This window comes from Elaeis guineensis, chromosome 12 (assembly GCF_000442705.2).
Source record: "Elaeis guineensis isolate ETL-2024a chromosome 12, EG11, whole genome shotgun sequence".
NCBI classification, from domain to species: Eukaryota; Viridiplantae; Streptophyta; class Magnoliopsida; order Arecales; family Arecaceae; genus Elaeis; species Elaeis guineensis.
In genome coordinates, this window is record NC_026004.2 from 9,751,925 (window position 1) to 9,824,013 (window position 72,089).

A 72,089-nucleotide genomic window follows, 5' to 3' on the forward strand; every position below is an offset into this window, starting at 1 on the left:
ATATTTTTTGTTTACAAGATTTAGAAACAGGAGAAATATGAAACAGGAACAACAGCCTCCCCAAATTCAGGTGGCAGGACAATCTGAACGGTTCTATATCTTCAACTCATTGACTTCACTGTGTTGCACTTCCAGAAGCCCCCAAGTTTTTCAACTTTAACACTGCAGAATTACAGATTACATCAAAGTTGAAATAACACAAAAGATGAAAAACTTCATATCAACTCAAGAATAACAATATTTCTCAATAAAAAGGAAAAAAACTCAAGAATCCCTATATAGCTTACAGTATTCAGGTAAGGGACAGCTGAATATGTTTAAGGTAACTGAATCATCCAGTGCTAGTTAAGTCGCACTCATTTCAACCAAGATATCCTGGTTATGTTGAAAACTGTGGTCAAGACATACAAGAGTCGAATAATTTTGAAATCTGTCTTGTTGCAATTTTCAAAAATTCAAGCATAACTCCTATACAGGCAGGAAGGAGAAAAGAAAGGGAGGATAGATGAGTAGAAATCATAGGAACCAGACAGAGGACAAGAACCAACAACCCAAGATTCCAGGTTACATTCCACCATCTCAAGAAAATTTGGGTAGGGTGTTATTGTGCCTCCACTCGGTCCTCTCATTTTGCCTCTCTGCTTCAAGATTCTCAGTTTGCAAGGAGGTTCAGGTTAGTTAGTTGGGCACCCAAACAATGACTAAATCTTTTGGTTCCTAGACATGATAAAGAGATGCTCACACATCTATCTTATCTTCTTTAATTTTGCTTATGAAATTATCTGAAATCTGTTAACTTTGCAAGACAATACCTAAGCATAGCATGATGAAGTCTGCAAGCGCTCAGCAGGTGTGTCTGTAAGAACCATGCCTGTTGGATTCTGAGCCGGCTGAGCACAGGGCAACCGTCTTGCTGTGTGAAGCCAAAAGAAGTAATAAAGAATTAGCAATTTATAGGAAAATGAACAAAGTTGAAGGTGCAGAATCTGACCAAACAATAGGTCCATGATTTATTAAGCCAATAAGCACCCCCCCCCCCCCCCACCCCCTCTTCGTGAATACCCCCACCCCCTGAAAGAAGAAAAAAAAAAAAGCAACCAAGACTTTAGCTTTCAATATAATCTTGTCCTTTTTTTTTTAAGAAAATAAGAAAAAACACGGTGTTTGTTGCCTTCCCAGATTGTAACTGATGCAGATCTATAAACATCCTTCAAACCTCAGACGAGAGAATTTTTATGTTCAGCATTATGAACACATATTCATCTTGTGTTTATAGAAAGACAAACAAGCTAGATTAGCATAAGCTGCATAATGAAAAGGTGATAAAGGCAGCATTGATGGGTGCCACTGTTAAAGCTTCCTTCAACTCATAATGAAATCACTCAATTCATTAAAATTGTTGCACTCTTGTTAACAAACTCATTAACTAAAACCCATAACATGATCATGATGAGAGTTAATGTGAATGCCAACAATATCAAACATAGCACAAATAAAAGCTCAAGCCTAGCAAGAACACCCTTCTAAAAGTCCTTTCAAGGTATGACTATGTATATGCATGCTCCGTAACTGGAAACTAATGCATAGAATGTCAAGCCTCAGCCATTCATTGGCCATCACCACCAGTTATCTGTCACCTGGTTGTGGTGATGCCCAATATTCATTTGGGAAAGAATGACATACATTAAGCCTAACTACAGGAGCAACCTGCAAGTCACTGCAACATCGAAAAGAAAGTAACAGAGTGGTAATCTATCACCTAAATATTTTTATGGAGTTGGTTCACATCGAAAAGAAAGTAACTGGTTCAGATCAATTTGGCACGCTCGGATTTGGTCAGATCTATTTATGGAGTTGTGCTCCTTTTGTCACGCCCCGAACCCAACACCCGGGTCGGATACGTGATGGCCGCACACTCCTTAGAGCAAGCCCTAAAGAATAAGCAAGGCCAAATTAAATCATTACAATCTTATCAACCATAATAATTTATTTCAACAATAATTCATAAAACCTTGCATAATTATAATTTAAATTTCTTCAATTCTCTGATCAGATACTATGACACTCTTATTTATCCTTCTGCTCACCCATAAATCTAAGCTATAGCCAATCATGAACGTCCTGTAACTCTGAGAAGAAAAGAAAGATGAAGGAGTCTGAGCTTTACAGTCCAGTAAGAATTTCCATATCACACCAATATAATAATATAATCTGAAAATAAAGATAAGCAATAACACATAAAAGTCGATGTTCATTGTCCAGAATACTGCAAACATTTATAGATTATCTGTTTTATCAAAAGAGATGCATTATCATATATTAATAAGTGAAACAATTTTATTCAACGACTGTTTCATGACTTATCTTTCTATCACATCGTCTTTAATCCTTTCTTTTTGGCTTTGGCTTTGGCTTTGGACTACCAGGATCATGCGACGATCTTTTATTCGGATCGATTTCTGTGATCTTTCTCGGATCGAAATATTCATAATCTTTCTCGGATCAAAGTGGCCATGATCTTTCTCGGATCAAATTATTCATGATCTTTCTCGGATCAGATTTTTCATGATCTTTCTCGGATCATATTCTTCCACACATAAGCCTGTGGGGGCTGTCCCAGGTATAAGCTCCTGGCAGGCTATTCCACATGACAAAGTCAGTCCAAACCATATTTTTCTTTCTTTTTATTTTCATGAAATTATAATATTTGACTTCATTAATCAATTCAAATTTTGCAGTGTAATAAATATGTCATACCCATATATTCATGTCATCAATCGCTGATATATATATATTGATATAACATACTCATGCTCAAAATCACATAAATAAATAACAGTGTCTCAGATATAACAAATTCATCGATCTCAAATCCAACGATGCAAAATCAATGAGATAAAACCAACAGTAAAATAACATACATAATGATGATCATGTACAGGGATTCTTATCTTTACCAGTGACTGATCCAAGCACAGAAATCAATATTCTTCTTTGATTTATGAATTTCTTTAACAAAATATTCCACTCGATATCATATACAGACAATCATCTCTTCATAACCCTGATCAAATATAAAAATCATATATAGAGAAAATTACTGATAATCGATCCTAATAACACAGATCGAGGATCTCTCTTAGGATTAACCAAAATTAGGACTTATCTATGTATCAGGATCTTTCACTGATCCATAAAATTTTTAGAGAGAGAAAATTCATGAAGAGAGAGAAAATTCTAGAGAGAGAAAGTAGAGAGAGAAAGTGGAGAGAGAATCTTTGTATCCTTCAGATGAGGCAATCATGGTCGAGATCATCAGAGATCCTATCAGGGTGACTTAATATGAATCAAGTGTTACAATTTCGAATAAGATCGGACTGGGATCAGATCTACTGCATGAATTTCGGAGCAATCTCAAATCATCATATTTTTATTTCAAATTTATCTTAGGATCTGTGATGCAATCAGAGAGAGAGTAAAGAAAGATTCTAGAGAGATAAAATCCACAAAAAGAGAGAAAGATCTAGAGAGAAAATAGAGAAAAAATTTAGAGAGAGAAAATATAGAGAGAAGTAGAGAGAGGAGAGAGGAAAGAGGAAGGAGAGAGAAAAAATTCTCTCTTTTTTTTTTTTTCTATTTTTCTATTTTTTCTCTTTCTCTTTTTCTTTTTCTTTTTCTTTTCTTTTCTTTTCCTTTTTTTTTCTTTTCCTTCTTCTTTTTCTTTTTTTCTTTTTTTTTTCTTTTCCTTCTTCTTCCCACAGCCCTCTCTTGGCCAAAACAGGGGATCCCAAATCCCCTCCTTTGCTTGGCCGACCAAAGGCCGCAGCCAGCATGGCGTGGCCGGCGACAAGGGCTGACGATCCCACAGCCCGGAGGGACCAAACCGATGGTCGATGGTGACCACCGGCATCAGAAAATCGAAGGAAGACAGCAAAATAGAGGTTTCTTCTGCAACAAAATCCGGCGACTCCGATCGTCGGCGAGCGTGCACACCGGCACAGGAAGGAAAGGAGAGAAGAGAGGAAGGAGGAGGAGGAGGCTCACCTTCGACGCCAACGAGGCTTTCTGACGAGAAACTGGGACGGGCACAGTAAGGGTATCCGCAGCACTTTTCCCGACGATCGCCGTCGATTGACCCGAGATTCTCCGGTGAGAGGGAGAGAGGAGGGTTCTCCTCCTTAAATAGAGCCGGAGGGGGCTCTTTCCGACTTCGATTGGGAGCCGGTGAACGGAGGAAGAAGACCCCCTTCGGGAGTCTTCTCCCCTGTTTTGTTTTTTTTTTTATATGGGCTGTGGGCTGTTAAGGGTTTACAGGCCCAAGAACCTGGGCTGTTACAATCTCCCCCCCTTAAAAAAAATTTCGTCCTCGAAATTAAGTTATGTTGTTTGAGATACATATTTTAAAGTATACATTCTTCATGTCATTCTCAAGCTTGCGATAATGTCTTATATATTATTTATTTCTCATGATCTTGTTATAACAAAATTATTTAAAATTTTAAATTCATCTCCTCTTATTGATTTCTCAACTTTTTGAAGAACTGTAATATTTTGGACTTGTATTAATATACCACCGTTATTTGTCTAATACATTCCACTCGAAATTCATAATTATCTCAGACTACCCTTGATAGAAAAATAAATAAAGGTCAAACATCGGGCACTCTTCACAATCATCAATTTCTTTCTTCTCTTGACCTTTCAACAAATTTTATATGTAGACTCTCATCTTAAGAAAAATCTCAATCTTCTATATCAGTTCAAGTAATAATATTAATTTAAAAAAAATGAGATCTATGTCAGGATATTCTAAATTTGAACTAATATCAGAACTATTAAGCTGTTAATAAACTTGAGATATCTAGAATTTCTTGGTATTATCTACAATGAAACAACCTACTGACAAAAATTATCCGGCTATGATCAGATTAGATCAAAATTTATAGCATCCTTTCATTATCAATAAAATCCTTCCTTATTTACAACTAATGTATTTCATCATAATATCTTTTGATTTAAAAGATTAATATTTCTAATCAATTTAATCCACCACACTTTTGCAACGCACTCTGATCTTAATTTATCAAATTATATAAGTCTATCAAAGATAAAAATATCCTTATATGTTAGATCAATCTAGAATAGATCCAACCTTCAAATTTCAGATAAGACTTAGGGCAAAATTTTAAGTTTCTTTATCTTTACTACCTTCGGGTATAGCATATAAAAATTAAATCTTGATCCACTTTCTATGTTTGAAATCATTGCATAAGTTTTATCACTCTTCAAGAATCTAACATATCTAGAATCAATTGGAGTTAATCTTAGATTTACCTTACAATTATTTAGATAATTTCTAAATCAATCTTCTTTTTTAAAAGAATTAATTCTAACTTGACGAACTAGAAGAACTCAAGCCAACATCCTTAAGTAGAATCAACTTGATTATTTCTTATAGAACTTTCTTCATCACAACCCTTAATATTAATCGATAAATCCATACAAAATCTTGTCCCTTGTATAAGTCATTCAAAATTTAACACTAGCAAGATGTCTTAGTTCAATTAAAAAAAAAAATTCAAATTTTGACTTGAATAATTAATACACTTCACCATCTTCAACAATCACAAAAAAAATTAAAAAAAATCTAATCCAAAGATAATAATACGAATTATTAAAAATTTCATCATAACCTGTATATCATACTCTGACAAAATAAATTTTTTTCTTTAATTTAACAACAATATCAAAATACTTTTGATCCACTTAAAAAAATAAACTTTTGACTTGAAATTCAATGCAACTTGAAAGATCGAAGAATCATATTCAGAATATGATATTTTGAGAAACCAAAGATTTCACCAAGATGTGTATCTCATATTCTCATAATAAAATTCAAGTATATATATATATATTTTATCTAAGATTGAGTTTCATATATGATTCTCTTATAGGTTCAATGCTCAAAAATATTTCTCTCTCATATGATGAAATTTCTTCTTAGACCATATCCTAACTTCCTTCTGATAAATTTAAAATTTGTAATGCTCAGATAATTAACATCAAAATCAGAAAAGTTATCATGATTTCCTTCCATATAGGTTTAGCATTCCAAAATCATCGAGTATACTCAACATAATATATCAATACCTTCCACTTCCTTCTAAGGTCAACTCTTCTTATATTCAGGCCACCCTACTAATTGAAATCCAAGATATAACTCGTCAATTTTATTATGGACATCATACGCCACTTATGCATAAATTTTATCTTAATATCTAAATATTGAATCTTCTCTTTTATATCTATCATGTTCCTTATGATCATAACCTAAATTCAGTTATCACTAACATTACAATTCTGAATAATTATAACCTTAAACTCAAATACCACTTAAATCATATTTTCTAATGATCATAACCTAAACTTTAATATCATTCTATCATACCTTTAATGATCATAATCTTAAACTCTGATATTATCAATCATACTCTAGTGATTATAATCTCAAAGTTTTGATATCACTTATATGACAATCCCTAGTGACCTTAAATCTGAGCTCTAATACTGTTCTATCATATTCTCTGATATCACTCTGTCATATCCTATTGATCATGCATAAAGTTTTGATATCACTTCATAATCCCTAGTGACTTAAACCTAAGCTCTAATATCATTTTATCAAATTCTAATCACTTATATTATAATCCTTAATGATCATAACCTGGCTCTGATACCATTCTGTCACGCCCCGAACCCAACACCCGGGTCGGATACGTGATGGCCGCACACTCCTTAGAGCAAGCCCTAAAGAATAAGCAAGGTCAAATTAAATCATTACAATCTTATCAACCATAATAATTTATTTCAACAATAATTCATAAAACCTTGCATAATTATAATTTAAATTTCTTCAATTCTCTGATCAGATACTATGACACTCTTATTTATCCTTCTGCTCACCCATAAATCTAAGCTATAGCCAATCATGAACGTCCTGTAACTCTGAGAAGAAAAGAAAGATGAAGGGGTGTGAGCTTTACAGTCCAGTAAAAATTTTCATATCACACCAATATAATAATATAATCTGAAAATAAAGATAAGCAATAACACATAAAAGTCGATGTTCACTATCCAGAATACTGCAAATATTTATAGATTATCTATTTTATCAAAAGAGATGCATTATCATATATTAATAAGTGAAACAATTTTATTCAATGACTGTTTCATGACTTATCTTTCTATCACATCGTCTTTAATCATTTCTTTTTGGCTTTGGCTTTGGCTTTGGACTACCAGGATCATGCGACGATCTTTTATTCGGATCGATTTCTGTGATCTTCTTCGGATCGAAATATTCATGATCTTTCTCGGATCAAAGTGGTCATTATCTTTCTCGGATCAAATTATTTATGATCTTTCTTGGATCAGATTCTTCATGATCTTTCTCGGATCATATTCTTCCACACATAAGCCTGTGGGGGCTGTCCCAGGCATAAGCTCCTGGCAGGCTATTCCACATGACAAGGCCAGTCTAAACCATATTTTTTTTTCTTTTTATTTTCATGAAATTATAATATTTAACTTCATTAATCAATTCAAATTTTGCAGTGTAATAAATATGTCATACCCATATATTCATGTTATCAATCGCTGATATATATGTATTGATATAACATACTCATGCTCAAAATCACATAAATAAATAATAGTATCTCAGATATAACAAATTCATCTATCTCAAATCCAACGATGCAAAATCAATGAGATAAAACCAACGGTAAAATAACATACATAATGATGATCATGTATAGGGATTCTTACCTTTACCAGTGACTGATCCAAGCACAGAAATCAATGTTCTTCTTTGATTTATGAATTTTTTTAACAAAATATTCCACTCGATATCATATGCAGACAATCATCTCTTCGTAACCCTGATCAAATATAAAAATCATATATAGAAAAAATTACCGATAATCGATCCTAATAACACAGATCGAGGACCTCTCTTAGGATTACCAAAATTAAGACTTATTTATGTATCAGGATCCTCCACTGATCCATAAGACTTTTAGAGAGAGAAAATCTATGAAGAGAGAGAAAATTCTAGAGAGAGAAAGTAGAGAGAGAAAGTGAAGAGAGAATCTTCATATCCTTCAGATGAGGCAATCATGGTCGAGATCATCAGAGGTCCTATCAGGGTGACTTAATATGAATCAAGTGTTACAATTTCGAATAGGATCGGACTGGGATCAGATCTACCGCACGAATTTTGGAGCAATCTCAAATCATCATATTTTTATTTCAAATTTATCCTAGGGTCTGTGATGCAATCAGAGAGAGAGTAGAGAAAGATTCTAGAGAAATAAAATCCACAAAAAGAGAGAAAGATCTAGAGAGAAAATAGAGAGAAAATCTAGAGAGAGAAAATATAGAGAGAAGTAGAGAGAGGAAAGAGGAAAGAGAAAGGAGAGAGAGGAGAGAGAGAAAATTCTCTCTTTCTTTTTTTTCTATTTTTTCTCTTTCTCTTTTTCTTTTTCTTTTCTTTTCTTTTCTTTTTTTTTCTTTTCCTTCTTCTTTTTCTTTTTTTTTTCTTTTCCTTCTTCTTCCCACGGCCCTCTCTTGGCCGAAACAGGGGATCCCAAATCCCCTCCTTTGCTCGACTGACCAAAGGCCGCAGCCAGCATGGCGGTGGCCGGCGACAAGGGCCGACGATCCCACGGCCCGGAGGGACCAACCGGTAGTCGGCGATGACCACCGGCGTCGGAAAATCGAAGGAAGACAGCAAAATAAAGGTATCTTCCGCAACAAAATCTGGCGACTCCGATCGCCGGCGAGCGTGCACACCGGCACGGGAAGGAAAGGAGAGAAGAGAGGAAGGAGGAGGAGGCTCACCTTCGATGCCGGCGAGATTTTCCGGCGAGAAACTGGGACGGGCACAGTAAGGGTATCCGCAGCACTTTTCCCGACGATCGCCGCCGATTGACCCGAGATTCTCTGGTGAGAGGGAGAGAGGAGGGTTCTCCTCCTTAAATAGAGCCGGAGGGGGCTCTTTCCAACTCCGATTGGGAGCCGGTGAACGGAGGAAGAAGACTCCCGAAAGGAGTCTTCTCCCCTGTTTTGTTTTTTTTTTTTATATGGGCTGTGGGCTGTTAAAAATTTACAGGCCCAAGAACCTGGGCTGTTACACCTTTCCCCAAGTTATGCGGCCTAACCTTTCAACATTGTACTCACTCAGCATCGTGATATTAAGTTTTACGTTATGTATTCTTCTTTTTCTAAGAGTGATGATGTATGTGCAACCTTGTTCAGGATGCATCTTTTGAGATCTCTGTTCTTTTGGTTATAGTTTTAGGTGATGACTGCCGGACCTGTTGGCTTTGTAAAACTTTATAACGCTTAATATTGCCCTTGGACTTTCTCCTTTACCCAAAAAAAACTATGCATAAGCTTTTAAATTAGACCCCAAGGCCAGCTTGGGCTCAAAATACAGGAAGCCCAAAATTATCTCACCATGGACTCAGGCTTAGAAAGTATTGTAAATCGCTGCTGATGCCGGGTCTGGGTGCAACAGGTCAAGACATCATGGTATTCAATTGATGGACCTAACAGGCCTCATGACCACTAGAAATAATGCAAACAAGAATCATACGAATTAACATGGTGAGAAACTAAAAACACAGACGAATTACAAACTGTACCAGTATTGGGTGCTGTGCCATTTGTTCCAGATAATTGAAATGCCATCTCAAGTGCAGATACTTGATTAAAAGATAAAAACAGAAGAACATTTTATGAAGAAACAATGCACTGAAAAATAACAATGATAAATAGCAATGCAGGATTATGTGCAATAAATGGAGAAAAAGCAATACAACAAGAACAACAATATGAAGATCAAAATGAATCTTGTGCATGTGCACCGAAACAGGGAATCTACCATGAGTTCAGAGCAATGTTGCTATATGCAGTTTACTACCTAAATTGATGGTAATGTGGAGGCACAAGTGACCACACTACAGAAAGCAAGAGTAAGGATAATGCATTTGATATGCAAACAAAAGAAGACAATGTTGAAAGATATTTGTAATGTTAACATGTGAAAGGCCTGGAAGTGCATATATATGGCTTCAGAGGAAGTGCCTGCAATTATGCAGAAGCTTCTTCCTGAACTCAGAAAGTGTCCATATTAGAATAGGACAATTTTTTTCCCCCATTAACATGATATAGAGAAAAATGAACATAAATATCAAACAATAATTGAAAGTATTTTAATACTTTATATTGTAAAAGAAGTCCAATATATTTTATGCTGAGAAGCTTGATTTGTCATCCTGTTCTACGTTGATTTTTTTTTTCCTCTGCCATATTAGCAGGCAAATTTTTTTTTAATGCAAATCGTATGCAGTCAGTCTCGTTAGAAAGACCTACAAAGCATCAAAATAAAAGATGTGAAACCAATTTGGCTTTCAATAAAAAAGACTAATGAACCTGAGAACGACACTGCCTACCAATAGCAAAGTTTACTTCGCACACCTAATACTGCCACTGCCTGCATGTCCTATGACCAATTCGACTTCTGATATGGTCTTGAAAAGAGAATTTGCAATCAAGCATCCACAAGCCCAAACATAAAGAACTTGTAGCATAATAAATAAATAAATAAAAACAAGATAATATTTCATACTTACTACAGCTTTGTGAATCTTCTTTGTCATTTGTTCCCATCAAGGGCTAAAACATCATAAACCATGGCTGCTGCTATAGTAGTTCTAAGGTTAAAATAGATGGGGCTTTTGCAAGATTAGTAATTCCCTCAAGTTACGTTGCAAGCATAATAAGGCTCTGTTGCCTAACGTGTTGCCAAAAGGACAATTACCTTAGAAAAATGCCAATGAAAATTATATATGAGAAAAGCAAATTTCCTATGTTATAAACTTCCAATTATGGCAACATCTTCTATATTAGTAGCTTTGAAATATCAAATCGAAGAAAGAGAGTACACACATGGTTTAAAAAATTTATAATATAATTTAAAAGACTAAATAAAATTAATAATATTTTATTATAAAAAAAATTTAAATAACTTACAAAATATCAATACATAAAATTAATCAAATCTGGAAGCATGTTGTATACTTTCTTAAGACGTATTTCCATCTCTCCTGCAGGAATATTCAGAAAAATCATCTTAAGATATGATCGGAATCCTCCGTCTGTGAGCACGATCGTGAAGAAGATTGATGAAGACATTTTTAGCACCTAGAAAGATGAAAGATGAAGAGAAGAAGAAATATTATACTTGAAGAGAAAAAATTATTGAAAAAAAAAAGATTAGAAGGCTCTTGGATGGCTTACAGGATTAAATTTCAATGGAATCTTTTTATAGCAATTAATATGATCGTTTATAATCGTTTGTTTGTGACCGTTGGAATTTTTATTTATCATTAAGATATTTAATAAGAAGTCCAATGGCCAAAATTTTTAATATAGAGTCCAACGGTCATATAATAAAAGCGAGATTAAATACACATGATCATTAATAATTAGGAGTCCAATGATCAAAAATTAAATTAATGATAATTAAATTATTTAAATAATAATATTAAAATATTCAAAAAAATATTAGAGAAAAAATATTAGTTACTCCTGGTTATGTAAACATCATCATAGGTATTTTTTTTTTAAGTTAGCTAGCCATACAAAAAGAAGTTGACCAATAACACTTTGGCTGGTTTCTATTTCTCCTTCACGTGTTGAATTGTAAGAGTAATCATTCTTTCTTAGGATCTGTCGGGATATCTAGGATTCATAAACTTAGGATAAAATTCATGATAGAATGTAGAATTTGATCATATAGGATATACATAAAATCCTATTAAGAGAAAAATCCTATGTAAATTATGTTGGGTAAAAGAGAGTAATTACAAGTAGGAAGGAGTTTATTTAGAAAAAATCTGAAGAATACTTGCTGAAAACTGAAAATAGGAAGCTGAATTTGCAGAGCTATTGCTCGTACAATTTTTTTTTTTGCTTTGTTCACATATTTTCTATTATTAGCTTACAATATTTAAGGCCATAATACAGTGGATGAAAATCAAGCATTAAATACAACTGTGGAAGTCAAAAAACTCGTTTTGGAACTAGAACAATCATTTATTGTTCTTTACAATATTAAAGACTTAACAAACTGACTTAGAAACTTGTTGCACGTCATTAAAGAGATTTTTCAAAACCTTTGACTTTTCTAGAGTGCCACCTGGACTGTTGATTGGGCCCCACACTGATATTTTTCAAAAAATCATGGATTACTCATAAATTTCCCTCTTAATTTGTGATTTTCAATTGAGCCTTGAACTTCTCAAATTTTTTTGTCGTAATGGCTTTAGTGAGCATGTCTGTGAGCTGCTCATGTGTACTGACGAAATCTAGCTGAATTTCTCCTTTCTGAACAAGATCCCAGATGAAATGATACCTTAACTCAATATGTTTTGTTCTGGCATGGAAAATCGGATTTTTAGTCATAGCAATGGCTGACATAGTGTCACAATAAATGACAGTTGGCCCTTCTTGCTTCTAACCTAAATCAACAAGCAATCTTCTTAACCAAATAGCTTCACATGCTGCTTCAATTGCCGTGGTATACTCAGCTTCAGCTGATGACAATGCTACTATTTGTTGTTTCTTTGAATTCCAAGAGATGACATTTGATCCCAAACAAAACACGTAGGCAGATGTGCTTTTCCTATCCTCCAAAGAATCTGTCCAATCACTTTCAGTAAAACTAAATAAAAAGCAATCAACTTCTTTTGAATACCTGATTCCCAGCTTCCTAGTTCCATTAAGATACCATAGGATCCTTTTTGCTGCAACAAAATGCAAGTTGCTGAGCTGGTTCATGAACCTTGACACCATATTCACTGCTTGCATAATATCAGGTCTTGTATGTGTTAAATACAGCAAGGATCCAACCAAACTTCTGTACACACCTTCATCAGCCTTCTTTCCTCCATCATCTTGCTTTAGCTTTTCATTAAGAGCTGAAGGAGTAGCCGTAGGTTTACCGTCCATCATCTGAAATTTTTTCAAAAGATCAAACATATATTTTTCTTGGGAAATAAAAATCTCACCCTTTGCTTGCTTGACCTAGATCCCGAGAAAGTATTTCATGATTCTCAGATCTGACATCTCAAATTCCTTCATCATAGATTGCTTAAAATCAGCAAGCATTTTTTGATTATTTTTCATGTAGATTAGATCATGTACATACAAACATATCAACATAACATTCTGCCCACACCACTTCATATATAGTGAAGGCTCATTAGAACTCCTCAGAAATTCATTTTGCTGGAAATAAGAATCTATTCTACTGTTCTAGCTCTTGGGACTTGTTTAAGGCCATATAAAGCCTTTTTCAACTTATACACCTTTTCTTCTTTGCCCTCAAGCTCATATCCTCGAGGCTGCTCCACATATACTTCTTCTTCAAGCTCTATATTAAGAAAAGCTGAATTTATATCAAGCTGAAACACCTGCAATTCTAGCTGTGCTACAATGGCCAGCACTATTCTGATTGTTTCCATGCGAGCAATCGGAGCAAATGTTTCATTGAAATCAATTTCGGGCTGCTAAGAATAGGCCTTTGCAACCAGCCTTGCTTTGTGCTTCTGGATGCTTCCATCTTCATTAAACTGTCTTATAGATCCACTTCAAGCCAATTACATCCTGCCCTTTAGGAAGATCTACAAGCTTCCATGTTTTATTCTTCTCAATCATTGCAATCTCATCATCCATTGCTTGAATCCACTTTTCTTCCTTCAATGCTTCTTCAAACATGTGAGGTTCACAAGAAAACAAAGCAAATTCACATGTTTGGCTAGCATAATAACTTCAAAAATCACCATACCTATAAGGAGGGCGCCTGATCCTGTCTGATCTTCTCAAAACAAGAGATGAAGATGAAGTTTCTGATTCTTAATTTGCACTTTCAGTTATAAAATCTTTAGAATTTGAGGGCTGTTACTGCTGAACTTCTTCTGTTCTATTTGCTGGAGCAAAATCAGACATTATACTCGATTTTTGAGTGTTGCTGCCCCACTCCAGTTCTACCAGCTCATCAAATAAAACATCCCGAGCCACAACCAGCTTTTTATTATGTGGATTTAGCAATCTATAGCCTTTAGACTCATCACTATTGTTGGTGCAAAATCCTGCTAGCACCGGAGAAGCTGGAGTCGAGGGAGTTGCGGTCACCATCGGGACCTGCAAAGGAAGTCTAAATCGGAGTTGGGGGTGCTCCGGCAAGATCCTCCGACGCTCAAGTCAGTACTCTGCCTCAACAGAAATGGAGCACTCGAATGGAATTTTAGCAAAGTTTAGAGATGGTACTCGAGCGTATAGCTTAGAGAAGAACGTATTTGGAGGATCTCTTTTATAGACGGAAGAGCATAACTGATTGACAGCGACGTCTGTAACCGCCTGATAGTGGGCCGTTCGGGGCCACATGGAGTTTATTACGGAGAGAAGCTGTGTCCGTTGTCGTGACTTGCCAGAGAGTGGTGGGACCACGTGGAGTCTGTTACGGAAAGCAGAGTGGTGTCCGTTGTTGCAACTTGCCAGAGAGTTCAGGCTGGATGGCTGAAGCTCGGTTGGGACTTCTAGTGGAGCAGGATAGCTCTCTGTCTCGACAATCTGGGAGGAGCTTGGATGTTTCGAGGTTGTTGACATGCTAACTGTGGTCGGGCGCCTTAGGCATTAATGCTGCAGATGAAGGTCATCTGCTACAGAAGCCTGGACAGAGAATCTATGTTGGAGAAGTCCGGCTGGTGTCCGATTGCGAGAGAAGCCCATCAGGAATTCGAAAAGCATTATTGAAGGTTGTCCAATAGAGGAGTCCGAAAGGTGTTGTAGGAGCTCGGCTGGTACCTGTAGAAGGTCGATGGCATGGAGAGATACAGAAGACACCAGAGGCAGTCGGTCATCGTATAAATCCGTCTACTGGAGCCCATCCGTTGTGAAAGTTTATCTGGAATCCATCTGTCGTAGAAGTTCGGATGAAGTCCGACTCTTGTAGGAGTCCGGAGGGAGGTCGCCCGCTGTAGAAGCTCGGACGGAGACCGCTTATCGTGGAAGCTCGGATGGAGACTGCTCACCATAGAAGCTCGGATGGAGACTGGTCATCGTAGAAGCTTGGATGGAGACTGCTCATCGTAGAAGCTCGAATGGGGATTGGTCATCATAGAAGCTCGGATGGGGACTGGTTGCCGTGGGAGCCCGGATGGAGGCCGCTCACTGTAGAAGCTCGGATGGAATTCGGAGGGTGGTCGATCACCGTAGAAACTTGAATGAAGTTCGGTTGCTGTAGAAGTTTTGCCGCTGGAGAGGCACGGACTTTGGCGAAGTCAGGAAGAAGTCCGAAGCAGAGTCGATCGTGACAGGAGGAAGTCTGAAAATAGTTCGGATAATAGTCAATCGCTGTGAAAGGTCGGCTGATAGTGGAGCCCAGAGAGCATTTAAAGCAGTCTGATAGACGACCAAAGGAGCTTATCATTAGAGAGGTCCGGAGGGTGCGGTAGGAGTTCGTCCGTCGGAGGAGTTCGGTTGGCACTTGTAGAAGGCATTGTGGGAGTTCGTCCGTCGGAGGAACTTGGGAACACTATGGAAGCTTGGCTGCTGGAGAAGTCCGGAAAGATGTCGCACGAAGTCAGAAGTCGAAAGAGTCCTGGGAGGGTCGGCTTCTTATGAACTTTGGCTGGGGGTATTTTATACCCAACACCAGTCTCCCTACTTTCGAGTTCGGATTTCGAATGAAGGAAGTACAGAAAAATTTTTACAGCCGAAGTTACTCCCTCGATTTTCGTATGCGATCATTCACAGATATTTTGGCATTTGGCGTGTGGGTGCCGGAGTCTTTTCAAATCGAGACGATCCGAAGAGATTTTTCGGAACTTGTGCTGGAACGATGCTCCAGGTACAGTGCAATAATAACCCTGTCAGTCGTTAGCCGCCTGCCATGATGAGTGGGACACGCGGCGATCACAGGTCGATCAGAGGAGATCCGCAATCATTATTGCATCGGATCCCGGGGTCTATTTAAACCCGTCCCCCTCCTTCAGGGGTTTCACTTTGTCTGAGTCTTTTCTTTGGTTCCTCCTTCCCGAGAGCTCCGTCTCCCTTTAGCATCCTTCTCGACCTTAGGCGTCCCTCAGGTCGACTTCCATCGTCCTTGCCGCTTTTCTGCATTCCTCGGGCCAACCTAGGTTAGTTCCGAAACTTCTTTGTTTCCTTGTCATTTTTTTATTTTTTCTTCTTCGTATTCCGTTCGTTTAGCTTCCTCGAGAGCTTGTTTGCAATTTTTTTCTGATTTTTTGGGATTTTTTTGTGGCTTCCATTTGATCCAAAATATCTTTCAGTATCTCCTCTTCTAGCGGTTCCAGGAGTTCGTCGGCCTCAGTCCCCCAAAGTCCCTGTACCGTAGACGAACCCGTAGTTAGGGCCGAACCTCGTCCGGTCTTTGCGCCGGACACCATCCCCTGCTCTCTGACTCTGGACGAACTCTCACTGATAAGGATTCAGTATGGAGTTCCTCCGGAGTATGAGCTGGAGCTTCCCGGTCCAACTGATCAGGCTAGCGTGCCCCTCCTGGCCGTTTCTGTTTGTACCAGGAGGCCTTTCGTGCTGGACTTCGACTTCCGCTCCGTCCTTTGTCGTCGCTCTCTTTCATTTTCTAGACATTTCTTTAGCTTCAGTCGCACCAAACTCCTTTAGATTTTTGATAGGATTCTTTTCCCTTTGCCACATAGTTGAAGTTCGGCCAACCCTTTCTTTATTTAGATATTTCTACACCTTCAAATGTCACCCCTCGGCAAAGAACTGGTGGTACTTCTCCCTCCAGTTCGGTAGAAAGGGGTTACTGAAAAGTGCCCCCTCTTCTATCCACAACTGGAAGGGGAAGTACTTCTATGTCCAATGCCCGATCTTGAGGCTGGGGTTGCCCCCTTAGGGCTCCCTGAGGGACTCCGTCCGTCGGGATTCCAGTCTGGGGGAGGACGACCTTCAAGCCTCCCAGAAACTCATCAATTATCCAACTCCTTCCCTTCCCAACCTTCTGAAGGAACAATTCTTGTTCAACATTGGCCTAAGTCCCCTGGATCCTGTCAGTATTTTATCTCTCCCTCTCTCTTTTTTTTCTCTCTTTTTTTTTTAAGTCATTCGCCACTTCTTCCTTTTCTTATTTCGTTACCGATCTCTCTCTTTTTTTTTTGTTGCAGGCATGGACGCTGAAGCAACACAAATGCTTGCTAGGGGCCTTAAGGCCCACAAGAGAAAAGGCGCCGCAGCCTCCGGGTCGGCGAAGAAGGCAAGAATCGAAGAGACGAGCTTGGTCGTGCCCGCCCAGGCGGCCCTTACTGTCGATGTCCCTTCTGACGCCGAGCCTTCAGTTCCCCGAGCCTCTTTGAGGAGTTCTCCCATCGAGGTTTTCGCTCCGGAGGCCTGCCCCGAGAAGGTGCCAGGGGCCGAAAGGAGGAGGAGAAAGAAAACGGTGGCCCGCAAGGTCAGCGGCCGCCGAGCTGCCATCGAAGAATCCCACGGCTCTGAAGAGGAGCCGGGTGAGAATCTCTTTAATAATAGGGATCTAATAAAGAGACTGGTCGACGGGTGCGTCCTGCTCGAGGTCGTCCACATGATCGTCCACGCCGATCCTGAACAACGAGTTTGGGACTCTCTGGGGTCCTTTCTCGAGATAGGCTGGTTCGTTTCCTTTTTTTCTTTCGCTTCTTCATTCAATTAACTCAGTTTTCATACTGACTTTCCGACCGCTCCTGCAGATCGGACACCAGCTCATCGCCAACATCGAGGCGATGAACAAGGTAAAGAAGGATGCGGCCCAAGCGGAGGAAGGTCGCCAGGCCGAGGCTGCTCGCCTCAAGGAGAAGGTCGTCGAGGTCGTCGGTCTCCGAGAGGCACTTGAGAGAGAGAAGCAAACCTCGGCGGATCTGAAGGCCACTTCGGAGATGGTGAGAAAGGCAGAGGCCGAAGTCGCCAACTTGAAGGAGCAGATCCCGACCCTGATCTCGGAGGCCAGGATTCGAGCGGTGGAGGAGTTCAAGATCTCTGCCGAGATGACGAACCTGAACGTCAAGTTCGGTCAAGCCGCATTCATCAAAGGATTCGAACTCTGCTAGGAAAAGATGGTCGAGAAATTTTACGAACTCGACCTCAGCTTCTTGGATGAGGCGTCCGATGATGAAGCCGGGCCTCCTACTGCCGCAGCCACCGCAGCCCACCTTCCAGGAGCACCGAGCTCCTCTACTCCTGTTTCAGAGGTCAAAGACCTCTAACTTTGTATTTTTCTTTCATTATGATTTTTCTTCTTTCTTTTGTGTTTAAGAAACATTCAGTCAATAAAATCGGGTTCCTCCTTATAGGGGACTCCTCTTTTTTTTTTCTTCTACATCTCTTCTTCTCTTTCTTTTTTTTTTCTTGTGATGATTAGCGTCTTGATGCTCTTGTTTCCCGATGACAGTGCCCTGCCGAAGCGCTTCCCTTGCCGCAGGAAATTCCGCTGAAGTTCATGATCCAAAATCTGAGGAAGTTCGTCATCTAACAAAGAAGTCAAAGAAGATGGAAGACGAACTTCGTAGGCTGAGGAAGAGCCACTCGGAAGCCACTGCGGAGGCCACCCACCTTCGGAACCTCCATGTGAAGGGGGTCATGGACTATAGCCGGAAGAAGACGAACTTCAAAAAGGAGCTCAAGGAACTCCAAAAGTGCGCCAGCGACCGATCCTGGACCCAGGCTTCCAAAATCAGCTCTCTTGAGGTTGAATTGGCAGCCGCACGAGAGAAGATCGATCAGCTGGAATGAAGCTCGTCCTGGCTTTCGACTCGAGCCGACCACGACCGAGACTGGTCGAAGAAGTTCTCCGACCTTCAGAAGCAGCTTCAGGATGTCGAGACGAACTACAATGCGTACCGGGTCGGCTGGTGCGGGCAGATAGATGACTACAGGAGGAGGCTCAGGATGGCGACCGATGAAGTTGCCCGCCTTCAAAAGCAGTTATCTGAAAGAGCCCAGTTCGTCTCGATTCAGAATTCTGACAAGCTCCGATCCCTGAGGGGAACCATGGAAGAGCTATCCATCGCCCTTGGGAAGGGGAAGGTCGAGCTGCAGCAGTTGAAGATTCAGCTGACATACGAGCAGCAGGCGGTCAAGGATGCGGAGGCGGAGTCCGAAGTCCTGAGGAAGAGACTTCGAGAGGTGGAGAACGAAAGCCAACGATTTCATCGGATGTATTGGGAGATGCTGATAAGGAAGAAAGAACTGGAAGAAGAAGTCGAAAGCTTAAGGCACTTCCTGATGAGGGTTGAAACCGAAAGTCTGAAGTCGGAGGAAGTTGAGCTTCCTTAGTGCTCCCCTTTTTTTTTGTCCCATGTATCTTTTTCTTTCCCGTTGTTACTTCTATTCTTGGCCCTCAGGGGCTTTTGTAATGCATTCTTTATCAATGAAATAAAAAGAATTTTTTTGTTACCTCGTTTATCCTCACTCCGAGTCATCGTTTGCCGAGTTTCTCGGGTCCTTTATTTTATTTGACGTCGTCGTCGTTTAAAGGCTTCTAGTCATCGCCGCATTTCACCTCTTTCGTTCATGACCAAAGGTCCTTTCGAGGCCATACGAGCTCGACCTTCTCTTCCGGTGTTCGGGTCTGGGGCCTGAACTCCCCGTCACTTTGAGGAGGTCCATCTTCCCCTACTAGTATTGGGTTTCCCCTTAGGGACAAGAGTTTTCTTCCTTGTTGAGACGAGGTCCTTTGTGTTTTAGGCGTAGCTCGTTTTTTCTTTATTTCTGGCGTAGCTCGTCGCCTTTCCTTTTTCTTTTTTTATGTTTGAGCGAGGGTTTTCCCTCTGCTCTTAATGGGGCTGTAGGGGTCCATTGGGGAGACTTTTTTCCTCTTCTGGTCTTAAACGACCGGGTCTTCGTTTGCATCAGGATGAGGTTCTCTTCCTGTTTCCGACATAGTCAACTTCAGCTCGTGTTAAGACGGAGCTTGTGAGGGCGCATAAGGACCGTTGCGAGAGCCTCTCCCCCCATCCGGTCTCTCTATAATCGGGTCTTCGACCTTGCTCATGTTAGGACGAGGTTCTCCTCCTGTTCCTAACATGGCTTGTGGGGGTGCATAAGGGCCATTGCGAGGGCCTCTCCCCCCATCCGGTCTCTAAATAATCGGGCCTTCGACCTTGTTCATATTAAGATGAGATTCTCCTTCTGTTCCTAACATGGCTTGTGGGGGCGCGTAAGGGTCGTTGTGAGGGCCTCTCTCCATCCGGTCTCTAAATAATCGGACCTTCGATCTTGCTCATGTTAGGATGAGGTTCTCCTCCTGTTCCTAACATGGCTTGTGGGGGTGCATAAGAGCCGTTGCGAGGGCCTCTCCCCCCATCCGGTCTTTAAATAATCGGGCCTTCGACCTTGCTCATATTAGGACGAGGTTCTCCTCCTGTTCCTAACACGGCTTGTGGGGGTGCATAAGGGCCGTTGCGAGGGCCTCTCCCCCCATCCGGTCTCTATATAACCGGATCTTCGTTTGTGTCGGGATGAGGTTCTTCTCTTGTTACCGACACTGCCAGTTTTGGTTGTCTGAAGGAGCTATCCCCTGTCGTTATAAGCTCATGCCAAAAGGAAAGATATGTGAATATGAAACTTTTATTTAAGGCAAAGTTATCGGTAATACATTCGTAGATTTTTCGAATTCCATGGTCGTGGAAAGTCCGCTCCTCCGAGCTCTTTCAGGTAGTAAGTTCCGGGCCGGACTACCTCCTTGACTTCATACGGGCCTTCCCAGTTTGGGGCAAGTTTCCTTTCATTTTGAGGTTGTGAAACAGTGGCTCGTCGAAGTACTAAGTCCCCCGCTTTAAAGACTTTGCTTTTGACCCGGGAGTTGTAGTAGCTGGCTACTTTCTGTCTGTAGGCTGCCATCCGAACTTGAGCTGCCTCCCGCTTTTCTTCTAACAAGTCGAGGTTGGCCTTAAGATCCTGTGAGTTGCGCTGCTCGTTGAATGCCACTACTCGCGCCGACGGGAACTTGAGTTCAATCGGGATAACAGCTTCTATTTCGAAGGCTAAGGCAAAAGGGATCTCCCCCATGGGCAGTCTTTGGGTAGTTTGGTATGCCCACAACACATGATAAAATTTGTCTGCCCAAGTTTTCTTTATTTTTTCAAGCCTCGTCTTGATTCCTTGCAATAGAGTTCTGTTAGTCACCTCGGTCTCGCCGTTTGCCTGCGGATGGGCTACTGACGTGAAGTTGTGGGAGATGTTTAGGTCCTCACAAAATTTAGCAAACTTTGTCCTAGCAAATTATCGCCCATTATCAGTAATGAGAGCTCTGGATAAGCCGAACCTGCAAACGATTGACTTCCAGATGAAGTCTTGCACTTTAGCTTCTGTGATTTTCGCCAATGGTTCGGCTTCGACCCACTTAGTGAAGTAGTCAATTGCCATCAGGAGGAACTTCCTCTGTCCGGATGTCATGGGAAAAAGTCCAAGGATATCCATTCCCCATTGCGCGAACGGCCATGGGGCACTCAATGGTGTAAGTTCGGAGGCGGGCTGTCTTTAGATGCTCGCATATCTCTGACACCGATCACACCTTCTGACGTATTCAACAGAGTCGTGGTACATTGTAAGCCAGTAATAACCTTGTCGAAGCAGCTTGTGGGATAAGAATCTGGCCCCCAGGTGACTTCCGCAGACTCCTTCGTGTACCTCCCACAAGGCAAAGTCAGCTTCAGAAAGCCGGAGATATTTCAAAAGGGGCAAAGAGTATGACCTCTTGTACAGCTTGCCTTCATAAAGGATATATCGGGAGGCCTGATTTCTGAGCATTCGAGCTTCTTTTGCATCATGAGGAAGAACCCCGTCTCTAAGATATGCAACCAGTGGGTCGATCCAGCTGGGTTCATGGCTGATCTCCATTACAGGCTGCGGTTCTTTTGTACTTGGGCATTTCAGAACTTCGAAGAGGACTTCCTTGGGTAGTTTGGCAGGAGCCAGTGTAGCCAACTTGGAGAGAAGATCGGCCCTGGTATTTTCTATTTTTGGGATCTATTTGATGTTAAAGCTGCTAAAGGCGGGGATGATCTCTTTTACCTTTTCGAAATACTTGGTCATACTGTCCTCTCGAGCTTCATAGTTTTCGCTGACTTGTCCCACCACCAGTTGGGAGTCACTGTAGACTTGAAGCCGATCTACTTCTAATTCTTTGGCGATCTTCAATCCTGCAGTCAGAGCTTTATATTCTGCTCCATTATTTGTCGTAGGGAATTCGAAGCACAGCGCGTACTCCGCGATAATTCCTTCTGGATTGATCAAGATCAGGCCCGCACCTGCGCCTGCGCCTGACATGTTGGAGGAACCGTCCACAAAGGGCCCAAAAGCAATCAGGGAGATCTGTTCTTTCTTCAAAGGAGATCGGCTGGAGCTCCGGGTTGTCAGCTTCACCTTGCTCAAGTTCGGCTTCCTCCGAGATGGTGCATTCCACTATGAAGTCTGCCAATATCTGGGCTTTTATTGTCGGCCGAGGTTAATAGTTGATATCAAATTCTGTGAGCTCGACCGTCCATTTCGCTATCCTTCCGAAAGCATCCGCTCGATGTAGAACGGCCTTAATCGGTTGGTCGGTGAGCAGCGTTATGGTGTGCCCTTGAAAGTAAGGTCAGAGCCTCCGAGCTGCAATCAACAGGGCATAAGTTAATTTCTCTAATTTAGTATACCTGGTTTCGGCGTCTCTCAACGCTCGACTTATGTAGTAGATCGATCGTTGAATTTTTGCTTCTTCCTTAACAAGAACCGTCGCGAGAGCCATAGGGGAGACCGCCAGGTATAGGAACAGCTCCTCTCCAGGCTGGGGCTTTGCCAATAGCGGTGGTGAACTGAGGTAGTTCTTCAATTCTTCGAACGTTTGCTGACATTCAGTGGTCCCACAGAAGTTCTTCGACTGCTTGAGAGTCTGAAAGAAAGGTAGGCACCGTTCGGCCGACCTTGAGACGAAGCGATTCAGAGCTGCCACCCTCCCCATAAGGCGCTGGACTTCTTTTATTGACTTCGGGGCAGTCATCTCTTGGATGGTGTGAATCTTTTCTGGATTTGCTTCGATTCCGCACCCCGACATCATAAAGCCCAAAAATTTTCCTGAGGTTACTCCAAAAGCACACTTGGTTGGGTTCAGCTTCATCTTGTATTTTCGGAGGGCGTCGAAGGTCTCCTCGAGGTCGGCGACGTGGTTCATTGAGGATTCACTTTTCACAAACATATCGTCCACGTAGACCTCTATGTTGTGGTCGATCTGCTCTTTGAAGATCTTATTCACCAGTCGTTGGTAGGTCGCCCCTGCATTTTTGGGGGCGAAAGGCATGACCCTATAATAGTAAAGACCATGGTTAGTAATAAAAGCAGTCTTTTCTTCATCCATTGACGCCATTCTGATTTGATTGTAGCCAAAAAATGCATCCATGAAAGTGAGAAGCTCGTGGCCCGAGGTTGCATCCACCAGTTGATCAATTCTGGGCAGAGTGTAGCTATCCTTCGGGCAGGCCTTGTTCAACTTTTTGAAGTCTATACACATCCTCCACTTACCGTTCGCCTTCTTGACGAGAACCACGTTGGAAATCCAGTTGGGATAGTTGACTTCTCTAATGAATCCAGCTTTCAGGAGTTTATCAACTTCCTCAGCTATTGCCTTTTGCCTTCCGGTGCATGATCTCGGATTTTTTCCTTCGTCGGTCGATGCCTGGGATCAACGGCTAGACGATGTTCCATGACCTCCGCATCGATACCTGGCATGTCCATCGGAACCCAAGCGAAAACATCTGCATTCTTTTGTAGAAAATCGATGAGCTGCACCCGCACCTCTTCCCCCAGGTTGGAGCCGATCTTCACCACGTGCTCTTCATTTCCATCATTCAAAAGGATTGAGACAAGATCTTCAATTGGCCCACCCCGTTCTTCAGCAAGGTCATCACGGATGTCCAATCCATCAACCGGACAGGGGTCAGACTGATCACTTCTTTGCAAGGCTATGTTATAGCAGTGTCGCATCAGGACTTGGTCTCCTCTGACCTCTCCGACCCCCCGACTTGTAGAAAATTTCAATTTCAAATGGTAGGTCGATACTATGGCTCGTAGGGCATTGAGGTCGGGTCAGCCGAGTATTGCGTTGTAGGTAGACGGCGTCCTTACTACCAAGAAATTCACTTGCACTCTAGATTGTCTGGGGTACCGACCTGTAACCACGGTCAAAGTTATCATTCCTTCCACGGGCACGGCATCGCTAGTGAACCCTACCAATGGAGAGTTTACCGGCCCTAATCGACCATCCGGAATGGATATTTTTGAGAATGCATCATAAAACAAAATGTCGGCCGAGCTTCCATTGTCAACAAGAATGCGACGTACATCATAGTCAGTAATATTTAAAGAAACTACAACCGCATCATTATGGGGAAATTGAATCTCCCGGGTATTTTCTTCGGTAAAGGTTATAGATTCTTCAGTCCTCTGCCGCTTGGGTGGTCCGACCGACCCACCGACTGCTCCCTACTGGGGTCCCCCAGAGATGGTGTTGATAATTTCGATCGGAGGTCGACCTTCAGGCTGCTCCTTTCTCCTTGGCAGTTCTGGTTACGGTAGGGCTCTCGACCGACCTTCCCCACCTTCAGGTCGGCGTCGGATGAACCTGTTGAGCCGGCCTCGTCTAATGAGCTCTTCGATCTCATCTCAGAGCTGAATACACTCCTCCGTGTCATGACCTTTGTCACGATGATAGAGACAGAACTTGTTAGGATTGCACTTCCCGAGGTGAGTGCGCATCCTCTCCGACCTTGGAAATTACTCCCGGACCTCCATCAGCACTTGAGTTTTTGGGACATTGAGAGGGGCGTAGTTGCGGAATCTTCCTGAGGGAGACCTCCGCCGAACTTGGCGGTCCGGGCTTCTCTGCCTGCGAGCTCGGGGGGAAGTTCGGACACACTTGTGTCCGGGGGGAGTTCGAGAACGTGGCCAAGCTCCACTCGACCTTTTTTCAGCTGTGGGCTTGTTGGAGTCATCCACCTGCCGCTCCTTCGCGGCCTCCTCGTCTCTCAGCTTGAAGGCTTCCTCCGCTCGGGCGTACCCTTCGGCCCGAGCTAGTAAATCAGTGAAGTCCCTGGGGTACTTTTTCAGAGAAAAGAGGAGGTCATTCTTTTGAAGACCGCTCTTTAGGACGACCATTGCAACTGATTGGTCCAGGTTTCAGACCTCCAATGCAGCGACGTTAAAGCGGTTGACATAAGTTCGGATGGATTCTTCCTCTTTCTGCTTGATGTTGATGAGGAATTTTGAACCTCTCCGGGGACGTCGGCTGCTGACGAAGTGAGCCGCAAACTGGTGGCTCATTTGATCGAAGAAGAAAATAGTACCCGACTTTAGTGTCGAGTACCAATTTCTCGCTGCTCCCTTCAAAGTGGATGGAAAAGCTCGGCACAAGATAGCATCTGGTGCGCCGTGGAGCAGCATTATTATCCGAAAGGTCTCCAGGTGGTCAACTGGGTCTGAGATCCCATCGTAGCTCTCAAATTGGGGGAGCTTGAAGTTCGGCGGGATTGGTTCCTGGATGATTATTTGAGAAAAAGAAGGGTTAGTACAGATATCTTCACCGTAAGTAGGGGGAGCATGATGGAGCGCTTCGATCCGTCGGTTCATCTCTTGGAACCTTCGATCCAAGAGGTTCTCTCGATTGCGAATCTCGAGGATTTTCTGGCCAAACGGAGGTAGGGACCCTTCGGAGGTGGAGTCGTGATCAGACGGAGGGCTTTCCGCCTTCTGCTTCCCTCTTCCAGAGGAGCCGGGTGGCTGGCCCAAGTGGGTCGCCCGATCGTCGGATTCTGGAGTTCCGACGATGCTCTTTTCAGCTGCACAGATGTCTGCAGCTGCTGCCGTTGCTGCTGTAAGGCCTGCACTGCTTCAGTGAGGCCTCTGACCTGCTGAACCAGCAGGTCGAACTGCTCCATGCCAACTGTCGTTGCTGGAGGGGGAGGAGCCTGGAAGATTGGAGACGAGGCTGAAGCTGGCGGATCTCACTGGGATCTAGACTGGAAGCCGTAGATTGCCTGATGGATGCCTTTCGGGGAGGCATTAGGTTGGGATCTAGCCGGAGGAGGAGAAGATGTCAGAAAATACAACCGGAAGCAATCTCGTTGAGCACTCCTTTAAGAACAAGGGTTCTGCGAAAACATAGGCCCTTCCTTTAGCGTCAATCTTGTTGGTGCAAAATCCCGCTAGCGTCGGAGAAGCTGGAGTCGAGGGAGTCGCGGTCACCGCTGGGACCTGCAAAGAAAGTTTAAACCGGAGTTGGGGGTGTTCCGGCAAGACCCTTCGACGCTCAAGTCAGTTCTCTGCCTCAACAGAAATGAAGCACTCGAATGGAATTTTAGCAGAGTTTAGAGATGGTACCCGAGCGTATAGCTTAAAAAAGAACGTATCTGGAGGGTCTCTTTTATAGACGGGAGAGCATAACTGATGGACAGCGACGTCTGTAACCGTCTGGTAGTGGGCCGTTCGGGGTCACGTGGAGTTTGTTACGGAGAGAAGTGGTGTCCGTTATTGCGACTTGCCAGAGAGCGGTGGGACCACATGGAGTCTGTTACGAAAAGTGGAGTGGTGTCCGTTGTCGCAACTTGCTAGAGAGTTCAGACTGGATGGCTGAAGCTCGGTTGGGACGTCTGGTGGAGCAGGATAGCTCTCTGTCTCGGCAATCTGGGAGCAGCTCGGATGTTTCGAGGTTGTTGACGTGCTAACTGTGGTCGGGCGCCTTAGGCGTTGATGCTGCAGATGAAGGTCGTCTGCTGCAGAAGCCTGGACGGAGAATCTCTGTTGGAGAAGTCCGACTGGTGTCCGATTGCGAGAGAAGCCCATCAGGAATTCGAAAAGCGTTATTGAAGGTTGTCCAATAGAGGAGTCCGGAAGGTGTTGTAGGAGCTTGTCCGTCGGAGGAGCTCGGCTGGTACCTGTAGAAGGCCGATGGCATGGAGGGATACAGAAGACATCGGAGGTAGTCAGTCGTCGTAGAAATTCGTCTGCTGGAGCCCGTCCGTTGTGAAAGTTCATCTGGAATCCACCTGCCGTAGAAGTTTGGACAAAGTCCGACTCTTGTAGGAGTCCGGAGGGAGGTCGCCCGCTGTAGAAGCTCGGATGGGGACCGCTTATCGTGGAAGCTCGGATGGGGACTGCTCACCGGAGAAGCTCGGATGGAGACTGGTCATCATAGAAGCTCGGATGGAGACTACTCATCGTAGAAGCTCAGATGGAGACTGCTCATCGTAGAAGCTCGGATGGGGACTGCTCATCGTAGAAGCTCGGATGGGGACTGGTCATCGTAGAAGCTCGGATGGGGACTGGTCATCGTAGAAGCTCGGATGGGGACTGGTTGCCGTGGGAGCCCTGATGGAGGCCGCTCATTGTAGAAGCTCAGACGGAATTCGAAGGGTGGTCGACCACCGTAGAAACTTGAATGAAGTCCGATTGCTGTAAAAGTCCTGTCGCTGGAGAGGCATGGACCTTGGCGAAGTCAGGAAGAAGTCCGAAGCAGAGTCGATCATGACAGGAGGAAGTCTGGAAATAGTTCGGATAATAGTCAATCGCTATGAAAGGTCAGCTGATAGTGGAGCCCAGAGAGCATTTGAAGCAGTCCGATAGACGACTAAAGGAGCTTATCATTGGAGAGGTCCGGAGGGTGCAGTAGGAGTTCGTCCGTCGCAGGAGTTCGGTTGGCACTTGTAGAAGGCGTTGTGGGAGTTCGTCCGTCGGAGGAACTTGGGAACACTGTGGAAGCTCGGTTATTGGAGAAGTCCGGAAAGATGTCGCACGAAGTCGGAAGTCGAAAGAGTCCTGGGAGGATCAGCTTCTTATGAACTTCGGTTGGGGGTATTTTATACCCAACAACTATAGTCCACAAACAGAAATTTTTTCTCTTTTTCATCAAATATATCCTTGTTTGGGGCTTTGTTTAGTGCATAGGCAGGACAATCAAAGACCTTTAAATGACTTACCTGTGGCTTCCTTCCAATCCAAGCTTCAAAGGGAGATTTATTTCGAACCGCTTTTGTTGGAGAATGGTTCAGAATATATGCTGTTGTATGAATAGCTTCAGCACACAAATCATTGGGAAGTCCTTTGGTTTTGAGCATACTTCTTGCCATTTCAACTATGGTCCTGTTCTTCCTCTTAGCAACTTCATTTTGCTGAGGACTTCTACTCACTGTCAGCTGCCTTTGGATCTCCTCTTTCCTGCAATAGTCTATGAAGGAACGAAAAATAAACTCTCTTCCATGATCAGTTCTTAAAGATTTTATCTTGCAGTCACTTTCCCTCTCAACTCGAGCTTTAAACTGCATAAAAATAAAAAATGCATCTGATTTCTAACTTATAAAATAAATCCAGATCATCCTTGTAAAATCATCAACAAACAGTAGGAAATACCTTTTGTTTTCAAGTGAAGGTGTCCTCGTAGGACCAAAGATATCTGCATGCACCAAATCTAAAGGTGCCTTTGCTCTCCATGCTGTCTTTGGAAAAGGGAGATGATGCATTTTTTCATAAACACAATCTTCACAGATTCTGTCCTTTTGATGTAGTTGAGGTAATCCAACCACCATCTTTTTTTGTTATAGAAGATGCAGTCCTTTTTGATTCAGATGACTATATCTTCGATTCCAAAAATAGGATTCATCGACAACATCACTTTTAAGAGCAATATTGGTTGAATATGCCATTGTTAGAGGAAAAACTTTATTTCTGATCATCTCCACTTTAGCTATCAAGGTCTTGTTCTTCTTATCAACAATTTTGCATTCATTGTTGACAAAACAAACTTGATAATCCTTTCAAACTAACTGTCCAACACTAAGCAAGTTGTGTGCAAGGTTTGGTACATATAGAACATCTTGAATGTATCTTTGGCTTCCAGCTTTTGTGTTGACAGCAATAACTCTTTTTCCTTGAATTTTTTCTGCTTTTCCATCATCGAGAATCACTTGATTTGTTATGCTTTCATCTAGCTTTACAAAAAGCTCCTTATTTCCAGTTATGTGGTTACTACAATCACTATCAAGAAACCAGACTTTATCTTCTTTGGCTTCAGCATTCATACAGGTGTAAAACACCTGTTCTTCCTCATTTTCTCTGGTAAAGTTTGCTTCATTCTTTCTGTCTTCTAATGCCAGCAATCCTTTTGAGAATGATTAGGAACTTTGCACCTTCTGCATCTGAAATAGCACTCGGATGATGCATGATTGGTTTTCTTGCAAATAATGCAAGAAGAATCTGAATTTCCTTGCTTCTGAGGATGAAAACCTCTTCCACGGCCTCTACCTCTGCCGTGACCTCTTCCTTGGTTCCCTTGACCTCTTTTCTTCTCATGTTCATCTCTGGACAGATTGACTTTGGACTGAAAAGCTTGCTTCAAGGGCTGATTTGATAACTTCTAGATCCTCTCTTCATATGATTCAAGAAACTACTAAGATCAAACATTGACATCTTTGAAAAATTCTTTGATTCTTTAATTACTGCAACAGCATGATCAAACTTAGGAGGAAGACTCCTAAGAATCTTTTTCTACAATCTTCTTTTCTTCAATTCTACTCCGTAGCCTCTAATCTGATTTACAATTTCAGCTCTTTGATGGATTTCGAATCCTTCATTTGAAGATTATCAAAACTCCTCCATAGGGATTGCAGTCGGATGGAAATGACTTTCTCATTTTCTTGAAACTCCTTCAAGGTTTCCCAAACAACTTTGGCTTGGTGATGCTGTAGATGCGAGGATAAATTGCTCTACTCACTCCTTGATATAGACACCTTAAGGCAAGAGCATTCTTCTCTACATTCTCTTTGTATTGGGACTATTTTTCAGCAGTCCATGCCGTACTTGATCCTGCAGCAGGTGGTTCTTCATAGTCTTCTTTTATCAAATCCCACAAATCTTGAGAGATGAAGAAGAACATCATTTGGTCACTCCAATACCCATAATTTGACCCTCAAAGATTGGAACTAGACTTTGTGAATAAGAAAAGAGGGTGCTAGAAGAAGATGAAGAATTGGTAGCCATATCAAGCTAACCGTAGCTTTGATACCAAATTTGTTGGGTAAAAGAGAGTAATTATAAGTAGGAAGGAGTTTATTTAGAGAAAATCTGAAGAATACTTGCTGAAAACTGAAAATAAGAAGCTGAATTTGCAGAGCTATTGCTACAATATTTTTTTACTTTTTTTTCACATATTTTCTATTATTAGCTTACAATATTTAAGGCCATAATGTAGTGGATGAAAATCAAGCATTAAATACAACTTTGAAGGTCAAAAAACTCATTTTGGAACTAGAACAATCACTTATCGTTCTTTACAACATTAAAGACTTAACAAACTGATTTAGGAACTTGTTGCATGCTATTAAGGAGATTTTTTAGAACCTTTGACTTTTCTAGGATTGCACTTGGAGTGTTGACTGGGCCCCGCACTAATATTTTTCAGAAAATCATAGATTACTCACAAACTAATCCTATCCTTTGTTTGGATGATGAATTAGGATTTCCTCTCTCTCCCTTCCTCCTCTTTCCCTTTTCTCTCTATCCCTTCTTTTATCAAAATAATAAACTTATCATTATCAAAATATCATATTAATCATTATAATTACAAATAATTCATATCAAGAAAAAGCTAACATATCTTTGTTTATCTTTGGAATTTAAAATTAAAACTCATTTGGGTTTTGGAACGAATTTGAAATTTGCCCCTATAGATTTGAAATTTGCTCCTCAAGTACCCACTATTCAAACCCAATTTTATATATATATATATATATATATATATATATATATATATATATATATATATATTATAATTTTTTTATAAAAATTTTGACTATGGGTCCGATTCGATCTAATCTTCTATTGGGTTGGATCTAGGTGCTACATTAGGACCAATCTTAGGGATGGCGATTGTAGCCAACTCACCAGGTGTCCAACTTGGGTATGGATGATGGTATGCTTTGCCCTGAACCTATCCTGATATAAATTTAACCCAAATCCTTCCTTTTAGAATTACAATATTTTATAATGTTTGCTTGATAAGTTCTTTATCCAATCCAACTCAATCCGACTTGACCCCTCTTATCTAGCCGATCCAAGCCGAGGTGGGTATTAGGCAAATATGGATATAAAATTTTTAATTGCAGGATGGGTATGGATATCGGCCAATTTGAACCTCAAATTTTTAGATGGCTTAACCACTACGTTAACCAATAAGCCACAATTGTCTATTTTTAAATTGATTGATAATATATTTATATTGTTTAAACTCTTACATATAAACACCTGACACAAAAACCTAGCCATCATCTAAGCTTCCCTATTCGGCTGCTCCAAGCCACCCACCCAACTGAGACTTCTGAGGATGTAAAAAATCGAGGAAAAAGCGGGGGAAATCATAGGAAAAGTCAATGAAAACAAAGGAAAAATGGAAAAATTAAAAGGTAAGACCTTTTCTCCCAAAGATTGATCTTTTTTTTTTTTTTTTTTTTGCTTCTCGCATCTTTTTCTTTTCATTTCAATCTCTTTTTTGGAGATCCATGGGGAAGGAGAGAACTTGAGGGAGATCAGAGGATTTCTTAGGTTCCGATTGGGGTTTTTTCTCAAGCATATGGGACTATGTGCGAGATGTGGCAGTGTGAGTGGCGGAGGACAGCAACGAGAAGGTTGAGAGCAGGGGTGCCGAGGGGAGGAGGCAAAGTTGGTGAGGAGGCAGAGGGCGTGGGGGAGGAAGAGGAGGCGAGGAAGGAGAGGGGTAGTTGGAAAGGGGGAGGAGGCAGATGAGGGGGAGGGGGAGAAGATCGCGCGTCGATATGATTGGGAGGCCCGATTATCATAGGAAAAAATAATGATCTCTGGAGGTCATTATTTTTTTCCTATAGGATTAGCCATTTCCTATTAATTTTTTATCCCATAATTCAATCCCCCAAATAATGGCTAGGAAAGAAAATAGGATTTTAATCTATAGGATTTTCAAATTCTATAGGATTTGGGCAATCCTATCCTTTCCAAACAGGCCTTTATTGTGATTCCAATCCTCCTCAAGGTCCTCTAAAGGGGTTATTTATTTTTCTTATCTCACCATTTCAATTACATATCTTCACCTTGCAGCTTCTCGGCGGTCTCACAAGTGCACACATGTGATATTTATTGCCACTTCATTCTTGCATGTGAAAATCTGGGAAACACTTGATTGATATATTGAATTACTTTAGTATCAGTTTGATGTAATCATGGTGCAATGCTTCGGTGTTAAGGATTCAGGGCTTTGCTATGAAATTTGTCAACAATAGGACTAATATTCCAATGCAAAAGGGAGGACATTATTGTATTAGTATCTCTCTTGTTTATGAAACTTAATGTCTTTGAAAGTAAGTTTTGTTAGAAGGATAATGGGGTTATCAAAATGTAGATTTAAAATGTGTCTTTTTTCAGAACAGATCTATTCAACTATCATAGGAAAGCAGTTGCATTAACGAGATAAAAATGAAGATGGAGAAGAGAATAATGACGGTAAGACATCATGTCTTGTATTGCAGCTGCAATGCCCAAAGGAACATATAATTAACCACAGACCATATGAGAGTATGATATGTGGAAAGGCTTCAGATTGTAGAAAAGCAACAAAATTAAAGATCAGCATGGCCATGGATTTGAAAAGTTAGTCTCTAACACTGATGTTTCTCATGATGAGAATAATTGTTTAAATTCAGGAGGTTACCAATTACCAAATACATTGGTAACCCTCGAGGTCATTATTTTGCTGAGAGGTAATGCATACAAATTAGCAGTTTTTGTAATGATTTTGACCTGCATCTAGAGTGGTTTAAATATATGCTGAGATGTTTTAATTGAATTAATCTGTTCAGCATTGAATGGACAGATTGTAGCATTGTTTGCATTTAGAGGTGTGTGGTTTTGTTTGTTTGGAAAAATGATATGACTTCTATCCCTTTCATACAAATGCCATGTGTATGTTAATATTTAAAATTTATGTTCCATGTGAGTATTTTATTTTCTTTTAGCGGTGTTGGTGCAAAAATCCACCGACGTCGGAGAAGCTGGAGTCGAGGGAGTCGCGGTTGCCGCCGGAACCTGCAAAGGAAGTCTAAACCGGAGTTGGGGGGGCTCCGGCAAGACCCTCCGATGCTCAAGTCAGTTCTCTGCCTCAACAAAAATGGAGTGCTCGAACGGAAATTTTTGCAGAGTTTCAAGATAGAAATTAGAGCTTAGAGAATAATGTATCTGGGATACCCTTTTTATAGGCGGAGGGTGCAACAGACTGATAGCGACGTTTGTAACTGCCTGGTAGTGGGCCGTTCGGGATCAGGAGGAGTTTGTTACGAAGAGTGATGGAGTGGAGTCGTGGCTATCACCGTGGCCTGCCACGTGGAGCCCGTTGCGGGGAGTGGAGCAGTGTCCGTTGTTGTGACTTGCCAGAGAGTGGTGGAGCCGCACGAAATCCATCGCAGGAAGTGGAGCAGAGTCGTGGCCATTACTATGGCCTGTCAGGGAGTGGTGAAGCCGCACGAAATCCGTTGCAGGGAGTGGAGCAGAGTCGTGGCCATTACTATGGTCTGCCAGGGAGTCCAGGCCTGTCGGTCGAAGCTCGGTTGAGGTGTCTGATGGAGAGAGGTAGCTATCCATCTGAGAGGAGCTCGGATGTTGCTGGCGAGCCTTCTACCGTTGGGTGCCTTGGGCATTAATACTGCAGGCGAGGGCCATTTGCTGTAGGAGCTCGGCCAGAGGCTTTCTGTAGATGAAGTTCGGTTTCATGCAGAATTCGACAAAGAGTCGACCGACAGCGAATGTCGGATGGCGCTGGAGAGGTTCATCCGCTGGATGGGTCTAGCTGCTGGAGTCCGTGTGCCGTAGGAGTTCGTCCGAAATCTATCCGCTACAGGAGTTCGGTCGAAGTCCGATCTCCGTAGAAGCCCGGATGGGGATCATTTGTCGAGGAAACTCGGTTGAAGCCTTCCTGCAATAGAAATTCGGAAGGAAATCATCCACAATGGGAGCTCGGGTGAAGGCTTACAGTGAAAATCCGATGCGGACCGCTCGTAGTAGAAATTTGAAGTGGACCGCTTGTAGCAGAAGCTCGGAGTAGATCACTTGCGGTAGAAGTTCGGAGTCCGGCCTTTGTAGGAGTTCAGATGAGGTCTACCTGCAACAGGAGTTCAGGGCGGAAGTCCGGCTCCCGTAGGAGTCCGGATGAAGACTACCTGCAGTCGGAGTTTGGGGACGAAGTTTGGCTCCTGTAGGAGCCCGGACGAAGGCTACCTGCAGCCGGAGTTTGGGGAAGAGGTCCGGCTCCTGTAGGAGTCCGGATGAAGCTTACCTGCAGCCGGAGTTCGAGGAAGAAGTTCGGCTCCCGTAGGAGTCCGGATGAAGACTACCTGTAGCCGGAGTTCGGGAAAGAAGTCCGGCTCCCGTAGGAGTCCGGACGAAGACTACTTGCAGCCGAAGTTCGGAGAAGAAGTCTGGCTCCCGTAGGAGTCCGGATGAAGACTACTTGCAGCCGGAGTTCGGGGAAGAAGTCCGGCTCCCGTAGGAGTCCGGATGAAGACTACCTGCAGCCGGAGTTCGGGGAAGAAGTCCGGCTCCCGTAGGAGTCCGGATGAAGTCTAGAAGGTGGTCGACCATCGCAGAAATTTGGGTGGAGTCCATCCGTCGTGGAGAATCCGGTAGACACTGGTGGGAGTTTATCCGTCGGCAGAACTTGGGAATATTGCGGAGGCTCGACCGTCGGAGAGGTTCGGAAAGATGTCGCCGAAGGTCGGACGTCGGTAGAGTCCCTGAAGGGTCACTCCTGACACGAACTTCGGCTGGAGCATATTTTATACCCAACACCAGTCTTCCTACTTTCGAGTTCGAGTTTCGAATGAAGTACAGAGAAATTTTCACAGTCGAAGTTGCCCCCTTGAATCCTGCGCACGACCGTCCTCGAAAATCCTGGCATTTAATGCGCGCGTGCTGGAGTCTTTTCAAATCGGGGCGATCCGAAGTCCTTTCAGAATTCTCGCTGGAGCGTTGTCCCAGGTACAGCGCAGTAATGGCTTTGTCAGCTGTCAGCCGCTTTTAGCCGCCTGCTGTGGTGAGTGGGACACGTGGCGAGCATGGGTCAGCCTGGGGAGATCCACGATCATTATAGCGTCGGATCCCAGGGTCTATTTAAACCTGCCTTTCCGCCTCCAGGAGTCTCATTCTGCCTGAAAGTTCTGTCGGTGTCTGTCTTCTCTCCGAGAGCTCTGACCTTGGCGTCCACTTTGGCCCTAGGCATTCTTCGAGTCATCCCTGTCCTTGCACCTCTGCATAACCTCCGAGAGGCCCTTGAGAAAGAAAAGCAGGCCTCGGAGGAGATGGTGAGGAAGGTGGAGGCCGAGGTAGCCAATTTGACGGAGCAGATTTCGATTCTGGTCTCGGAGATCAGGGTCCAAGCGGTGGAGGTGTTCAAGGCCTCTGCGGAGATGAGGGACCTGAACGTCAAGTTCGGCCAAGATGCGTTCATCAAAGGGTTCGAGCTCTGCCAAGAGAAGATGGTCAAAAAAATTTCCGAGCTCGACCTCAGCTTCTTGGACGAGACGTCTGAAGATGAAGCCGGGCCCTCTCCTACTGCCGCTGCCATCGCAGCCCCCCTTTCAAGAACACCGAGCTCCCCAACTCCTACTTCAGAGGTCTGAGACCTCTGACTTTGTATTTTTCTTTTACTGCAATTTTTTTTTCCCTTTTGTCTTTAAGAAATATTCAATCAATAAAATTGGGTTTCTCCTTATGGAGGGCTTCTCCACTCTTTTTTTTTTCTTTCTGCAATGAGATGCACCTTGATGCTTTTGTCTCCCGATGGCAGTGTCCTACCGAAGCACTTCCCTTGCCACAGGGAGTTTCGTTGAAGTCTACGATCCAACATCTGAGGAAGAAAATTCGTCATTTAACAAAAAAATCGAAGGAGATGGAGAGCAAACTTCGCAGGTTGAGGGAGAGCCACTCTGAGGCCACCACGGAGGCCACCTACTTTCGGAACCTCCATGTGAAGGGGATCATGGAGTACAGTCGGAGGAAAGCGAACTTCGAGAAGGAGCTCGAGGAACATAAGAAGCACACCAGCGATCAATCTTGGGCTCAAGCTTCCAAGATCAGCTCTCTCAGAGCGGAGCTGTCGGCTGCACAGGAGAGGATCAGTCAGTTGGAAGGAAGCTCGTCCTGGCTTTCGACTCGAGCCGACTGCGATCGAGAATGGTCGAAGAAATTCTCCGACCTTCAGCAATAGCTCTAGGATGCCGAGGCGAACTATAACGCGTACCGGGTCGGTTGGTGCAAGCAGGTGGATGACTACAGGGGGAAGCTCAGGATGGTGACCGACGAGGTTGCCCGCCTTCAAAGGCAGTTATTTGAAGGAGCTCCGTTTGCTCCTGTTCGGGATCCCGACGAACTCTAATCCCTGAGAGGAACCGTAGAAGAGCTATCTGTCGCCCTTGGGGAGAGAAGGCCGAGCTGCAGCAATTGAAGATCTAGCTGGTATACGAGCAGTAGGCAGTCAAGGATGCGGAGGCGAAATCCGAGGTCCTGAGAAAGAGGCGTCGAGAGGTGGAGAACGAAAGCCAGCAGCTTCATCGGAGGTATATGGAGATACTAATGAGGGAGAAAGAATTGGAAGAAGAAGTCGAGAGTTTAAGGCACTCCCTGATGAGGGTCGAAGCCGAAAGTTCGAAGTCAGAGGAAGCCGGGCCCTCTTAGGACTCTTTTTGCCTTTCGTCCTTCTATGTGTCTTCTTTTGCCGTTTGTTTGTTTGTTGTTATTTTTTTTTTTGACCTTCTGGGCTCTGTAACGCACACTTTGCTAACAAAATGAAAGGAAGATCTTTGTTATCTTGCCCGCACGTCGTGTTGGATTGTCGTCCGTCGGACTTCTTTCATTTTTTGTCCCGTGCGATGTCGATGTTGTCCGAAGGTTCCTTGTTCATCTTTGTATCAGGTCGTCATTATCGAATTTCTTGAGTTTTTTGATTTGTTCGACGTCGACCTCGTCTGAAGGTTCTTAGGCATTGCCGTGTTGATTCATCTTTTCGTTCGTGATCGTAGATCTCTCTTTCTCTTTCTCCTACTTCACGAAAATGAGGTCCTTTGTGTCTTTGATATAGTTTGGCCTTCATTTTTTCGCTGGTGTAGTCCGCTGCTTTTCCTTCACATCTCCCTCTTTCTTTTAAGCAAGGGTTCCTCCTGGTTTTTTATAGGGTCGCGGTAGCGTAGAAGGACTGTCGAGAAGGTTCTCTTCTTTCTTATCAGGTCTCGAATGGCCGGACCTTAGTTGGTGTCAGGACGATGTTCTTCCCCTATTTCTGATGCAGTCGATCTCAGCTCAGATTAGGACGAGGTTCTTCTCCTGCTTCTAATAGGGCTGTGGGGGCACATATGGGCGTCGCAGGGCCTCTCCCCCCATCCGGTCTCAGAGTAACTGGGCCTTCGACTTTGCTCATGTTAGGGCGAGGTTCTCCTCCTGTCCCTAACAGGGCTGTGGGGGCGCATATGGGCGCTGTAGGACCTCTCCCCCCATCCGGTCTAAAAATAACCGGACCTTCAACCTTGCTTATGTTAGGGCGAGGTTCTCCTCCTGTCCCTAACATGGCTGTGGGGGCGCATATGAGCGCTGTAGGGCCTCTCCCCCCATCCGATCTAAAAATAATCGGGCCTTCGACCTTGCTCATATTAGGGCGAGGTTCTCCTCCTGTCCCTAACATGGCTGTGGGGGCGCATATGGGCGCTGTAGGGCCTCTCCTCCCATTCGGTCTAAAAATAACCGGGCCTTCGATCTTGCTCATGTTAGGGCGAGGTTCTCCTCCTGTCCCTAACATGGCTGTGGGGGCGCATATGGGCGCTGTAGGACCTCTCCCCCCATCCGGTCTAAAAATAACCGGGCCTTCGACCTTACTCATGTTAGGGCGAGGTTCTCCTCCTGTCCCTAACATAGCTGTGGGGGCGCATATGGGCGCTGTAGGGCCTCTCCCCCCATCCGATCTTAAAATAATCGGACTTTCGATTTTGCCCATATTAGGTGTTGTTTTCGTTGTCTGAAGGGGTTATCCCCTGTCATTACAAGTCCATGCCAAAAGGGAAAGATGTGCAAATCTGAAAGGAATCTTGATTTAAAGCGAAGTCGTTCGTAATACATTTACAGGTTTTTCAAATCTCAGGGCTATAGAAGGTCTGCTCCCCATCAAGGTCCTCCAGAGACGGAGTTGATGATCCCAATTGGAGGCCGATCTTCAGACTGCTCTTTCCTCCTCGGTGGCTCAGGTTGCGGCAAGGCCCTTGGTCGATCTTCTCTACCCTCAGGCTGGTGTCGAATGAACCTGTCGAGCCGACCTTGTCTGATGAGCTCCTCGATCTCGTCTCGGAGTTGAATGCATTCCTCTGTGTCGTGGCCGTGGTCACGATGGTAGAGGCAGAACTTGTTAGGATTGCGCTTTTCAGGGTGTGTGCGCATCTTTTCTGGTCTTGGGAGCTGCTCTCTGACTTCCATCAGCACCTGAGTTTTTGATGCGTTGAGAGGGGCATAGCTGCGGAATCTTCCTGGGGGAGAGCCCCGCCGAACCCGACGCTCCGGACTTCTCTGTCTGCGTGCTCGGGGAGAAGTCTGGGCGTGCTTGTGCCCGGGAGGAGTTCAAGAACGTGGCCGAGCTTCTCTCGGCCCTTTTTCGACTGTGGGCTTACTTGAGTCTCCCGCCTGCCGCTCTCTTGTGGTCTCCTCATCCTTCATCTTGAAGGCTTCTTCTGCTCGGGCGTACCCTTCGGCCCGAGCCAACAAATCAGCAAAATCCCTGGGGTACTTCTTTTCTAGGGAGAATAGAAGGTCGTTCTTCTGAAGGCCGCTTTTCAGAGCGGCCATCGCGACCGATTGGTCCAAGTTTCGGACCTCCAACACGGCAACATTGAAACGGTTGACGTAAGCCCGAATGGACTCCCCCTCCCTCTGCTTGATGTTGATGAGGGACTCCGAACCCCTCCGGGGATACCGGCTGCTAACAAAATGAGCCACAAACTGGTGGCTCATCTGATCAAAGGAAAAGATGGTACCTGGCTTCAACGTCGAGTACCAGTTTCTCGCCGCTCCCTTTAAGGTGGATGGGAAAGCTCGACACAGGATGGCGTCTGGCGCGCCATGAAGTAGCATCATTGTCCGAAAGGCCTTCAGGTGGTCAATTGGGTCCGAAGTCTCGTCGTAGCTTTCAAATTGAGGGAGCTTGAAGTTTGGTGGGATCGGTTCCTGCATGATCATTTGAGAAAAGGGAGGGTCAGTACAAATATCCTCACTATAAGCGGGGGGAGCGTGGCGGAGTTCTTCGATCCGCCGGTTCATCTCCTGGAGCCTCCGGTCCAGGAAATCCTCTTGACTACGGGTCTCGAGGGTCTTCTGGTAGAATGGAGGTAGAGATCTTCCAGGAGTAGAATCGTAATCTGACTGAGGGCTCTCCACCCTCGGATTCATCTTTTCGGGAAAGATGGGGCAACTAGCCCAAGTGGCCCGTCCTACCACCGGATTTTGGAGTTCCGGCGATGTTCTCTCCAGTCGCACTGACGCCTGTGGCTGTTGCTGCTGCTGCATGGCTTGCACCGTTTCAGCAAGGCCTCTGACCTGCTGAACCAATAGGTCGAATTGCTCCGCGCCAACCGCCGTTGCCGAAGGAGCCTGGAAAACTGGAGGTGAGGTCGGAGCCTGAGATCTGGCCGCGGAGGTCGTGGATCGTCGAGTGGATGCTTTGCGGGGAGGCATCGGGCGAAGATCTAGTGGAGGAAGGAGAAGAGGATGTCGGAGAAGATGACCGGAGGTGGTCCCGTTGAGCGCTCCTTTAAGAACAAGGGTACTGCGAAGACACAGGCCCTTCCTCTAGCGCCAATCCTGTTGGTGCAAAAATCCACCGACGTCGGAGAAGCTGGAGTCAAGGGAGTCGCGGTCGCCGTCGGGACCTGCAAAGGAAGTCTAAACCGGAGTTGGGGGGGCTCCGGCAAGACCCTCCGACGCTCAAGTCAGTTCTCTGCCTCAACAAGAATGGAGTGCTCGAACAAAAATTTTAGCAGAATTTCGAGATAGAAATTAGAGCGTAGAGAATAACATATCTGGGGTCCCCTTTTTATAGGTGGAGGGTGCAACAGACTGATAGCGACGTTTGTAACTGCCTGGTAGTGGGCCGTTCGGGGTCAGGAGGAGTTTGTTACGAAGAGTGATGGAGTGGAGTCGTGGCTATCACCGTGGCCTGCCACGTGGAGCCCGTTGCAGGGAGTGGAGCAGTGTTCGTTGTCGTGACTTGCCAGAGAGTGGTGGAGCCGCGCGGAATCCATCGCAGGAAGTGGAGCAGAGTCGTGGCCATTACTATGGCCTGCCAGGGAGTGGTGAAGCCGCACGAAATCCGTCGCAGGGAGTGGAGCAGAGTCGTGGCTATTACTATGGCCTACTAGGGAGTCTAGGCCTGTCGGTCGAAGCTCGGTTGAGGTGTCTGGTGGAGAGAGGCAGCTATCCATCTAAGAGGAGCTCGGATGTTGCTGGCGAGCCTTCTACCGTTGGGTGCCTTGGACATTAATACTGCAGGCGAGGGCCATTTGCTGTAGGAGCTCGGCCAGAAGCTTTCCGTAGATGAAGTTTGGTTTCACGTAGAATTCGGTAAAGGGTCAACCGGCAGTGGATGTCGGATGGTGCTGGAGAGGTTCATCCGCTGGACGGGTCCAGCTGCTGGAGTCCGTGTGCCGTAGGAGTTCATCCGAAATCTATCTGCTACAGGAGTTCGGTCGAAGTCCGATCTTCGTAGAAGCCCGGATGGGGATCATTTATCGAGAGAACTCGGCCGAAGCCTGCCTGCAATGGAAATCCGGAAGGAATTCGTCCACAATGGGAGCTCGGGTGAAGGCTTACAGTGAAAATCCAACGCGGACCGCTCGTAGTAGAAATTTGAAGTAAACCGCTTGTAGCAGAAGCTCGGAGTAGATCACTTATAGTAGAAGTTCGGAGTCCGGCCTTTGTAGGAGTTCGGATGAGGTCTACCTGCAACAGGAGTTCAGGGCGGAAGTCCGACTCCCGTAGGAGTCCGGATGAAGACTACCTGCAGCCGGAGTTTGGGGATGAAGTCCGGCTCCCGTAGGAGCCCGGACGAAGGCTACCTGCAGCCGGAGTTTGGGGAAGAGGTCCGGCTCCCGTAGAAGTCCGGATGAAGACTACCTGCAGTCGGAGTTCGGAGAAGAAGTCCGGCTCCCGTAGGAGTCCGGATGAAGACCACCTGCAACGGAGTTCGGGGAAGAAGTCCGGCTCCCGTAGGAGTCCGGATGAAGTCTAGAAGGTGGTCGACCACCGCAGAAACTTGGGTGGAGTCCGTCCGTCGTGGAGAATCCGATCGACACTGGTGGGAGTTTATCCGTTGGCAGAACTTGGGAATGTTGCGGAGACTCGACCGTCGGAGAGGTTCGGAAAGATGTCGCCGAAGGTCGGACGTCGGTAGAGTCCCTGGAGGGTTACTCCTGACACGAACTTCGGCTGGGGGGTATTTTATACCCAACAAGCGGGAGACCCTAACATGACCCTTTCATACAAATGTCATGTTACTTCTCAATAACATGACCCTTGATGATTCTTTCTTTCTTTATCCCCTTTCATCACTTTTGAATTTTTGTTATTTTTATGTTGCCGAGCTTGTTCATGGGATGTAACGTTCGCAATTTCCTCAATTGACAAGCTTCCTTTTATATTTTGTGTCAAATCTTTTGTTCTCTTTTATTTGTTCGATGATGAGATAATATCATTTAAAACTATACATGGTGGAAAGAACTGAGCATCCAATGATATTTGCATGTTCAGATATCCCAGATGTATTCATGTGTGGAAAGGCTCTTGGAACAAAGGTTCTTATGATTATTGGGAAAAAAAGGAAAAAGCCTCATGTCGGTAAGTCTTGTGCAAACTCTGTATTGACATAATTGAGAAGTGCATTTGGAACATGAGTTTGGGTGGGGATAGTGGAGTCCAACTCAATGTTGTATACATACATACATATGCATATGTATTCTTGTAGTTAAGGAAAGTATATACATACATACATATGCATATATATTCTTGTAGTTAAGGAAAGTGTTTTTGTTTCATGTTGGAGGATTCTCCTCATTGTATATGGAATCTTCAGAATGAACACACGATTGCCCTGAATGTGATGCAAATACTGGTTTATAGGTGTTTGATGTAGACTAAGTGCCAATTATAATACACCCGAGCTTTGGTTAATCATATTATGGTCGATAAACCTAATTTGTAGGGAGCTGAAGTTATTTGTTTATTACACTTCTTCTTTTTTCTTTTTTTTTTTTAACAAGCAGCATTCTATCGCCTTGTTTGACGGTAAATCTTGGCACAATGGTAAGGTTGCTCAATTGTGACCTGGTTATCAGAGATTCGAAATACAGAAACAATCTCTTTGCTTCCGAGGGCAAGGCTATGTACATCTGATCCTCTCCAGACCCCGCAGTGCTAGGAGCCTTGCGCACGAGGCTGTCTTTTGTCCTATCCCCTTGTTTTAGGGACTTTCCACCTCAATGCTGCCCATTTGCCAATTTCCACTCCGAGGCCTTTTGGTGCTTATGCTAGTAGCTATCATACGTGATATCATCTAAATTGTTAATTTCAACCACTCTAGGCTGCCTCTTATTTTCTTACCTTGTGAATGAATCAGATTAGTTGTTCTGTTGAATCAACTTAGCACTGAGTTATTTAAATACGTGGGTTAACTTCCTGCTATTTTCTAGGACCAATGTTCTATATTCCTGCACCTCTACGTACCTGCTCATACCTTCAGCCACCTCTTTTGGGATAGCAGTTCAGTTCATTTGTGTAGCATAGCAGGGGGACAAAGTGTGAATAATAAAAAAGTAATAGTTTGTACACTTGTCTTGTTTCTTTGCTGGTTAACCAAGAGGAACTGAATCAGTTTAATAAGTAGCTTGATCCACTTTTAAATTCTTTTCCTTATTAGCTGTAAGAGATTTATTGATTAGCAATTAGAAATTTGATTAAATTTGATCATCACCCAATTTTTTTAATTTCACCATTTTTACTTATCCACTTTATCTTATGTCCTGGTATTTGGTAATTTTCCATTAGGTGCCATTGTGAGAGGTTCAAGAAGGGTGAGATAGTTAAATAGATTTGTAGAAAATGAATGTGAAATACAGACCAACCACTTGAACTCTATATGCCTAATATCTTGCTGGCTTCTTTGTAGAACCTTTGTTGCTCGAGTTTGATTCCTCGCTATTGATGTTATAGCTTGTTGCTTCTGACAAATGATCAACAGCTGTAAATTGTAGGTATTCTGACAGGAGTTAAAGATGAGGCTGATCAAACTTAATAGACTTTGAATTGGATGACTTGGAGGTCACTACCTCATCTCAATATAGAGTTTGCTTCAGCTTATTGTTTAAGGTTAAGCCTGACATCTGGTCATCTTATTCTCATAGATGGATGAAGAGGAGCATTATAATTGAAAACTGCAAGCTGGGCTCTTCACCCTGTCGAATGCCACAACTCGCACCGACGGAAGCTTGAGTTCAATCGGGATAACGGTTTTTGTTCTGAAGACTAAAGCAAATGGGGTCTCCCCCGTGGACAGTCTTTGGGTAGTTCGGTATGCCCATAACACATGATAAAGCTCTTCTGCCCAAGTTCCCTTTGCTTTTTCAAGTCTCGCCTTGATTCCTTGCAACAGAGTCCTGTTAGTCACCTCGGCTTCGCCGTTTGCCTGCGGATGGGCTACTGACATGAAGTTATGGAAGATGTTTAAGTCCTCACAAAATTCAGCAAACCTTGCTCCAGCAAATTATCGCTCATTATCAGTAATGAGAGTTCTGGATAAGCCGAACCTACAAACGATTGACTTCCAGATGCAGTCCTGCACTTTAGCTTCTGTGATTTTCACCAAAAGTTCGGCTTCGACCCACTTGATGAAGTAGTCAATTGCCATCAGGAAGAACTTTCGCTGCCCGGACGCCATGGAAAAAGGTCCAAGGATATCCATCCCCTATTGTGCAAATGGCCATGGGGCACTCAAGGGTGTAAGTTCGGAGGCGAGCTGTCTTTGGATATTCGCATATCTCTGACACCGATCACACTTTCTGACATATTCAATGGAGTCATGGTACATTGTAGGCCAGTAATAACTTTGTCAGAGCAGTTTGTGGGATAAAGATCTGGCCCTCAGGTGACTTCCGCAGACTCCTTCATGTACCTCCCACAAGGCAAAGTCGGCTTCAGAAGGTCGGAGATATTTCAGGAGGGGCAAAGAGTACGATCTCTTGTACAGCTTGCCCTCATAAAGGATATATCGGGAGGCCTGGTTTCTAAGCTTTCGAGCTTCTTTTGTATCATGAGGAAGAACCCCATCTTTGAGGTATGCAACCAGTGGGTCAATCTAGCTGGGTTCATGGTTGATCTCCATTACAAGCTGCGGTTCTTCCATTCTTGGATATTTCAGAACTTCGAAGAGGACTTCCTTGGGTAGCTCAGCTGGAGCCAGTGTAGCCAACTTGGAGAGAAGATCGGCCCTGATATTTTCTGCTCTTGAAATCTGCTTGATGTCAAAGCTGCCAAAGGCAGGGATGATCTCTTTTATCTTTTCGAGATACTTGACCATATTGTCCTCCCGAGCTTCATAGTTTTCGCTGACTTGTCCCACCACCAATTGGGAGTCACTGTAGACTTGAAGTTGATCTACTTCTAATTTTTTGGCGATCTTCAGTCCTGTAATCACAGCTTCATATTCTGCTCCATTATTTGTTACAGAGAATTCGAAGCGCAGCGCGTACTCCACGATAATTCTTTCTGGATTGATCAAGATCAGGCCCGCGTCTGCGCCTGACATATTAGAAGAACCGTCCACATAGAGGGCCCAAAAACCATCAGGGAGATCTATTTTTTCCTTAAGGGAGTTTGGCTGGAGCCCTGGGTTATCAGCTTTACCTCGCTCAAGTTCAGCTTCTTCCGGGATAGTACATTCCACTATGAAGTCCGCTAATATCTAGACTTTTATCATCGGTCGAGGTCGATAGTTGATATTGAATTTCGTGAGCTCGACCGTCCATTTTGCTATCCTTCCAGAAGCATCCGCTCGATGTGAAACTACCTTAATCGGCTGGTCGGTGAGCAGTGTTATAGTGTGCCCTTGAAAGTAAGGTCAAAGCCTTCGGGCTGCAATCAATAGGACGTAAGTTAGTTTCTCTAACTTAATGTATCTGGTTTCGACGTCTCTCAATACTCGACTTATGTAGTAGATCGGTCGTTGAATTTTTGCTTCTTCCTTAACCAGAACTGCTGCGAGAGCCACAAGGGAGACCGTCAGGTACAAGAACAACTCCTTTCTAGGTTCGGGCTTTGGCAATAGCGAAGGTGAGCCGAGGTAGTTCTTCAATTCTTCGAACACTTACTGACATTCAGTGGTCCAACAGAAATTCTTCGGCTGCTTGAGAATCTGAAAGAAAGGTAGGCACCATTCAGCCGACCTTGAGATGAAGCGATTCAGAGCTGCTACTCTCCCTATAAGGCGCTGAACTTTCTTTATTGACTTCGGGGTGGTCATTTTCTGGATGGCATGAATCTTTTCGGATTTGCTTCGATCTCGTGCCCCGATACCATAAAGCTCAAGAATTTTTCTGAGGTTACTCCAAAAGCGCACTTCATTGGGTTCAGCTTCATCTTATATTTTCGGAGGGCGCTAAAGGTCTCCTCAAGGTTGGCGACGTAGTTCATTGAGGATTTACTTTTTACAAGCATGTCGTCCATGTAGACCTCCATATTGCGGTCGATATGCTCTTTGAAGATCTTGTTCACCAGTCGTTGATAGGTCGCCCCTGTATTTTTGAGGCCAAAAGGCATGATCCTGTAACAGCAAAGACCACGGTCAGTGATAAAAGCAGTCTTTTCTTCATCCTCTGGTGCCATCCTGATTTGATTGTAGCCGGAGAATACATCCATGAAAGTGAGAAGCTCGTGGCCCGAGGTTGCATCCACTAATTGGTCAATTCTGGACAGAGGATAACTATCCTTCGGGCAGGCTTTGTTCAGCTTTTTGAAGTCTATACACATCCTCCACTTGCCGTTCACTTTCTTGACGAGAACCATATTGGAGATCCAGTTCGGATAGTTGACTTCTCTGATGAACTCGGCTTTTAGGAGTTTATCAACTTCCTCAGCTATTGCCTTCTGTCTTTCCGGTGCATGACCTCGGATTTTTTCTTTCATTGGTCAATGTTTGGGATCAACAGCTAGACGGTGTTCCATGACTTCTGCATCAATCCCCGACATATCCATCGAAACCCAAGCAAAAATATCCACATTCTTTTGTAGAAAATTGATGAGCTGTGTCTGTACCTCTTCTCCCAGGTTGAAGCCAATCTTCACCATGTGCTCATCATTCCCATCATTTAAAGGAATTGAGACAAGATCTTCAATTGGCTCACCCCGTTCTTCAGCAAGGTCATCGCGGGTGTCTAATCCATCAATCGGATAGGGGTCAGACTGACCATTTCTTTGTAAGGCTATGTTATAGCAGTGTCTTGCCAGAACTTGATCTCCTCTGACCTCTCTGACCCCTTGGCTTGTAGAAAATTTCAATTTCAAATGGTAGGTCGATACCACAGCTCGGAGGACGTTGAGGTCAGGTTGGCCGAGTATTGCGTTGTAGGCAGACGGTGCCCTTACTACCAGAAAATCCACTTGCGCTCTAGATTGTTTTGGGTACCGACCTACAACTACGGTCAAAGTTATTACTTCTTCCACTGGCACAGCATCGCCAGTGAATCCTACCAATGGGGAGCTTATTGGTCCTAATCGATCATCCGGAACGGATATTTTTGAGAATGCATCGTAAAATAAAATATCGGTCGAGCTTTCATTATCAACAAGAATGCGGCGTATATCATAGTCAGTAATATTTAAAGAAACTACAACCGCATCATTATGGAAAAATTGAATCTCCTGGGCATCTTCTTCAGTAAAGGTTATAGATTCTTCAGTCCTCTGCCATTTGGATGGTCCAGCCGATCCACTGGCTACTCCCCATCGGGGTCCTCCAGAGATGGTGTTGATGATCCCGATTGGAGGCCGATCTTCAGACTGTTCTTCCTTCCTTGGCGGCTCTGGTTGTGGTAGGGCCCTTGGCCGATCTTTCCTACCTTCGGACCGACATCGGATGAATCTGTTGAGCCGACCTCGTCTGACGAGCTCCTCGATCTCATCTCGAAGCTGAATACACTCCTCCATGTCGTGGCCGTGGTCACGATGATAGAGACAAAATTTGTTAGGATTGCGCTTCTCGGGGTGTGTGCGCATCCTTTCCGGCCTTGGCAGCTACTCCCTAATCTCCATCAGCACTTGAGTTTTTGGAGCATTGAGAGGGACGTAGCTGTGGAATCTTCCTGGGGGAGAGCTCCGTCGAACTCTGTGGTCCGGACTTCTCTACCTACGAGCTCGGGGGGAGTTCGGACATGCTTGTGTCCGGGAGGAGTTCGAGAACGTGGCCGAGCTTCACTCGGCCCTTTTTCAATTGCGGGCTTGCTGGAGTCACCCGCCTGCCGCTCCTTCGCAGCCTCCTCGTCCTTCAGCTTGAAGGCTTTCTCTGCTCGGGCATATCCTTTGGCCCGAGCCAGCAAATCTGCGAAGTCTCTGGGATACTTCTTTTCCAGAAAAAATTGAAGGTCATTCTTTTGAAGAACGCTCTTCAGGGCGGCCATTGCAACTGATTGGTCCAAGTTTCGGACCTCTAATGAGGTGGCGTTAAAATGGTTGACATAAGTTCGGATGGATTCTCCCTCCTTTTGCTTGATGTTTATGAGGAACTCCGAATCTCTTTGGAGACATCGGCTGCTGACGAAATGAGCCGCAAACTGGTGGCTCATTTGATCAAAGAAGAAGATAGTATCCAGCTTCAGTGTCGAGTACCAATTTCTTGCTGCTTCCTTCAAGGTAGATGGGAAAGCTCGACACAGGATGGCGTCTGGTGCGCCATGGAGCAGCATCATTATCCGGAAGGCCTCCAGATGGTCAACCGGATCCGAGATCCCGTCGTAGCTCTCAAATTGGGGGAGCTTAAAGTTCGACTGGATTGGTTGCTGCATAATCCTTTGAGAAAAAGGAAGGTCAGTACAGATATCCTCACTGTAAGCAGGGAGAGCATGGCGGAGCTCTTTGATCCGTCGATTCATCTCTTGGAACCTTTGATCCAGGAGATCCTTTCGATCGCGAATCTCGAGGATCTTCTGACAGAACGGAGGTAGGGACCCTCCGGGGGTGGAATCGTGATCAGACAGAGGGCTCTCCGCTCTCTGCTTCCCCTTTTCGGGGGATACAGGGCGATTGGCCCAAGTGGGCCACCCGATCACTGGATTCTGGAACTCCGACGATGCTCTTTCCAGCCGCACAGATGCCTGCGGCTGTTGCGGCTGCTGCATAGCCTGCACTGCTTCGGTGAGGCCTCTGACCTGCTGAACCAGCAGGTCGAACTGCTCCATGCCAACTACCGTTGTCGGAGGAGGAGGAGCCTGAAAAACTGGAGACGAGGCTAGAGCTGGCGGATCTTGCTGAGATCTGACCATGGAGGCCGTAGATTGCCTGGTGGATGCCTTTCGAGGAGGCATCAGGTTGGGATCTGACCGGAGAAGAAGAAGAAGATGTCGAAGAAGATGACCAGAGACAGTCCCGTTGAGTACTCCTTTAAGATCAAGGGTCCTGCGAAGACACGGCCCCCTTCCTCTAGCGCCAATTCTGTTGGTGCAGAATTTTATCGATGCCGGATGAAGTTGGAGTCGAGGGGATCACGCCACCGTCGGGACCTGCAAGAGAAGTCTAAACCGGAGTTGAGGGTGCTCCGACAAGACCCTCCGATGCTCAAGTCAGTACTCTGCTTCAACAGAAATGGAGCACTCGAATGGAATTTTAGCAGAGTTTAGAGATAGTGCTTAGAGCTTCGAGGAGAACATATCTGGAGGGTCTCTTTTATAGATGGGAGAGCGTAATCGATTTATAGCGACGTCCGTAACTGCCTGGTAGTGGGCTGTTCGGGACCACGTGGAGTTTGTTACAGAGAGTAGTGGTGTCCGTTGTCGCGACTTGCCAGAGAGTGGTGGGGCCACGTAGAGTTTGTTATAAAGAGTAGAGTGGTGTCTATTGTTGTGACTTGCCGGAGAGTTCAGGCCGGACGGCTGAAGTTCGGTTGGGACGTCTGGTGGAGCAGAATAGCTCTCTATCTCAATAATCTAAGAGAAGCTCGGATGTTTTCGAGGTTGCTGGCGGGTTAACTGTTGTTGGGTGTCTTAGGTGTTGATACTGCAGACGGAAGTCATCTGCTGTAGAAGTCCGGACGAAAATTTTCTGTTGGAGAAATTCGACGGAGTCCGATTGCTAGAGAAGTCCGTATGGAATTTGTCTGATGTAGAAGATTGTCTGAAGACTGTCTGCTGGAGAGGTCCGGTTGCATGAGGAATCCGACAGAAGGTCGACCGATAGCGGAATTTGAAAAGCGCTATAGAAGGTTGACCGATAGAAAAGTCCGGAAGGCGTTGTGGAAGTTCGTCCGCTGGAGGAGTCTGGAGGACACTATGGAAGGTCGACCGCTGGAGGGGTTCGGAGGGAATTTGTCCGTTGGAGGGGTCTGGTTGGCACTGTTGAAGTTCGGTTAGCACTGTTGAAAGTTGATGGCTGGAGAGATACGGAAGATATCGGAGACAGTCGGTCACTGTAGAAATCCGACTGTTAGAGCCCGTCCGTTGTAGAAGTTCATCTGGAATCCATCCGCTGTAGAAGTTCGGACGGAGTCTGATTCTTGTAGGAGTCCGGAAGGAGGCCGCTTACTGTAGAAACTCGGATGGAGACCGATTGCCGTGGAAGCCCGGATGGAGATCGCTTATTGTAGAAGCTCGGACGAAATCCACTTACCGTAAAGACTCGGATGAAGTCCGCTTGCAATAGAAGTTCGGACAGAATTCGATTACTGTAGAAGCTTGGATGAAATTCGGAAGGCGGTCGATCACTGTAGAAACTTGGATGAAGTCTGGTTACTGTAGAAGTCCTGCTGCTGGAGAAGTCCGGACATTGACGAAGTCCGGAAGAAGCTCGGAGTAAAGTCGATCGTGACAGGAGGAAGTCTGGAAGAGATTCAGAGAGTAGTCGATCACTGTAGAAAATCGGCTGATAGTGAAGTCCAGAGAGCATTTGGAGCAGTACGATAGACGACTGAAGGAGCCCATTATTGGAGAAGTTCGGAGGATATGATAGGAGTTCGTCTGTTGGAGGAATCTGGAGGACACTGTGGAAGGTCGACTGCTGGAGGAGTTCGGATAGTACTATGGAAGCTCGGACGGTCGGGGGAGTTTAGAAAGATGCCGCATAAAGTTGGAAGTCAAAAAAATTCTGAGAGAATTGGTCTCTTATGAACTTCGGCTGAAATTATTTTATACCCAACAGATTCCATCATAAATGAATGTAACCGCATAAATTATTTTTGTGGGCGCGTTTGGTACGTAAGGTCACTAAGACCATTGCAACTTGCAGGGAAGCTTCCCTTGCAAACATCAATATCGCTGTCCACCAATAATCGTCCACCTGCCACGTGATGGTTGCCGGAGGACAACTGGCTTCCTTTTTTTGTTTTTTTTTTTTTTTTGACTGGAGAAGCACCGTGGTCTTTCTTTAAAATAAAAAAATCGCAGGAAAGAAAGACGCACCTTCCTCCCTTGCCTGGCGACCGCTGGATCATCCGCTGCACAGCTATCAAAGCACCTTAAAATACCGTCAATTATCGAGGTCAAGGTATTTGGGATCTTTACATATAGACTTGAAAGGGTCTATAGTGCCTCGCAACCTGCTCTTCTCTTTGAGTGTTGAGAGATCCATCCTCCTCTGCCAGTCTCAAAAAATGGCCATGATCTTGGAGGCTTTTGTGGGAAGATATGTTAATCAACTTTCAGAATTTTTAGAGGGAGAGATGTCCATGATGCTAGGCGTGAAGGATGAAATCAAGAAGGTTCAGAGAAGTATGGAGAGGATAAGAGGCTTTCTTGAATCTGCTGAGTGGAAGAGGTATGCAGACCCGAACATCAATAACTGGGTGGTGGAGTTGAAAGATGTCATGTATGATGCGGATGATATCATCGACCGTTGTATGATCCAGGGCAGAATATTGTTGGAAAATCATCCCTCCACATTAGCGGTACGCGACACCTCATCTTCATTTTATTCCCCTGGCTTCCTCAAGTTCAAGCATGAAATTGGTAAAAAAATTAAAGAACTTAATGATAGGCTAAAAGAGATTAACAAGGATAGATCAAAATTGCCTGCACTAAAATACACTAGGCAAAGTGCTCGAGAGGGTAGAGTAAATACCCGTCAAACTTTTCCCAATGTGATTAAGTCTGATATTGTAGGGCCAAAAATTGAAGAGGCTACCCAAAGTCTCGTGGAGTTATTAATTAAGGACGATAATAAAAAATACCGAGTTTTGGGGATCGTTGGGATGGGTGGAATCGGCAAGACCACTCTTGCTTCTAACATATACAATAACAAAATAATAAAAGAGAACTTTCCTATACGAGTATGGGTGTGTATTTCTCAAGATTTTTCAGAAACAAAAATGCTTAAAGAGATAATTAGGGGTGCGGGTGGAAAATATGGGAAGGCTGAAACTAAGGCAGAGCTTGTAACCTGTCTTTCCTTCGTTCTTTCAAAAAGATTCTTTATTGTATTAGATGATGTATGGGAAAAAGATGTTTGGGAGGATTTGCTTAGATATGCCGTTGAAAATGCAACATCTACCGGCAAGATTGTAATTACCACTCGAGATAGGAACGTGGCTGGAAGTATTGTAGCAGAGAGAGAAGGGATCCATCGTGTTGATAAAATGGATGACCACAGTGGTTGGAAATTGCTCTGCAAGATAGTCTTTGGAGATGATGATGAGGAGGAGGAGATCTCTAGCTTAAAAGAAATCGGGGTTCGAATTGTTGAAAAATGTGACGGCCTTCCTCTTGCTATCAAGGTCATCGCAGGAGTTCTAAGGTCGAAGGAGAGAAGCAACCTAGAATGGAACAAGGTTCTCAAAAGCGGAGTATGGTCTATGAGCCAACTTCAAGAAAAACTCCCAAGAGCTCTATTTTTAAGCTATGAATATCTACCATCTGATTGCAAACAGTGTTTTCTTTATTTTTCGTTGTTTCCTGAGGATTATAAGATGGATCGCAATGAGCTGATTCATTATTGGGTGGCTGAAGGCTTCGTAAGAGGAACACAGGGAGATACGATTATGGAAGATTTAGCAGAGGATTTCTGTAGGGAGTTAATCGGGAGGAACCTTTTACAGCCATGTGATTATTTTGGTCGCTTGAGTGACGTAGCTGACAATTACTGCAAGATGCATGATCTGCTACGTTCCCTTGCTCATTCTTTGATACGTGATGAGAGCATTTTTCTTGGGGATCACGAGCAATCACCTAACACAAACCCTCTGAGTAAACTACGTCGTTTGTCAATGGTTAACAAAGGTGAGAGACTAGAAGCTCCTGATGTACTAAAACAGCAAAAGTGCTTAAGAACTCTTTTTGTTTGGAATAGTTATGAGACAAAGATGGTCGAGAATGAACTTTTTAAAAAATTGAGGTTTCTGCGAGTCATGGACCTAAGCGGTACTCGACTTGAGAGCCTCCCAGACTCCGTAGGAGATCTTTTGCACCTGAGATATTTAAATGTTTCTAAGACGGAGATCAAAGAGTTGCCAGAGTCCATCGGATGCCTCGTAAACCTAGAGGTATTGAACCTATCAGGTTGTGGATACTTGCATACTCTCCCTAAGGCCATCACAAAATTGTGCAATCTAAGATGCCTTTGTCTCCAAGGAATTCCATTAACTCATGTGCCAAAGGGAATAGGCAAATTAAAACATCTGAACCATCTTCAAGGATTTGTGATCGGGCATGATGAGGGGTGTGATTTGAAGGAGCTACAATCTCTGTCCCAGCTGAGATTCCTGGAGATACGGAGTTTGGAGAGGGCACAACCAAGCGGAGCTTTGGTACTCGTAAACAGCCGCTGTCTGAGGACACTATTTTTGAATGGGGAAGAACCATCTATTTATTCGGAAGAAACGATCCAGAGAAATGACAAGATTTATAATGAGCTCTCTCCTCAATCCACCCACCTACAGGAACTTTGGATTTGTGACTTCTTTGGTACCGGATTTCCCAGCTGGATGATGTCACCTTCCTTGGGTGTCTCCTTTCCTAACCTGACGACAATAGTGCTCTTTCATTGTAAATCATGTCCGCAGCTTCCTCCATTGGGCCTGTTGCCCCACCTGAAATCCCTTGAAATTTCACGAGCAGATTCAATCAAAACCATCGGACCTGAATTTCTTGGCCCCCGTGCATCGTCAGGAGCGACTTCATTTCCCAATCTTGAAATGCTGTATCTTTTTAATATGTCCAACTGGGAAGAATGGTCGTTTGGTATGGTGGAGGGGGTTGGTGAAGAAAGAAGAGGAGCCCCCAAGTTGCTGCCTCGTCTCAACAAGTTGGAGCTTAATATATGTCCCAAGCTGAGAGCTCTTCCTCCACTAGGCCAACTGCCCCAACTGAAATCCCTTTGTATTATGGAAGCACGTGCAATCAATACCATCGGACCTGAATTTCTTGGCCCCCCTGCATCGTCAGGAGCGACTTCATTTCCCAAGCTTGAACAACTGCAATTTAAATGGATGTACAACTGGGAAGAATGGTCGTTTGGTATGGTGGAGGGGGTTGGTGAAGAAAGAAGAGGAGCCCCCAAGTTGCTGCCTCGTCTAACGAACTTGGAACTTTATGAATGTCCCAAGTTGAGAGCTCTTCCTCCACTAGGCCAACTGCCCCAACTGAAATCACTTTGCATTAGCGAAGCACGTGCAATCAATACCATCGGACCTGAATTTCTTGGCCCCCGTGAATCGTCAGCAGCGACTTCATTTCCCAACCTTGAAGAGCTGCGATTTGAACAGATGTCCAACTGGGAAGAATGGTCGTTTGGTATGGTGGAGGGGGTTGGTGAAGAAAGAAGAGGAGCCCCCAAGTTGCTGCCTCGTCTAACGAAGTTCGAACTTTCATTCTGCTCCGTGCTGAGAGCTCTTCCTCCACTGGGCCTGTTGCCCGAGCTGAAATCCCTTTACATTCATAAAGCAGAAGCAATCAAAACCATCGGACCTGAATTTCTTGGCCCCCGTGCATCGTCAGAAGCGACTTCCTTTCCCATGCTTGAAAAGCTGGAATTTTGGTGGATGTCCAACTGGGAAGAATGGTCGTTTGGTATGGTGGAGGGGTTTGGTGAAGAAAGAAGAGGAGCCCCCAAGTTGCTACCTTGTCTAACGAAGTTGGGACTATTTAATTGTCCCAAGCTGAGAGCTCTTCCAGAAGGCCTACGGCATGCCACTAACCTACAGGAATTGAAAATCTATGGAGCCGACAACCTAAAAGAAATCAACAACCTTCCCTCACTGAAATCTCTGGAAATAAATGATTGCCCAAGGTTGGAGCACGTGGAGAATCTTGATAAGCTGCAAGACCTCTATGTAAGATTAGAGACATCCACCACCGATGCTGATGGACAGACAGAGCGCCTCCCACAGTGGTTATTGGAGCTACTCCAAAATGCTCCGATTGCTATGCATTCTCTTCAAAAATTTAACCTAAGATGCAGCTTACCACTTCTTAAGACCTTCCTCAAGGACGGCCCCAACTGGCCCATCATTCAGCCGATCCCCCTGGTCATCATCCAAAAGAATGTTTGGAGCAGATCATATATTCGGTATACAAAGGATCCCCTCACTTTCGAAGCCAACGTGGAAGAATGAGAAGAATTAGTGGACTGATAAAGCAAGGGTCCACATGCAAGCGTCCTCTTGTCATTGAGGTGATTTCTCCTTCCATTACATTTTGGTTTCCATTTTTGATTTCTCTAGCACCTTTAAATTTGGTTGTTATATCGCCAATCTTATAGTAATCTTCTCTTTACCCAGAGATACCAATGCTCCTGTTTCTTTCTCGAGGACAGATGATCACGGGGTGCTTAGGATTTTCCCTATCTTTCGCTTGATGCATTTTTCCCCTCCTTTCATGGTTTCGTTGTTTGATTTAAACCTTTCTGTTGGATTTTATTTTGCCCTCTGTAATTTTTATTTTCTGGAGTTCTGAAACATTTGTAATTTCCTTTTCCTGTTGTTTTGATGACATTATCGTTTGCTGGTGTGTAACTTCTAGAAATTTGTATGCAATAAATCAGCAGTCTTTCTCCCACCCTCTGTCTCTGATGTTTCTTTTTCCTTAATCTTGGAGGCCAACTTGAATTCCTTAATATTCCTGCAAATACAACTTATGATTGTTTTGTGATTGAAGATGGGTCAGATTTGAAAGAGCCTGCCAGTGTTGCAGCAGACGGAGATTTAAGTAATCAGATTACCTCATACATGGTGTCAGAACCAATACTAGATTTCATGTATTAGATATTTTGCTAGGCCATTAACGGTGGTGGTTCATTGCATCAGATAGGCGAGGAAAGCATAGAGAAGTGATGCCATAGCACGATGCTGTTGATGGTGGATGGGAATGCGTTAGAAGCAAATACATGAGGAAGGATGGGCATACAAACCTTTGTGTTCATGCCCGTCCTTTGATTGTGTGTGAATAGATAAACAACCAAAAGCTTGAAGAAGATTTGGAAACAAGTTGACATTGTGCACAGTTTTTGTGACCTCAATTATTTAAAAATCATGGAGAAAATTCCTGCTCAGTAGAGGTCTTCCGTTTTGCTTCGTGCTTTTAGAATTCCAGTCTTAAAATGACTACGTCTGAGCCTGCATGCTGTACCTCTGGTTGAACTCCTTGGAAAAGATATAAGAACCAAACATATTTACCTAACATGAAACATTGATTCATGAAATCGAAAGATTCACAATTGCTTCTTCAGAGGGTAATAGTGCACTATGCACTGAAAATATATTAAAATCGCAACAGCAACAAGAGCGTGAGGAGGGAAGAAAAACAAAAGAGAGTACAAGAAGCTGCTAGACTGGATAAGATATTCAACGCTCAAAATAAGACAAAATTAACATGTACGCCCGAACTCCAATTTTCTAGATGGACAGGAGAAAATCTAAAAGCGCCCGCTACTTTCTTGATTTCGGCGCTGAAATTCTTTCATTCCTCTCCAACAATATGGCCCAAGTGACAGCTACGGTGATGAGAATCCATCCTTGGATCTGCAGCGAAAGTCCTTCTCGTCCCCACTGAAGGAAAGGCTTCCTTCGCTCCTTCTATCCAGGGTCAGAGTCTTCCGCAAGCAAAAGAAAAGAAATCGTGTGTACGCGAGGCCATATCACGAAATAAGTAAAAAAATGAGTATCCATAGGTACTACAGCTGGACATGAAAGTCCTACGTTTTGTCCTCGTCCAATAGAGAGGTTGGCAGCCCTCTATTCTTCAACTTTTGAAAGAAGTTTCGCTGTACGGCGGAACTAAAACCATTAAAAAAAAAATAAAAATGGTTGGCTGTTTCAAACATTCAGCTCGTGAAAGAAGTTTCGCCGTACGGCGGAAGTAAAACCACAAAAAAGGAGATGATGATTGGCTGTTTCAAACATTTTTCCACATAGACGACACCTGAGATGATGATTCCAGCCACGTTTGAAGAGATTGCCCCCAGTCAGTAGCCTGTTTCTCAGGAGGAGCCAAAAGAATAGCTTTATCTGAACCGGCATTCTGCTTTGCAGTTGCTATTTAGGTCTCTAAAATTTAATAATAGATACTGAAGATCGTAAATTCTAATGGTGCTTGACTGAGAAGTTCATGCAAAATCCCCAGCCATGCTAAATTAAACTATGAGGTGATCTGGTGTCACCTAGGAAGAAGCAACAGCTTATTTTCCTCAACTGATCTCACTTCATTTGTTGATTAAGGGGCTCCTATCGTGCGTGTTTTCCGCACATATTTCATGATTATGGAAACACAGCAATTGGTTACCAGCAAGCATCAGCAAACATCATTCATTAAAGCTGCCAAAGATTCAGGAGTCAAACGTTCATTTAAAGGAACATATTGACATTGCTTTTAGAGGTGCACCATATAGGTCTTGTGACTACCACCGCCAAATTTCATTTGATATTTGATGCACTACAATTTCATTTATTATTACCGCATTCCAAGTGAGATCTAAAATCATCTGTTAAAGAGTCCCTACTGTTGGTAGATCTTATTAGATGAATTGATTGTCTTCCTTGAAATTACAAGATACTATAAGAGGGTGTTTGGTTTACAATCAGAATCGGAATGAAAATCAAAATGATTTGAAATCAAAATCGAAATGATCAAATCTCTCGAAACATTTGATTTGTGACCGAAATCGAAATTGAAATAAAAATTTGAATCTATAGTGGAGAATAGGAATTGAGTTCTATATAGATTGAGCCATTCTCATTCCACTTCGAAATCGAAATGAAACTCCTCCCAATCAAACGGTTGGAATGGGAGTCATCCATTTCGATTTCAAATCCTCACTCTCTCCAACCAAACATCCACTAATAAACCATCAGATCCTTACTTACGTTTTGGATTACTTAATATTTTCCATAGATAGTAAGTCATTTTCTTTCAGGGATTTGAGAATAAACAGATGCTGCGAACCAGAACTTCGGCACACTGGACGCACAAAATAAAATCTGAAGAATGAGCATTTGGTAGGTAGATTAATCCTATAATTGAATGAATTTATTGGACAGTGACATAACAAGATGAATTAGGCGAGAAAAATTTGACCATAAATAAGAGTTGAAAGTGGTTAAGGCCTGCCTTTTCTCATACAAAGCAGAGTGGTGATAACCAATCACGGGCAAAAACATGTAGCATCGCTGCTAGTAGACTCTTTCCTTAAGCCAGGTATTTCATGTCTTGGGGACAGAAGCACAACAGAACACCAGATCATATGATAGATTTACTCAAAATACACAATCAATAGAACAAGGCAAATGGATGAAACATAACATTCAGTAGACAACAAAATGGACATGTTAAATCTTATCTGCAAAATTGGGTAGCTTGACCCCTGCATTACCATGAAGCAAACAAATAATGCTAATCAGTCGAACTTGAGTAGGTGAAGGGGTCTTTTAAGCGGTCTTCCTGCATAGAAGGGAGAGAACGCTACATCTGATGGGCAAGCAGCTTCAGTTTGAATCTCTGATATATATGAATTCTAAGACAATGCATTGACTTCTCAAAAATAATATGCCATTAAGTTACAACAAAAGAAAAAGAACTGCTTAAAATTTGCTATTATGTCTTAACATGTTAAAACTCAAAGCCATAAATCATGTTAACATCCACAAGCATCCGATGACAGAACATTGTCCACAACTGATGCTTTGTGGAACAGATACCAAAATACAGCAATTAATTTTTGGACTTTTGCTTGTGCTCACTCCTCCTCTTCAGGTCTATCCAGATCTCCAATACTATCATGCTCCTGCAATACGAGATAGTTGCTGCTGACAACCATATAAATGCAAAGCACAGTTATTTATGACAAGCTGATAGATTAGAAATTTGACAACTTCTTCTAGAGAAGAGGAAAGGCAATATATTCTTTTTTGATACAAAAGATTGACATTTTGAAGAAGCTCCAAGCTCTGATCAAGCACATTGTTCCATATAAAAGTGAAACCATAGTCATACAGTCAAGCTGTAGCTTTTGCCTCCATGAATTCGGTTTACAGGAAGCAGCTCGTACTTTAGTACCATTTCAAATTTATTTAGCCAAAACACTTAAATTTTTGTTTTCCTGCTCCAACCTAATTTAATGGCTATACAAGCACAGCTCTTGCAAAAGAAAGATCTGAATTGACAAGATCATAATCACCCATAAAATACTAATATTTTGATCACATGCACTACTTGTGCCACATGCTATTCACACCCCATATGCAAATATGGGGGCCTATCTCCACCCCAAGTGTGGGGTTATATATTAGTTACTCCCACTTTTATCTAACCAGTAGACTACCATCCAATGCTCATGCAGGTCAGCACACTCATAAGAATAAGGGGTGAAAGAGAATAAAAGTTTATACATCCTCTGAGAAGAATAGATTCTCAAGCTGTCCATGAGAATGGTGGGGGCTAGTAATTCCCCACCTTGAGTCACCAACCATCTATTGAAAAAGAATCAAAGCAAAGGCATTTCACTACTACATCCTTCACCAATGATTCCCATCTCGACAGTATCAACATCTCTCGCAAGCACCATATCGTTTTGTTGAGAATAATACCTGGGACACATCTAGGACACCAATTCCCTCTCCTCTCGAACTAGAATATCCTATTTGGTACCAGTCAAGATGGACCAGGATGGTTGGATCCCAACATTTGATGGCCTGGCATCCCAAGATGCAATTATTTTGATATTTCTTTTTCTTTTCATTCACATTGTTAATGCCTGCGTCAGTCCATCAGAACAATCTGGACCCATCCCAATATCATACCGAACTAACACCAAACTGGAATGGGAGTTTGTACCAACATTTAAACCCTGGCTCGATAATAACAAATGAAACACATTTAACACTACAGTGGGTTGCAAATTATTCCATTAAGTTCTCAAATAGCAACCAACGCTTCTATACATTTCACTCAAAAAATACAAAATAAAGCTGAAGTTCAATCAGGCACTAAGAGTCCTGACTTCAAAAAACAAATCAACATTGTTAGTTATAGTCCCAAAGGATTGAGAAACAAGAACCAATTTAGTTCTGATATTGCAACATGACTGAGAATGAAAAAGCTTTCTTAAGAATGCATACCTTAAGTATATCCTTCACATCGTTCCTTGTCATCATCCGTTGTCTAAGTAGTAGTTCTTCTAGGCCTCATCTGTGGGTGCATACATAACAACCATCTAAAATCAAAACTCAATGCCATTGATTCAGAAACGATTAATTAAATAGAAGTTGCTTAAGCTCTACTTAGAACACCATAACAACCATCTAAAATCAAAAATCAAGGCCACTGATTCAGAATCGATTTTACTAAACAGAAGTTGCTTAAGCTCTACTTGAACACCAGTGATGGCCCAGAATAAGTGCAATCAACTGAAAATCCAAAAGAAAAAAAGGCTCACTCAGTAATAAAAAGGAAAAAAAGTGAAATGTATAAGTGAATGAAATCCTGGAGAAGAATAACAACATTACACTATCATAACAGCAGCGCAACTCACAGGATCTCAAGACCAACTCGACTTGTTAGAAGAAAAGTGGGAGACAGCTCAAGTTCGGATGGCAGCCTACAAGTAGAAAGCAGCCTGCTACTACAACTCTCGGGTCAAGAGCAAATCCTTCAGAGTGGAGGACTTAGTACTTCGGCGAGCCACTGTTTCACAACCTCAGAACCAAGAAAAACTTATCCCAAACTAGGAAGGCCCATATGATGTCAGGGAGGTAGTCCGATCCGGAACATACTATCTAAAAGAGCTCGGAGGAGCGAACCTTCCGCGACCATAGAATTTGAAAAATTTACGAATGTATTACCGATAACTTTACCTTAAATAAAAGTTTCATATTCGCATATCTTTTCTTTTGGCATGAGCTTATAACGATAGGGAGTAGCTCCTTCAGACAATCGAAACTAAGCATGTCAGGAACAAGAGAAGAACTTCATTCTGACACAAATGAAAGCCCGATTATTTAGAGACCGGATGGAGGGAGATGCCCTCGCAATGGCCCTTATGCGCCCCCACAGCCATGTTAGGAACAGGAGGAGAACCTCGTCCTAACATGAGCAAAGTCGAAGATCTGGTTATTAAGAGATCGGATGGGGGGAGAGGTGCTCGCAACAGTCCTTATGTGCCCCCACAGCCATGTTAGGAATAGGAGGAGAATCTTGTCCTAACATGAGCAAAGTTGAAGATCTGGTTATTAAGAGACCGGATGGGGGGAGAGGCCCTCACAACGGCTCTTATGCGCCCCCACAGCCACGTTAGGAACAGGAGGAGAACCTCGTCCTAACATGAGCAAAATCGAAGATCCGATTATTAAGAGATCGGATGGGGAGAGAGGCCCTTGCAACGGCTCTTATGTGCCCCCACAGCCCTGTTAGGAACAGGAGGAAAACCTCGTCCTAACCTGAACTAAAATTGATTGTGTCAGAAATAGGAGGAGAACCTCATCTTGACACAAACGAAGACCTGATCGTTTAAGATCGGATGAGGGAAAAAGTTTCCTCAACGGCACCTCTACACCCCTACAACCCCGTTAGGAGCAGAGGAAAAATTCTTGCCCAAACATAAAAAAAAAGGAGAGAAAAAGAAAAAGCGACGAGCTACGCCAGAGATAAGGAAAAAATGAACTACATCTAAGACACAAGGGATCTCATCTCAACGAGGAAGAAAACTCTTGTCAAAAATCTTCAATCTCTAAGGGGGAACCCAACACTAGCAGAAAAAAATAGACTTCCTCAAAATAACGAGAAGTTCGGATCCAAGCTCGAATATCGGAAGAAAGCGTCAAATTCGAATGACCTCGAAAAGAACTTCGGTCATGAACAAAAAGGACGAATCAACGTGGTAATGACCAGGAGCCTTCAAAAAATATCGACATCGAATAAGACAAAAGATAAGAGAAGCTCAATAAATGACAACTCAAAACAAGAATAGATAAGGTAATGAGAAATTTTTTTTTCATTTCATTAGTAAAGAGTGCATTACGAAAGCCTTTGAAGGCCAAAAAAAAAATAACAAGAAAAAAAAAGAATACATGGAACAAAAGATAAAAGAAGCTTTAAGAAAGCTCGGCTTCTTCTGACTCCGGACTCTCGATTCCAGCCATTATCAGGAATTGCTTTAAGTTCTCAACTTCTTTTTCCAATTCTTTCTTTCTTAACAGTATCTCTCAATACATTTGGTGAAACTGCCAGCTTTCGTCCTTTGATTTTCGAAGCCTCTTCTTCCGAACTTTGGACTCCGCTTCTGCATCCTTGACCGCCTGTTGCTCATAGGTTAGCTGAATTTTCAGCCGCTGCAGTTCGACCTTCTCCTTTCCAAGGGCTACGGACAGTTCTTCCATGGTCCCCCTTAAGGATCGAAGCTCGTCGGAGCCTTGAACCGAAATGGCCTGGGCTCTTTCGGATAACTGCTTCTGAAGGTGAGCAACCTCGTCGGTCGCCGTCTTGAGCCTCCTTCTGTAGTTGTCTATTTGCCCGTACCAGCCAACTCGATAAGTGTTGTAATTCGTCTCGGCATCCTGTAGCTGCTTCTGGAGGTCAGAGAATTTTTTCGACCAGTCCCAGCCGTAGTCAGCCTGAGTTGGAAGCCAGGATGAGCTCCCTTCCAATTGATCGATCTTCTCCCGTGCGGTCGCCAACTCGACCTCGAGGGAGCTGATCTTGGAGACCTGAGTTCAAGATCGATCGCTGGCGCGTTTCTGGAGTTCCTCAAGCTCCTTCTCGAAGTTGGCCTTCTTCCGACTGTAGTCCTTGAAGTCCTTTTTGTGGAGGTTCCGAAGATGAGTAACCTCCACGGTGGCTTTCGAATGGCTCTTCCTCAGCCTGTGAAGTTCGTCGTCCATCTTTTTTGATTTTTTCGTTAGATGACGAACTTTCCTTCTCAGATCTTGGATCATAGACTTCAAAGGAATCTCCTGCGGTAGGAGAAGAGCTTCGGCAGGGCACTGTTGTCGGGAAATAAGAGTGTCACAACGCAAATCATTACAAGAAAAAAAAGAAAAAAGAAAAAGAAAGTAGAAGAAGAAAAATGAGCTCTCTGTAAAGAGGAATCCGATTTCATTGATTGAATAATTCTTAAGTACAAGAGAAAGAGAAAAAAAGTTATAACAAAGGAAAAATACAAAATTAGAGATCTCGGATCTTTGGAGCAGAAGTGGAGGAGCTCGGTGCCCTCGGAAGGTCGGTCACGGCAGCTGCGGTAGTTAAAGAGGTCCCAACTAGAGGGAGACCGACAGCAGCTTCAGAAGGTCCGGCTTCATCATCGGACGCTTCATCCAGGAAGCTGAGGTCGAGTTCGAAAAACTTTCCGACCACCTTCTCTTGGCAAAGCTCGAAGCCTTTGATAAAGGCGGCCTGGCCGAACTTGATATTCAGATCCCTCATCTCGGAGGAGGTCTTGAACTCCTCCACTGCTTGGGCCCTTGCCTTCGAGACTAGGGTCGGGATCTGCTCCTTCAGCTTGGAGACCTCGACCTCTGCTTTCCTTCTTTTCTCCTCCAAAGCAGCCTTCAGATCCGTCGAAGTTTGTTTCTCCTTCTGGAGTGCCTCTTGGAGACTCGTGACTTCGACGATCTTCTCCTTAAGACGGGCAGCCTCAGTCTGACGACCTTCCTTCGCCTGGACTGCTTCCTTCTTTACATTTTTCATCGCCTCGATGTTGGCGATGAGCTGGTGTCCAATCTGCAAGAGCGGCCAGGAAGTCAATATGAAAGCTAAGGAATGAACTAAGTGAAGAAGCAAAAAGAAAAAAAAAGTAAATCGACCTACTTCAAGAAAAGACCCCAGAGAGTCCCAAACCCACTGTTCAGAATCGGCATAGACGATCCTGTGGATGATCTCGGACAAAACGCATCCGTCGACCAACCTTTTTATTAAATCTCTGTTGTTGAAGAGATTCTCTCCCAGATCCTCTTCGGAGCCGTTGGACCCTTCGATGGCAGCCCTGCTGCTGCTGATCTTGCGGGCCACCGTCTTCTTCTTTCTCTTCCTTTCAGCCCCCGGTGCCTCCTTGGGATGAGACTCTGGAGCGAAAACCTCGACCGGAGGGCTTCTTGAAGAAGCTCGGGGGACTGCGGGCTTGACGTCGGAGGGGGCATCAACGACAATGGCCGCCTGGGCAAGCATGGCCGAGCTTGTCTCCTCTACCCTTGCCTTCTTCGCCGACCCAGAAGTTGTGACGTCTTTCCTCTTGTGGGCCTTGAGACCCTTGGCTAGTATCTGAGCTGCGTCTGCATCCATGTCTGCAATAAAAAAAAATCGACACAGTTTAGAAACAAAATAAGAGAAAGAGGAAGCAGCGAATGACTTGAGAAAGAAAAAATACCGGTAGGGTTGAGAGGGCTCAGGCCGACATTGAATAAAAGTTGCTCCTTCAGAAGGTCGGGGAGGAGAGGAGTTGGATAAGTTTTAAATTTATTGGAGGCTTCAAGGTCGTCCTTTTCCAGGCTAGAAGCCCGACGGATGGAGTCCTTCAGGGAGCCCCAAGGGGCCAACCCTAGCATCAGGATCGGACATCAGACGTAGAAGTACCTCTCCTTCCAGTTGTGAATAGAAGAGGCGGCACCTTTCAGCAACCCCTTTCTATCGAACTGGGGGAAGAAGTATCACCAGTCCTTTGCCGAAGGGTGATGCTTAAAGGTATAAAAGTTTCTAAACAAGGAAAGAGTTGGTCGGACTTCAGCTAAATGCCAGAGGAAAAGAAATCCTATCAGAAACCTAAAGGAGTTCGGCGCTACAGAAACTAGAAAAATATTTAAAAAGTGAAAAGAGCAACAACAAAAGGTGGGAGTGGAAGTCGAAGCCCGATGCAGAAGGCTTCTTGGTATAAACAAAAGCGGCCAGGAGGAGGGGCGCTAGCTTGGTCAGTTGGCTCGGAAAGCTCAAGCTCATACTCTGGAAGAACTCCGTACTGAATCCTAATCAGCGAGAGTTCATCCAAGGTCAAAGAGCTGGGAATGATGTCTGGTACAAAAATCGAACGAGGTCCGATCCTAAGTACGGGTTCATCTACAGTACTAAGATTTTGGGGGGCTGGAGTTGACGAACTTCTAGAACTGCTAGAGGAGGAAGTGTTGGAGGATATTTTGAATCAAACAAAAACCCCAAAAAATCTCGAAAAAATTGGAAAAAAATAGGAAACAAGGCGCTCGCGGAGAAACCGAATGGGCGAAATGCAGAGGAGGAAAAATGGAAGAACAGCAAGAAAAAGAAGGATTCCGAAACTAACCTAGGCTGGTCCGAGAGGTGCAGGAGGGCAGCGAAGGCGATGGAGGTCGACCTGAAGGGCGCCTAAGATCGAGAGGGACGCTAGAGGAGGACGAAGCTCTCGGGGAAGAAGAGGGGACCGAAGAAAAATCTCAGATAAGGTGAAACCCCTGAAGGAGGGGGACGGGTTTAAATAGACCTCAGGGTCCGACGCAATAATGATTGCAGATCTCCTTTGGCCGACCTACAACCACCGCGTGTCCCACTCGTCGTGGCAGACGGCTGACGACTGACAGAATCATTATTGTGCCGTACCTGAGGCAATACTCCAGCGAAAATTCTGAAAAAATCTTTTCGGGTAACCTCGATTTAAAAAGACTCCAGCACCGGCACGCCAAATGCCAAAATATCTGAAAACAATCGAGTACGAAAATCAAGAGGGGCAACTTCGACTGTGAAAATTTCTCTGTACTTCCTTCATTAGAAACTCGAACTCGAAAGTAGGGGGACTAGTGTTGGGTATAAAATAACCCCAGCCGAAGTTCGTAAGAGGCCAACCCTCCCAGGACTCTTCCGGCTTCCGACCTTGTGCGGCATCTTTTTGAACTCCCCCGACCGTCCGAGCTTTTACAGTACCATCCGGACTCCTCCAGCAGTCGACCTTCCACAGTGTCCTCCAGATTCCTCCAACGGATGAACTCCTATCATACCCTCCAGATTTCTCCAATAATGGGCTCCTTCAGTCGTTTATCGGACTGCTCCAAATGCTCTCTGGGCTTCACTATCAACCAATTTTCTACAGTGATCGACTACTCTCCGAATCTCTTTTAGACTTCCTCCTGTCACGATCGACTTTACTCCGAGCTTCTTTCAAACTTCGTCAATGTCCGGGCTTCTCCAGCAGCAGGACTTCTACAGTAACCAGACTCCATCCAAGTTTCTACAGTGGTCGACCGCCTTTCGAATTTCATCCGAGCTTCTACAGTAATCGAATTCCATCCGAACTTTTATTGCAAGCGGACTTCATCCGAGTCTCTATGGTAAGTGGACTTCATCCGAGCTTCTACAATAAGCGGTCTCCATCCGGGCTTCCACGGTAACCAGTCTCCATCCGAGTTTCTACAGTAAGCGGCCTCCTTCCAGACTCTTATAAGAACCGGATTCCGTCCGAACTTCTACAGCGGATGGATTCCAGACGAACTTTTATAACGGACGGGCTCCAGCAGCTGGATTTCTACAGTGACCGACTGTCTCCGGTGTCTTCCGTACCTCTCCAGCCATCAACCTTCAACAGCGCCAATAGGACTTCAACAGTGCCACCCAGACCCCTCCAATGGACAAATTTCCTCCGGATCCCTCCAGCGGTCGACCTTCCACAGTGTCCTCCAGACTTCTCCAGCGGACGAACTTCCACAATGCCTTCCGGGCTCTTCTATCGGTCAACCTTCTATAGCGCCTTCCGAATTTCGCTATCGGTCGATCTTCTGCAGAATTCCTCATGCAACCGGACCTCTCCAATGGACAGTCTTCAGATAATCTTCTACATCAGACAAATTTCAGATGGACTTCTCTAACAATCGGACTCCAGCCAGATTTCTCCAACAGAAAGTTTTCTTTCGGACTTCTAAAGTAGATGACTTCCATCTGCGACATCAACGCCTAAGGCACCCAACAACAGTTAACCCGCCAGCAACCTCGAAAACATCCGAGCTTCTCTTAGATTGCTGAGACAAAGAGCTATTCCGCTCCACCAGACGTCCTAACTGAGCTTCAGCCGTTCGGTCCGAACTCTCCCGCAAGTCACGACAACAGACACCACTCTACTCTCTGTAACAAACTCTACGTGGCCCCACCACTCTCCGGCAAGTTGTGACAACGGACACCACTACTCTCCGTAACAAACTCCACATGGCCCCGAACAGCCCACTACTAGGTAGTTACGGACGTCGCTGTCAATCGGTTACGCTCTCCCATCTATAAAAGAGACCCCCCAGATAGGTTCTCTTCGAAGCTCTAAGCACTATCTCTAAACTCTGCTAAAATCTCATTCGAGTACTCCATTTCTGTTGAAGCAGAGTACTGACTTGAGCATCGGAGGATCTTGCCGGAGCACCCTCAACTCCGATTTAGACTTCTCTTATAGGTCCCGATGATGGCCGTGATCTCCTCGACTCCAACTTCATCCGACATCGATGGAATTCTGCACCAACAGAATCACTTGACATTTTATATAGTTATGTGCAGCTCATCCGATCTCCTTTCATTTTGTTCAGCGTAATTTAACCCGTAATTCTGTTGGATGATAGATAATACACGTTACTTTTGTTAAAACAAAAAAATATCATTATTTTGTAAAAATAAACAAATCCAGATTTGTGACTGCTCTGGCATATTTTACAAAGGTCACTAGTTATTTCATCTTCGAACTTGACACGAAGATGGCAAGAAAATAATAAAAAACCCACTCCCTGCGCCAGTTCCCTCAGTTGCCCACATGTGCAGGAAAGCAGCCTTCAGGTTCCATAGGCAGCCGCATACAACCACCCAGCAATTTGAGTTACTTTTTTTTTTATCATTATTATTATTATCATTATTATTATTTACTTTTATTTTATTTTGGCAGCGCTGCCAGCATGTTGCTTTTGTAAAATTCTCTCTGCTTCCGCTGAGGCCCATTTGAATCGGGTGAATTTGATATGAAAAAATAAATTTTATATTATATTATTATATTTAATATAAAAAAATTAAATAAATAATAAATAATAAATTTTATATTTATTTTTTGAAAAGAGAAAATAAAATAAATATTATAGAAAGATTTATATTTGATATATTTTTGAGTGATGGTAATTCATATTTGATAAAAATATCTTTATTTATAAGACGGTCCATTTAAACAATTTTTGTATGAATATAACTAAGAAAATCATAAAATATAAGATCTCAAGATGGCCTAGAAACAATCCCCACCCGATCCAAAAAACTTTTCCTACATGCTTAGCTATATAGGCTATCATCTAGTCCACTATACTATTCACCTATTGGAATACATGCCTACATCCCTCTAGTAAAATCGAGACATCATGCAATAGAGGGTGAGTGGCTCCTCGAATGCAGCTCTGTAACTAAGTCATCAACATGATGGAGTCACCCTCAACAATGAGCTGGCCTACCTCCAGGATTCGTCTGATAAACACAATCCCTACCTAGATATCATGGGCTTAAATAAATGACTCTCCCAAGCCACCACTAGCCTGGAATCAGTGCACGGATCACAAAACCTACCCCATTATACCTGTCTCTAACACTACCATCAAAATTAACTTTCAGATACGATGGAGGAGGGGAGCTCCTAGGTAATAAACACCCGATGAGCTACTGCATGAGTAGAATAAGAGCTCTAGGTCTCCGAAGGCCTGGATGTCACATCAGTCAACTCCACTACCATAGTCAAGGCTCTTCCAGAATAAATCTCGTCGAACACTGTTTGGATTCAAACACCAAGCTGTTCCTAGTCAGCCAAATATAGAGGGCCATATAGACTGTAAAGATGCCCACCATCCTGGGAGTGCCGCCTCCAGTATTGTGCATCAAGAACTTCGAAAAGGCTTGGGTCAGGTTCTCCATCTGAACTATCTGCAGGTGCATCTCTGCCAAGGACTAAATATATCTCGCCCTTGGACAAATAGAATATGCTTCAGGGTCTCCTCCTCCAAGTTGCAACAAGGGCAAGCTAGCTGAATATCTATCCCTCGAGCTCACAGAAGAGATTTGTTCAAGAGCCGAACCTAAGCCACCTTTGAAATAGGCTCATCCTTGGGTGCACCCGCTCCTCCAGACCCACCCAACATCTCTATGCCTAGTGGACTCCTTCCTATTGCACTAGTAGAGATCAGTCGTCACAACTCTAAAAGTGTAAGAATATCTCCAAACCTTGATATCCGATCTGCTGTGAATGAGAATCGCAAGAGATGACACCCACTCCCCTAGCTTTTCTCCAAATAGATGGGACACAACTCTCCAATTCCACCCTCACAATCCACAAGAAGAAGATCATCAATTCTCATAGAGTTAGTTACCTCAGAACTAATGAAGGTCAACCACTAGCTCAAAGGTAGGTCTCCAATTCATAGATTATGCAGAATGCTCATAGAGTACCCATCTCTTACCAGCCATCTCATCTGGGGAATCATATCAAGGGTGCGGATAGGACTGACAAAATATGATCCGATCAATCAATCCGACCCGCATTCGATCTGCCTGAAATAAGTTCAAGTTTGATCTAAATGGATTCGGATCGTAAACAGATTAATCTGTTTAACATGTTTAAAGATTAGATTTAGATTTTTATTTTTTGACCTATTTAATCTATTTAACCCATTTATTAAATGGGTTAGATAAAAATTTTTATTAGATATCCATTTAAAATCCATCTAAACCAGTCCCATTTGGAACATGTTTAAAATTTAAAATTATGCATGAACCAATGCACCTTTAGTTGACCACTAACGTTCCACTGCCAGCATGTAGTTTTTTTTGGATTCCATATTCTCCACTTCATCTCTCTCTTATTCTCCACATCCCCCCACTTCCGTCTCACACACACACTCTCTCTCCCCCTCCCCTCTTTCGTCTTTCAATTTAAGTCTTTCTCTTTTTTTTTTTCTATTTTCCGTTAGGGGAGGCTGAGGACAAGAGGGTGCGGAGAGGCAATGCTGAGAACAACATGGGCAGAGGGCGGAGAGGCGGTGAGAGCAACGTCAATGTAGTAGAGAGGTCGGCAAGGAAGGTCCCTGCTCTCGACCGCCACCCCGCATCCTCGCCCTTGACCCCATGTGCCCATGGTGGTGGCTTTGGAATTCCCCTACTAATGTCCACCAAAAGCTCTAGGTCTACGCCAGTCGTTGCCCTCGACCGCCTCACACTGAGAGGAGCTGCTTTTAGATCCCCATTGCCAGCTCTCTCTAACCAGTTCCCATAGATCCATCGTAAAGAATGGGGGGTGGGGACTAGGAGTGCTACCGTGATGCCAAACTCTTTCGCCTCTACTCCGATCTAAAGGTCATCGGCTATTTCATGATCCTCCTTGTTGCTTTCATCATCACTATCTCCTACTGAATCATCATCGCCATCACCTGGGGCCACACCTCTTCTATTGTGGTTTTATCTCCATCGTGGTCGAGAGTGGAGTCACGGCCAAAGGTCAGCAAGGGCAGAGAGCGACCAAGGGCGGAGAGGTGGACGAGCCAGACTGCCTTAGAGTGGGATCGAGAACGGAGATGTGGCCGAGTAGGATCGAGACTACTAAAGAGGCTCAGCAATGATGGAGGTCATCGAAGTGGAGTAGAAGATGTCTTTTCGATCTCCTTTTTTTTTTGAAACTGGATGGACTCAGGTAAACTAGTTAAATGGGTTAGGTCGGATAACCTATTTATTGAATAGGAGGGGTTCAAATTTCAAAATCTTACATATTTAATAGGTAGGTTGGGTTTAGATTTGAATTTTTCTGATTCAACCCATATTTGATCCGATTTATTTATATCTGACCCAATCTGATTGCCACCCCTAGGTACAGGCATAGATCTTCTTTCACGGGGAGGAGGCGCTATGGCTAGATCGGATCTCTCCACTGGTAGGCCATGGCCCATACCTAGCTATCATAATCGTACTCCATAAGGAATCATGGCTAAGCAAAATTAAGGCAACATGCCTAGCAATCAGGGCCTTCCTTCTCCTAGCTAAAGATTGGATGCCCAAATCACCATCCTTTAGAGGCTGACATACCATGTCCCATGCCAATAAATGGATACCACCACCACCCCCAAGCGAGACCCCACAAAAAACTCTGAAAGTGTTGCTCCAGTTTCATCACTAGAGATCTGGGGAATATCGTATTTGAGAGCACATAAACAGGTATGGAACTGAGAAAAAAATCTCACTAGGATGACTCGCCCCATCATGGATAGTGTATGGGCATGCCAGTCCTCCAGCCAGTCTCCATTTGTCTGCTCTATATCCATGCATTCAGCTTTCCTCAACCTACACTTGGTGATAAAAACTCTCAAATACTACAGACTCCCACTATGCTACCCAATCTCGAGCATGTCCTTGATCGCAAGCCGCAGTTGGGCCAGCATCCTCGAACTGAACACAACCACAGACTTGAGAAGGTTTACCTTTTAATCCAATAAAATACAATACTCCTCCAAAATTCTTCGAAAGCCATCTGTATTTTAGGAAAATGCCCAACCTATCAGTAGACAGTCATCTATAAAGAGAATATGCAAGATCGATTGGGCATTTGGAGTTGACATATAGGGGTCTAAGGTCGACCCTTGGGCTGCAGCATGAATGGCTCGCAAGAGAGCATCAGCACAGATAATGAAGAGGTATGGGGATAGGGGACAATCTTGGCACAACCCAACTATGGAGTAGAAGAAGTCCGATGATGTCATATTGATCAAAATGAGAACATTATCAGAGATGCTTTGCTCACCAACAAATACTCGTGCTCCAGGCAAATCAATCGAGGAAGAATGGGCTTCATCCTGTACACCATTGGTTTAGCACAATCTTATAAAGGATGGTGCATAAACTAATCGGTCTGAAGTGCCCAGGCTCCGATGCATCCTATCTCTTTGAGATTACGATAATGAAGGTCTACTTCCATACCCCAAGCATCTGGATGGTAGCAAAAAACTCCAATACTACTACGACAACCTCAAACCAAATGAGGGGCCAGTATCTCCTATAGAAAAGTGAGGAAAAGCTATCAGGTCCTAGAGCTTTATTTTCAAACATAGTCCAGAGGGCTCTTTGCACCTCCTTCTCAGACACAGCCTCCATCAGATCCCTATTCTCCTCCTCCATGATAACCTCATTTGGAAGGAGACAGCGATCCAGTCCTCTCCTAGTGGCATCATCCAATGGGATCTAAAAAGTTGCATGATCTCTTGTCTAATCTCC

At 44.0% G+C, this 72,089-nt stretch overlaps 1 protein-coding gene across 1 annotated transcript; it reads left to right on the forward strand.

The window, feature by feature from the left end:
* Positions 1 to 50,915: 50,915 nt before the first annotated feature.
* LOC140852867 (putative disease resistance protein RGA3) lies at positions 50,916 to 55,451 on the forward strand. Its single transcript, XM_073246531.1, has 2 exons — positions 50,916 to 55,068; positions 55,175 to 55,451. The coding sequence occupies exon 1, from the start codon at positions 51,056 to 51,058 to the stop codon at positions 55,007 to 55,009; it is 3,954 nt and encodes a 1,317-aa protein (XP_073102632.1). The 5' UTR covers positions 50,916 to 51,055; the 3' UTR covers positions 55,010 to 55,068; positions 55,175 to 55,451.
* The last annotated feature ends 16,638 nt before the right edge of the window (positions 55,452 to 72,089 follow it).

Excerpts from the sequence above, each read along its gene's own strand:
- LOC140852867 (XM_073246531.1), top strand. The coding sequence starts at position 51,056 with ATGGCCATGATCTTGGAGGCTTTTGTGGGAAGATATGTTAATCAACTT.